General features: G+C 37.5%; 1 pseudogene; it reads left to right on the top strand.

Moving 5' to 3' along the window:
- The first annotated feature begins 40268 nt into the window (after nucleotides 1-40268).
- Nucleotides 40269-50739, top strand: LOC118239291 (annotated as a pseudogene).
- Nucleotides 50740-72089: the final 21350 nt, after the last annotated feature.

The following is a 72089-nucleotide window of genomic DNA, read 5'->3' as shown; positions in this document are numbered from 1 at the left end:
AGTGTGTTCTTACTCTGTCTTCTTCCCATCCTTTCTTCCAGTGGGTGCAGGTGGGGTCTCTCCCTCTCTCAGCTGGTAGGCTGATGGCTCAGGCTCTGGCGGCAGCTGGATGGCAGAGGGTGGTGGGTGGACAAGGGTGAGGTGTGTCTGGACTCAGGGTGGGCCTTCCCAGTCTGGGCAGGTCCACTCTTGTCCGGTGGCATTCAGGCAGAAGCGAGGGGGTGTTGATAGGGGAGGTTGGGGAGCAGAGCAGTGCCCAGACTCACCCGAGGCTCAGGCTCCACCCAGAGGACAGATGGTGGAGTGGGGACAGGGGTGAGGTGTGTCTAGACTTAGGGCGGGCCTTCCGGTCTGGGCTGGTCCACTGAGGGCGCCCACTGGAGGAAAGAGCTGATATGATTATGTGTTACATGACCCTGTGCTTCATTCTAAGAGTGTTTATCCTCTCATAATGAATAGATTATGACTTTTTTTTAAAGGAAAGAATTCTTTGCAATACTTTGTTTCATGGACTTAAGCTCTTGAGTTGATACTTGTTCATAGTTAAGGATGCCATTGCAATTTATTGAATATTTTTGAAGCTTAAACATTAATTTTAATTTTTACTTTCCTATTCATAGATTAAAAATAGACCTGGAGTTGGGATAAAGTTAAAGAGAAGGCATTTAAAGATACATATTATAAAGTATATTATATACATATTAAAATATATTAAAATCCCATTAACACTTAAAAATGGGACATTGGGCAAAAAGTTAAATGGAAGGAGTTCAATTGGGATGTGTAGAATTGGGATATTTACAAGAATTCAGTTAGAAATAAAAATAACCCATTAGAGACATAGGGATTATAATTAAAGTACATGCTAACCAAAACATTAGGCAGTAGAATACTGACTACCATTCAACAGAAACCCTGCTATAGTTTACTTTTCATGGTTAAGTCCTTAGAGACTGCCAGTGATTAATGGACTTGTGCCTTTGAAATATTTGTTGAATGAGTGAATTAATGATGAATACATCATGAATGGGGATCCAGGAGCTACAGGGAAAAACATTAATTCACAAACTTATGAGTGCTTCCAAGCTTAAATTTTTCCAGGAATACATCGAAGGAAGTGGATCAGATTATTTTTTCAAAGTATTTGAGGCCATTTTAATGATCAGTATGATTTCATACTTACAAACAAAATGTCATGGTTATGTGTTATGATTTATGAACTGTTATGAATTTTATGTATTCTGAAATTCTCTTTGTCACAGGCTGAGATTTCACAGATGAAATGACATACTCTTTGCATTTTAGATCCCTTTCTTTCTTTGAAATCTGCCCTGAAACATGGTAGTCTCTGCCCTCAAATATCAAGGATATCTTGTGCCACTGGGTGGCAAAAGTTTAGAATTGTGTCTCTTAGTAGATGAAGCAGAGGTACAAACGTGTTAACTACCCATGGGTTGTGGGTGAATGAGTGGGTGGGGCATTATTGTCTTGGAGTCCAACTGCTGTCCATGGGGATCTGGGATTGTTTGAACAGGACCTCCAAGCCAAGGTCCATTCTCTGCGTTTGGTGAATCTGTTAGATGGATTTCTGTTTAATTCTAACAGCATCAGTGGAATTTTCTTTAAGCTGGAGTTTGCTGTTGAAGATTTATGTAAAGGAGAGATAGTGTTCTCACCAATCATTTATCTTAAGTAGAGACACTGTTATTGGAGGTTATGTTTTAAAGGGGCAAATTATTTGCAACTTACCCTTAAAGCCTTGTTAGGAAACAGGATTTCCAGGTACTTATTTCTATTGCCTAAAACTAGGCTTACTTAAATGTAAAAAGTGATTTTATGGAGACAATCAGAGTTACAAATTTCAAACTAAGAAGATCATTTTAGATTATGTGGGTGGCTCCAGTGTAATTACATGAATTCTTCGAAATAGAAGGAGAGGGAAAAAGAGTCAGTCTAGGACTCTAATTATTTATGATATGATTTTATGTTTATTATTCTGCTTTTGCATGTATGAGTTTGTGCAGTATGAATAGATTATGACTTCTGTGATCTGGGCCCTTCCATATCCTTCACCAATCAAGAATATAGACTGCAGCCTTGCCCATGGGTTAATCTAGTGGGAAAATTTTCTCAATTTAGTCTCTCTTCCAAAATGACTCTAGCCTGTGTAAGGCGGACATAAATCTAAGCAGGACAATTGCCTTTTACTAGTTACCTAAAGAAAGTTATTGGAATGTTGATGGAGACTACACTGAATTTGTAGTTTGATTTTGGTAGGATAGCTCTTTTCACAGTCTTTATTCTGCCAAACCAGTAATGTGGAAGAATTCTCAACGGACTCTTTTTCACCTCCTACTTCACATGATTACACTGGGCCCCTCAAATGATCTCTGTAGTTTAAAATTCATAACTTTGATTATATCCATAAAATAACATTTCTCATTTAATGTAAGCCTCCCCCTTATCTCTTTAGGAAGAAAGATGTGGGGAAAGAGATTATCTGTCTACTGTGGACTTCTTAACAAGAGTTGTTTCTTTCCTTTCCCATTTTATAATCCAAAGAAAGTACAATCTGCTCAACTTTCTAAAGACAGTTTTTATGTACAGCTACTTCTGAGAGTTGGGGACTAAGAGGAGAAAGGGCTACAAGTGGATCTGTATCCTTTGCTGATCTTACTTACCCCAGGTAATGAAGGTTAAAGTGTACTTCCTACAGGAAAGTAAGCATGGAATACTTCCATAAGACATTTAACTGCTAGTTAGAAAAGTGTTAGGGTAAAATGTATACTCAAACCAAACAAAGAATGACAAAGTTCTTGTTTTTTTTCAGATTAGAAAAACTATAAACTATCAACTAAATCTACAAATATAACCAAAATCTCTTCTATTTGGAGCATGAAGAACTTAATGTTGAATAAAAATGCAGTCCTTGGCACTGCCAAAGCAATGAGCTTTCTGAAATAGCTCATTAAGATGTCATAGCTCCTTTGGTGGGCTGCTATTTTGACATTTTTAAGCATGAAATTTGCCTTTTGTGTATTATACAGTGTCTCATCAAGGGACCAACAAAACCTTGTTACAATCAAGCGGATGTATTAGCACCATCAAAAGTAGTTTCCCTTGGTTTTTCCGTCAACACTTCATATAAGTAATTAACTCCACTTTTCTAGATGGCAGTCTGGTTCTCAATGCCAGAGATGCCCACCCACTGCTGCCTTCAGATGCTGTTTTCTGCAAATGAAACAGAGCAGATGGAAATGATGCAAGGATGGAGTATTGAAGAAAGGGATAAAATTCAGTTCAAGTGACATTTGGGTGCTAGGGATTTGAGCTGGTTGTTATTTTTCAGTTTCTTACACAGACAAGTGGTGTAATGTGTATAGACTTTGAAATATAATTGCTGGTTCAAAGTCACCACATGTCCCTTAGGTATACAGAAAGTGTCATTAGTTACCCTGGAATTCTGCACAGAATGGAGATGGCATGAAGATCCTTCTTGGCACCTTAAGAAATCCAAGTTTTTGAAGAAAAGATGAGACTCCATAAAAAGTTAGCTAGTGAGTCTCTATGCCTAAGCCCTGACAATTGTTTGGAAGAATTCTGTTTTATGGTTTACATTTCAAATATTTCTATTGTGATTTATTTTACTGTATTTAATTTACTTAAGTTTTTATTTAAAAATCTGTGGAATTAAAAATCTCTTATAGGTTTTGAAAAGACTCTGCTCTTGTACTTACAAATACTGCTTTTCTTCTGCATTTTGTCTGTCATTTTAAACACACTATTTTCTCCATACCTTCAGTCTTTTATGATAGGGTTTTATCTAACATTTTCATCACCACAGTTACTTTCCTGGGAGTGGTGGTGTGGGGAGAACTCTTGAGATTTACTCTTAGAATATTTCAACTACAAAATAATTGTTATTATCTTGGATTACCAAATCTTGTATGCCTCTAATATTCATGAATTGGTATTTTTTTCCACCAACATGTCTCCCTCTTCCTTCCCTGTACTCCTTACCTGCCTAATACTTGGTAATAGCCATTATATTATGTTACTATGTATTCAGTCTTTGCTTATCCTCTTTCACTGTAGATTCTTGTGTAAACAAGATCATGCAATATTTGTTTTTCTATCTCTCACTTATCATTCTTAACCTGTCAAGATAATCCCACGTGGTTTACAATATGTATCAAGTAATCCACTGATAGACACATTTTTTTCTGTATCTTTGCTTTCATAAATAAAGTTGTGATTAACATATGACTACAGATATCATTTCTGTTTATCAGTTTCACTTTTTTCTCCGTAAGTTAGCCAGACCTTTTGAAACTGTAGAACAGTATTTGAAATAGAACTCATGGCACTAGAATATGATTATTGCTACTTGAGAGTTGTTACTTCCAGCCTTGGTAAGGGTTTCTATTGCTGTGATGAAACAACATAATCAAAAGCATCTTGGGTTTATTTTGCTTATACTTCCATTTCACAGTTCATCATGGAAGGCAGTTAGGGTAAGAACTCAAACAGGGCAGGAACCTGGAAACATGAGATGATACAGAGGCTGTGGGTTGCTTCCCATATTTGCTCAGCCTACTTTCTTTCCCTGCCCACATTTTGTAAACATAGATTCTTTCCTCATACATTCCAATCCAAATGAATTTCGTCTCCCTCTATGCCTTCAAGTTCCTCCACACTTTTCCCCCTGTTTGGATCCACTGCCTTTCTGTCTTTCACTAGACACGAATAGGCTTCTAAATCAAAATTTCAAAACAAAATAAAATATGAAATCAAAATCACCATTAAAAATTTGGACAAAACACATCCAAAGCAAATTAAAGAGCCCCAAGAGAAGGCAAAACAATCATAGATCCACTCATTTACACATTCAGGGATTTCCATAAAAGTACTAAACTGAAGGTAAAGTTTATATGCAGAGGACCTGGTGTAGACCTATGTAGGCCCTGTGCATGCTGCTCTACTCTGTGAGTTTATATCAACTTTTCTCAGTTGTTTTAGAGGGCCTTGTTCTCCTGGTTGTCCTCTGTCCCTTCTTTCTCCATGACTCTTTCTGTCTCCTCTTCTGCAGTGTTCCCTAGCTCTGAGAGGATGGTTTAATAGTGACATCTCATTTGAAGCTCTAGGATTCCTAAATCTTCTCTCTCTCTCTCTCTCTCCTCTCTCCTCTCTCTCTCTCTCTCTCTCTCTCTCTCTCTCTCTCTCTCTCTCTCTGTGTGTGTATGTGTGTGTGTGTGTGTAATGTCTGGCTGTGGATCTCTGTATTTTTCTCATCAGCTGCAGGAGGGAAGCTGAATAAAGCACTGATCTATGAATATAGGAGTCATTTTATTGGTCCATTTTTTTGAGCAATAGTATACGGTTTTACTCAAGGACCCTGGGCTATCAAGAGCCTTGTTCTTGGTCACCAAAACAGTGTCAAGTATAGGTTCCACTTATTGAGTCAGCCTTAAGTCAAATCAGACATTGGTTTATTACTCTCACAAGATTTGTGTCACTAACGTATTTTACAGGCAGAATGAGAAGGGGGCTGGGAGAACAGCATATGATAAGAACCGGAGGATCAGGTTGCAAAGAGGAAGTGAGATGAGATTGAGGGAGGGAATGAGGGGAGAGAGAGTTAGAATGGAAGAGTACTTGAGAGATGTTATGGAAACACGGTGCAGTGGAAACTTCTTATAAAATATGAAGGTGATACTAAGGTCTCCAAATCATTATGGAGGCAAAGCCCCTAATGACCTTCTCTTGTCACCAATCAAGCTTCCAGTGCCAGGACTGGGTTTCATCCAATCAAGTTATTTGGCTGAGAAGTCCTTTGGAAAGCCCCAAACAATGCAGGCTGTTGCCAAGACAATAGATTGTTCCCCTGCAAACTGACAGCTAACCCCCATTGCTGAAGACAACACCCGTACAACATGGAGAGGTTGAGTGTTGTGAAATGTTAGTTTGGATGTGTTACACTCATTTATACTGTGGAATATTTGTTTAACAATGCAAAGTTATGTTGCATTCTTTTATGCTGCATTTCTTTAGCTCTGTACAGCTGTGTTACTTTGCCTGTTTAAGCCACCCGACTGGTCTAATAAAGACATAGAAAGCACGTAACTATGCAGGAGAGAGAAATACCTGGGACTGTCATGCAGAGAGAATAACTAGGAGAAATCTAGGGAATAGAGGGAAGAACAAGGGTGAGAAAGGGAGGAGAGGAGGACACCAGGGGCCAGCCATCCAGCAACACAGCCAGACAGAGAGTAAAAATGAAAAACAAATAAGAGGGATACTCTCTCAGCCTAGACACATGGGGGAGGGTCGAGACCCTGCTCCAAATGATATGACAGACTTTAAAGATCCCCCATGGAATGCCTCACCCTCCCTAGGGAGCAGAAAGGGGATGGGATGAGGGTTGGTGAGGGGCAGGGGAAGAGGGGAGGGAGATGGAACTGGGATTAACATGTAAATGAATCTTGTTTCTAATTCAAACAAAAAAATCATTAAAAAAAAGAAAGTTAAAAAGCCCAGAGGCAAAACATAGTTAAAGAGAAATAGGATAATTTAAGTTAGAAAACCTAGCTAGAAATATGCCAAGCTAAGGCTGGTCATTCATAAGTAAAAACAAGTCTCTGTGTATTTATTTGGGATCTGGGTGGTGGGCCATAAAGAGTTAAAAAACAAAAACTACAGTTGAGTTGGTTACCTACATAAAACTGTCACCCCCATGTTCTAGTGTCTATTACATGGAAAGATACTCTGCAGGCTGCCATAACCAACCCAACCATAAAATCTTTGGCGTACAATCTATTCACGCTGCTTTCTTGTAGTTTGCAGGAACTCCAGCTTATGGGTAGAACCAACAACAAAGGGCTGGACCCTCCCAAATACATCACAAATTAAGAAAGTGCCCTATAGGCTTGCCTACAGCCTGATCTTATGGAGACATTTTCTGAAATGAAGTTCCCTTCTCTATGAAGATTCTATCTTGTATAATGTTAACATAAAACTAGGAAACACACACACACACACACACACACACACACGTATGCAACAACAGGCAATGAAAAAAGAGGTCATGGTTTTGAAAGAGAGCAAGAAGGGGTCTATGAGTGGATATGGAGAAGGAAGTGGATAGGATCGGTGGTGGTGGTATCATATTCTAATATTAAAAATAAAATAATATTTTTTCAGTTTATTTTATTTTATTTTATTTTAGAGGCACTCATATTTACATATTCATCCCCCATTCCTCACCCTCCCATCCTCCCATGTTCCCCACCAACCTCCCCAACCCATCCCCCACCAGGGATAGTGATGCCCTCCATGGGGGACCTTCAAAGTCCCTCATATCATTTGGGGGAGAGCTTAGGTCCTCCTTGCTGTATCTGGTCAGCAATAGTATCCCTCCATAGGGAATGGTCCCCAAAATTCCAGTTGTGCTCTAGGGATAAACACTGGCTCCACTGTTAGAGGTCCCATAGACTGTCTTTGCCTCTTAGCTGGCACCCACATTCAGAGGGCTTGGTTTGGTCCAATGCTGTTTCCCCAGCTTTATGATAAGGGTCTCCATGCTTTCAGTAGTTTCTGTGGGTTTCTCTAGCCCTGTCTTGGCTACTTTGCTCATTCCTCCTCCCACTCCACAACTGGATTCCAGTAGTATAGTTCAGTGCTTAGCTATGGGTGCCAGTTTCTGCTTTGATCAGCTAGTAGATGAAGGCTCTAGTAATGGTAACCAAGGTAGACATCAATCTCATTATAGGGGAAGGGCATCAAAGGCATCCTCTCCACCACAGCCTATATTCTTAGTTGGGGTCATCCCTGTGGAACCCCTAACATTTGCCCTGTTCTAGTTCTTTCTCCAAGCCTACACTGTCTCCCTCTATCAAGGCATCTCCTTTCTTGCCTTCCTCTATTCCTCCCATCTCAGTCCTCTTGTTCTCCTCTCCCTTTCCCTTCTCCCCTTCAGTGCAATTCCCATCAAAATCCCAACACAATTCTTCACAGACCTTGAAAGAACAGTACTCAACTTGATATGTAAAAACAAAAATACTCAGGATAGCCAGAACAACCCTGTACAATAAACAAACTTCCAGAACCATCACCGTCCCTGACTTCAAGCTCTATTATATAGCCATAGTCCTGAAAACAGCTTGGTATTGGCACAAAATAGACAAATTGACTAATAGTATTGAATTGAAAACCATAATATTAACCCACACACCTATGAACATCTGATTTTTTACAAAGAAGCTAAAGTTATACAATGGGAAAAAGAAAGCATCTTCAACAAATGGTTCTGACATAACTGGATTCAGACATGTAGAAGATTGCAGATAGATCCATATCTATCACCAGGCACAAAACTTAAGTCCAAATGGATCAAAGACTGCAACATAAATTTAGCCACACTGAACCTCCTAGAAGAGAAGGTAGGTGGTATCCTCGAATGAATTGGTAAAGGAGACTGCTTCCTGAATATAACACCAGCAGCACAGACATTGAGATCAACAATTAATAAATGGGACCTCCTGAAAGTGAGAAGCTTCTGTAATGCAAAGGACACAGTCATCAATTTAAAACACAAGCCCATAGAATGGAAAAAGATATTCACCAACCCCACATCTGACAGAGGGCTGATTACCAGAATATACAATGAACTCAAGAAACTAGCTGCCAAAACACCAAACAATGCAATTAAAAAGTAGACTGCAGAAAAAACTAGAGAATTCTCAACAGAGGAATCCAAAATGGCTGAAAGGCACTTAAGAAAGTGTTCAACAACCTTAGCCATCAGGGAAATGCAAATCAAAACAACTCTGAGATACCATCTTACTCCAATCAGAATGGCTAAAATCAAAAACACCAATGACAGTCTATGCTGGTGAGGATGTGAAGGAAAAGGAACACTCCTCCATTGCTGGTGGGAGTGCAAACTTGTACAACCACTTTGGAAATCAGTATGGTGGTTTCTGAGGAAAAGACTAGTCAGTCTACCTCAAGGTCCAGCAATTCCTCTCTGGGCATATACTCAAAGAATGCACATTCGCACAACAAGGACATATGTTCAACTATGCTCATAGCAGCATTATTTGTAATAGCCAGAACCTGGAAGCAACCTAGATGCCCCTCAACTGAAGAATGGATAGAGAAAATGTGATACATTTACCCAATGGAGTACTACTCAGTGGAAAAAAAAAACAATGGAATCTTGAAATTCACAGGCAAATGGATGGAACTAGAAGAAACCATCCTGAGTGAGGTAATCCAGTCACAAAAAGACAAACAAGGTATGTACTCACTCATTTACGATTTTTGGACATAGAGCAAAGGACTACCAGTCTAAAATCCACACTGCCAGAGCAGCTAGGAAAACCAAGTGAAGATTGCATAGTCCCTCAAAGAAGGGGAGGGCGACCAGCACCCCTGAACAACTTGGGATCCCAGCAGTGTGGGGAAGGGTAAATAATAATTTTTAAAGAATATTAGCCAGACTTTTTCACAGTAATAAAACCCTGGATGGTGTATACATTCCTACATATTTTTTGTTCATGAATTGGCTTCTGTGACTATTGAGGCTGAAAATTTTTGTTTTTTTTTTTTTTTAATTTGCTTTCTTTTCTTGAGTTAGCTGTAGACTAGGGAAAGTTAGTGCTAAAGTGCTAATACCTTAAGGGCTAATGGTTATTTTCTTGTCTCAGGCTGAAGGGTTTGGGATAGATCTATGTCCCAACTGAAGCAACCTGGCAGAAGGAGGGAAGACAGCTTTCTGTGCATGTTCTCAATGGATTAGGTGATACCCATGGGCATTCAAGAGGTGATGCTGATTGCCACTGTTCTGCCACCTATGTTCTCATCTATTCCAGCACTGTTCACATAGACAAATGCAAACATCCTCAGAATAGTACTTAATAAGTTGCCTGGGAATGTCTGGGAATCCTGTGGCATAAAGAAGTTGAAAAACAAAACTAACCATTAAAAACTAATTGGTAGCTTTCCAAAATATCAAGGTTGCAAAAAGATCAAGACAAGCTGAGGAGCTTCCTACATCCAAAGACACAAAGAGAATGTGTTAGAAGATGAAATATGAAATCCAACATTGAATTTTGAGTATTTTATTTTCTCCTTTAAAAAACTCTGGAAAATTAGTGAAATCGGAGCAAAATATATAAATAATTGTGCTATTTCAATGCCAGTTTTGTGATTTTGATTATTTTATTCTGATCATGGAGATCTGATATGTTCTCTTTTCATCCATGATTTAGTTTTATTATCTTAAATTATGTGTGTGTATCTGTGTGTGGACAAACACTTTTGTGTATGGGTGATAACCAAAGCCAGAGACATCAGATCTCCCCAACCTGGAGTTATAAGTAGTCATGTCATATTTGGATGCTGGGAACTGAGCTTAGATCTTCTCAAAGAGCAGTACATGCACTTCAGCACTGAGCCATCTCTACAGCCCCTGCTTCTCTGTTCTTAAAGGTGCCTTTCCTAAACACCCCTTTTCTGAATTAATTCCTATACTGAAACCTTTTCTTAATACACTCCAACTTTGCTTCATAAACAAAGTACACAAACATTTAGGAATAAAGAGACATCTGTTTGCAATTAAGCCCACATGCCTTACAAAAATAATGTTATAGAAATTGCATCTACATGTAGACATAAATAATGCCATTATTTACTAATTCTTGGAGCAGAATTCATTTTGTTCATGTTTACCCCCTTGCGTGTCTCTTTCATATTCACTTCCATCTTTCTTACTAACACAACTGTTTGTCCTTTGTGATATACAAGAGGCCACACCCTTCAAGGAAACATCTTTTAACAATTGCAGAAATCTTCTTGAAGTGGAACTGGAAATAGTGGTTCTTTGAACCATTTCACTGCTTTTGTGTCAGTCAACTACTTTCAAAAGAATTCTACAAAGCAAAGGGTGGGGTTCTAAGAGAGATATCCATGTGATGGAAAAGTAGGATTAAGTGAAAGGGGAGAAGAAAAAATATTTAAATGAGTCTGCCATTGAGTATGTAATTGTTGGTCATTCTTCGTGTTCCCATGTCACAGAACTGACTCTATGTGACAAGAATTCAGCAGTGAACAAAGGGTGGTCTATGTGGATCTCATATCCTAGAGCCAGTGGTTCTCAATATTGCTAGTGCTGCAACCTTCTAATAAATCAAATTCCTTATGTTGTCGTGACCACAGCCAGAAGATTAATTTTGTTGATACTTCATAACTATAACTTTGCTACTGTTATGACTCATAATGTAAGTATGTGGGATTTCTGATGGTGTTAAGCAACCCCTGTGAAAGGGGTTTTTGACCCCCAAAGGTATCATGACCAAGCCCATAGGTTGAGAATCATGTTCTAGAGGGAAGAAATAAACTACAAGACAAATGCACTATTACAATACCTTAAAGAAGACCTACTTGGAGTTTATTTTGTTGCTTCAGCCTATAATTTGTTTACATCTGGACCTCCACCTTGGTGGTAGATATGGAGGAAAGTAAATGGATTTAGTGAAGTATTTAGTAAGCAAAACAGTGGCAGATACATTTACTGGTCTGTGTGGTGGGAGTTATCGAGCACTATTGAAGGAGTATTAGTTCCCACCCTTTGGTACTTCTCAAATATTCAATCATCAAAAGAACATAGTATTATAGCATCTAAGTTGAGCTATAGGGTTTTTATTTTGATCCTGTTCCAAAAAAGCTTCAAGTGACTTAGAGGAGTGATGGAGTAAAATTTGAGATCAGTTGCTATTCACTGAACAGTCTACCACAATGCTTCTGTATTAATTAGTTTAATTATCTCTCCTAATACCATTAAAGAATATAGTACACTTCAACTTTAAGCTCAAATCTTTCTCAAATGTCTACCTCTTTTCTTCTGTAGATCATTGAAATCTATGGGCCTATGGGGGCTATATTTATTCAAACCACAACACCCTCAAACAGAGAGACTTGTGGGGAATGTGTATCTATCTACAGAATTTACTTTCTTTTTATACGATTAATATGATACAAAAATGAGGCATTTATAATTGCAATGTGTCTTTAAGACATCTCTCTTCCATGTGGTAACTCAGTAATTCATATACTCCATTCTTCAGAGTCCTAACCATTACACCATGGAACCCTGTATTACACTCCATTCTTCTACAGTTGCTTTGGCAGTGGGAAGAAAAGTGAAAGAATCACATACTTGTTCTCAAATGCCACAGTGACATGCATCCCTTCTGCCCCTAGAACTATTCACAGTTACAATTAACTACAATGTGACTATGGAGTTGTAGGGCACATACATATTTATTAAGAGTTACAAAAAACAGGTTAATAGAAAAAATTTCAGATTGTTATATTATTTGGTCATGAAAAAAAAACATACTTTTGTTCTGTTGAGCAACCTAAAGAACCTTCACCCATGCCTTAGAGAAGTAGCATAAAAACTAAACCCACTTATTACACTGAGTTCAGGATCCATGATTGCAGGGATGGATCATTTCAGTCTGCCTATTGTTACTAGCAATAATGCCTTCTGTTGTTTAACATCCAAACATATAGTAAACATTGGGAAATAAGCAATGATAGATAGAAATTTTTCTTCCTTTTTTTTCTGTTTCCATAATGGTGAGGTCCAAACATTGCTTGAATTCTTGGGAAATGCTAAGTTTAGTTTAGATGAAGTTTATTTGCTTAGTTAGCACAAATTTCTTAAAACCTTTCATGCTTCTCATTTATCTACTTCTAGCTATTTAACTATGGCACTGACCACATTTCTTCTTAAGAGTTTTACAGTCCTTGTTTTATAGTATACTTTCTACACAGCTTCATTTCCTTAACTTAATGAAGTTATTTTGATGATACCAGCCTACAGATAAAGAATTATTATTTCTGTTGACATCCATAGTGGAGTTCCTTTTGGTTGTAGTCAGCACAGAGTATGTTAGTAAATATAAGACCTTCTATAGTCTTGATGTGATCTAATCCATGGAAGTGGTACCCATAATAATCACCCTTCTCCTACCCTTACTACAGGCATAATGGTATCTGATTTTAATCATATGTAGGTGATATTGAACAGCATAAGGTCTAAATCATTCTTTATATAGAATGGCCAACATACACTATGTCCTCACATTACTGGAGAGGTTTCGGTGACTATAAAAAAGCAACCCCCCACCACATGGATAGGATAGAAAGTGTGTAATTGCAAGCACATTTAAAGGTATATCAGCACTAAGTATTGACTGATCTGTGCTATGACATAGATTAAAAGGGGGGATTAGAGGGTTTCTATGATTTCCTATTTGGTCAACAAGAATGTGACTACTTACACAATGGTAAATAGAAGGGAAGGTGGAATATACATTTATTTCATCCTGTATATAACATAATAAAGATCTATAGATACTAAAAATAGTAGTATTTGCATCAGGAAAGAGAGAAATATTCTAGAAAGGCAATTTAACAAAATATATCTGATATAGTAATATTCTGAGATCATAAAGAAAAAACTGAGAATGCTCATATAAATAGTAAAATCCTTCTTGGAGGGAAATCTGCAATATCCGTGTAATTAGAGTTTAGAGAAAGAGACATAGGAAGGTGGTGACAGTTGGACCTTTATTTAACAAGTAGAAAACCAAGAATAGATAAATATAAGCATAGCAATTTATATAGAAATAAAGTGATCTGCAAATTCCAGAGAGTCTTCTGAATAAAATGAATGAATATAAAAGTAACAATTTGTGTAGATATGTAAGATCTGTGCATTTTGTGGGGGTTAATTAATAAAAGTTGCAGTCATTGTATCTGGGGAGAGGCTGGAGGTTAATGAGGGTCGAGGATACTGGACAACCTTGGGACTTACAAGCCAATTAGTATCATTTGACTTTTAAAACTGTGTGTATATATTATTGTGAGAATATGGATAATTTACAGGATGTTCGTAAAGCTTTACTTTTTTGAGTTCTGTAAGTATTTAAGTATTACTAGAAGTGGAAAACATCCAAGGGAAGAACAAAACATGTCTGTGCCATCTTTTGACTGGTGCCAGCCATAAGTCATAGCTGTGTCTAATTTTATTAGTTCTTCTGAATACTTTGCTTGTCTGAATTAATTTCTGTTCCAACTGAAGTCTCCACTAACCTAGAAAAGTAGTATGATATGGTCATGGCAATTTAACACCAATGCAGTGCTGACTTCTTGGCATCATGTCAAGAATGGTAAATTAAACATATTACAAACAAGGCAGGCAGCATTGGACAGTGATTAACCATGGCAACTATCAGGAATTTAGCTGAAGTCTGAATGTAAGAGAGGAGAGATGCTTCTGTATGTCAATGAGAGAGAATGTGGAACATACTGCATGTAGGCTAAGTGAAAGCATACTAATGGGAGTGACAGTAATGAGATTATATGTATTATAAGCACTGACAATTATGCTCTCATTACTAAAATACACAAAGGGAAATGAGCACAATTATGTTGCAGACACTATGGGATGGTGAACTTATTATGCCATTTTCACTGTATCTATAAAAGTTTGCTGTGAAGTTTCACGCATTACGTGTATAAATTTAATAGTTTTCCTTTCTATAGCCCCATGAGATGTGGGGAAACTCATATTGGAAGAAGTTATCCTAGAAACAGTTCTCTAGAAGCCATCTGGTTCTGTTTGGTTTTGCTCTTTAATTCCTTAGAGAATGTGAATGAGACATGAGTGGTAAAGGGAGCAAAGAGCTTCCCAGCTCCTCCAGTTAGTACAATGGTTGTCTTTACTTTATATAGCAATACAATTCAGCTTAGACAAAACAGTTGGGATTCACTTGGCTTTTTTTTTTACCATTTTTTATTTAAAATTTTATTTTTATATAAATGGGTCCTTTGTTGCAGTATATGTTTGTGCATCACATGCAAGAAGTGTCCCTGGAGGCCAGAAGAGACAGCTGGATCCCTTGGGACTGGAGTTACAGACAGTTGTGAGATACCATGTTGGTGCAAGGGATCAAACCTGGGTCCTCTGGAAAAGCAGTCAGTGCTCTTACCTGTTGAGCCACCTCTCCAGCCCCATTCACCAGTTGTTTTTACTTGGTTCAAAAATGTATCCCCCTCCCCCTTTTAAAATCACAGGAGCAATAAAATGCAGACTGTTCCTGAACTCTGTAGTTTTGTCAGAAATAAGCATTAGTAAGTTTGATTAGACACATAAAGACCAAGAACCAAGGAAGTGACCACAAATTACCCAGAGTTGGACAGCCAATACCTGCGAAGGGCTCAAGACTATAATTTGGACCTCCTAACAAAGCTGAAGCTTTTTAAACCCAGATAATTAAGACATAAATATCTCTGCAGAGAGTGTGCATTATTTTAGTGTCTCCCCAGGCCCTATATGACAGACAGTACTTCACCCCAAGTTTCTACCCCCACCAACAAAAGAGAAGGAAAAAAATTCACATTGGGGATATTTTCAGTGTTAGGAATGAATGCAGGACACACCCTACTCCATGCTTTGAAAGCAAGGCAAGCGCTCTACCACTGGTAGAATTCTGCACTGAAGCTGTCCTGCCCTGGGCTTCTTTGGTTGGGAGGCTTTTGATGACTGCTTCTATTTCATTAGGGGTTATAAGTCAATTTAAACTGCTTATCTGTTCTTAGTTTAATTTTGGAAAGTGATATCTATCCAGAAAATTGTCCATTTCCTTTAGATTTTCGAATTTTGTGGAGTACAGGATTTCAAAGAATGATCTGATGATTCTCTGGATTTCCTCAGTGTCTGTTGTTATATCCCCCTTTCATTTCTGATTTTGTTAATTTACATGTTCTCTCTCTGCCTTTTGGTTTGTTTGGATAAAGGTTTGTCAATCTTTTTGATCTTCTGGAAGTACCAGCTCTTTGTTACATTGATTCTTTGTAATGTTTTCTATTTTCTACTTTATTGAATTCAGCCCTCAGTTTGACTATTTTCTGGCATCTCCTTCTCCGTGGTGAGTTTGCTTCTTTTTGTTCTAAAGCTTTCAGTTGTTCTGTAAATTCTCTAGTGTGACTATTCTCCAGTTTCTTCATGTGGGCACTTAGTTCTATGACCTTTCCTCTTAGTGCTGCTTTCAGAGTGTCTCATAATTTTAGGTATGGTGTATCTACATTCTCATTAAATTCTAGGAAGTCCCTAATTTCTTTTTTTATTTCTTCCTCAACCCAGGAATGGTGCAATAGGGTGTTATTCAATTTCCATGAGTTTGTAGGTTTTCTGCAATTTGTATTGCTGTTGAATTCTAATCTTAAAGCATGGTGGTCTGATTTTGATAAGATACAGGGGTTATTTCAATTTTTTGTATCTGTGGAGGTTTGCTATGTTGCCAAGTATGTGGTCAATTTTAGAGAACTTTCCATGTGGCATTGAGAAGATGGTATATTCTTTTATGTTTGGATAGAATGTTTTATACATGTCTGTTAATCCTAATTGGGTCATAACTTCTGTTAGATCCTTTGTTTTTTTGTTAAGTTTCTGTCTGGTGGTCCTGTCTAGTGGTGAAAGAGGGGTGGTGAAGTCAACTACTATAAGTGTCTGGGGTTTTATGTGTGGATTGAGCTTTAGTAATGTTTCTTTTACAAATGTGGGTGCCTTTGTATTTGGGGCATAGATATTCAGGATTGAGACTTCATCTTGATGGACTTTTCCTGTGATGAGTATAAAATGCCCTTCTTCATCTCTTTTGATTGATTTTAGTTTGAAGTCTAATTTGTTAGCTATTAGGATTGCTGCACCAGCTTTTTTCTTGGGTCCATTTGATTGGAAAATCTTATCCCAACACTTTACTCTGAGGTAACACCTGTCTTTGAAGTTGAGGTGTGTTTCTTGTATACAGCGGAAGGTCGGAATCTGTCTTCGTATCCATTCTGTTAGCCTGTATCTTTTTATAGTCAGGTTAAAATATTGACATTGAGGGATATTAATGTCCTTTGATTGTTGCTTCTTGTTTGTTTTGGAATTATTTTTGGTGTTGTCATTGTGTGTGGATTTTGTCCTCCTGTTTCTTTTCATGTTTGTTAAAGTTGGATTATCTATTGCCTATGTTTTTGTGAGTGTAGTTATCTGTGTTGGGTTGGGGTTTTCCTTCCAGAACTTTCTGTAGTTCTGGATTTGTGGGTATGTATTGTTTAAATATGTTTTTTTTCATGGAATATCTCATTTTCTCCATCTATAGTGATTGAAAGCTTTGCTGGGTACTGTAGTCTGGTTTGGCATCCATGTTCACTTAGTGATTGTAGGACATCTATCCAGGACCTTCTGGCTTTCAAATTTTCCATTGAGAAGTCAGATATGATTCTGATAGGTCTACTTTTATATGTTACATGGCCTTTTTCCTTTGCTGATCTTAATATTTTCTTTTTATTCTGTAGGTTTGGTGTTTTGATTATTATGTGTCGAGGGGACTTCTTTCTGTGGTCCAGTCTACTTGGTGTTCTGTAAGCTTCTTATGCTTTTGTAGGCATATCCTTCTGTAGGTTGGGGAAGTTTTCTTCTATGATTTTGTTGATTATGTTTTCTGTACCTTTGAGCTGTATTTCTTAACCTTCTTCTATACCTATTATTCTTAGGTTTTGACTTTTCACAGTATCCCCTATTTCCTGTATATTTTGTGTTAGGGATTTGTTGGACTTGAGATTTTCTTTGGTCGATGACTGTATATCCTCTAGGGAGTCTTCAATAACTGAGATTCTCTCTTCCATCTCTTGTATTCTATTGGTTATACTCACTTCCTTAATTCCTGATTATTTATCCAGCCTTTCTATTTCCAGCATCCCCTTGTTCTGTGTTTTCTTTATTGTTTCTATTTCAGCTTTCATGCCCTGAACTCTTTTGTGTGCTTCCTTCACTTGTTTGGCTGTTTTTTCTTGGCTTTCTTTATATTCTTTAAGAGAATAACTTATTTCTTGAATTTTTTGTTTGTTTTTTCTTCTATTTGTTTAATAGATTTTCTTGTTTCCTCTTTAAAGGTCTCGGATATCTACATAAAGTAGCATTTTCGGTCTGTTTCTTGTTCTTCCTCTGTGTTGTGCTTTTCAGATCTTGCTGGTTTGGAGTCCCTAGATTCCGGTGGTGTCATATTGGTCTTTCTGTTGTTGAGTGTGTTCTTATTCTGCCTTCTTGCAATCTCTTCTTCCAGTGCATGCAGGTGGGGTCTGTCTATCTCCTCTTGTCACCTGGTGGTGTGTGTGGATCAAGCCTTCAATGTCTGCAGCTCTGGATGATCTTCCTCTCCTGGTAGTCTGCTCACTCATCAGGTTTTGGAAGGTGGAGGGGGAAAGAAGAGTGAGGTGTTTGGAGACTCAGGGAGATTCTCCCTCTCTGGGCAGGTTCACTCTATGCATGCTCAGGCCCAGAGAGATCCGTGGATGATGGGGCATTGGGCAGGAGTCGGGCAGAAGCAGAGGATACACTCACCTCAGGGTTGGTCGGGCTGGAGGAGCTTTATTGGGCCTTTTAAACTTTATTATTTACAGTTTAAGACCTTAAAAGTGTTAGTTGCTTGCCTGAGGTCAAATTGAGTTAGAAGGGGAATCAAGGCTCTGATTACAGTATGTGCATCTAATATGGCAACTATTGTACTTATTCAATTACAAGGCAAGAGAATGCTTTATATATGCTGACCAACATCAGGAAGGAGTGCTCTGATATTACAGACGCTGGAAGTATAAATTATTCTGGCACCAAACTAGCTGCACTGTATATCCTGGAGAATGATCCACAAAAACCATACTTCAAGTTTTTCACTGTTAATTTATGTGTCACATTTTCATTCTAATGATAGTTTTAGTTTTCTATTTTATTTAACTCGGATTCTTTTCTCATATAATATTATCTGAGTATTCCCTCTAGTCACCCAAGTTACTCCCCATCTCTTCTTCCATCTCAATCTACTCCCTTTCTGTCTCCCATTAGACAAGAACAGGCTGTTAGGAGAAAATAAAAGCCATCATATTGAAGTGGGGCCTGAAAAGCCAAGAGAGAAATCAGAGATCCCCAAGAGAAGGCGCAAGAATCAGTGACTCACTCATTCACACAATCACAAGTCCCATAAAAGTGCTAAACTGAAAGCTATAGTATGTATGCAAGGCCTGTTTCAGACTGGGGAAGTCCCTGTGCATGCTGCTTCAGTCTTTGTGAGTTCATATGAGCTTTGCTCAGTTGTTTTAGAGGGTCTTATTCTGGTGTCTTCTGTCCTTTGTCCCCTCTTCCACCCCCCAGTCTTGCTTCCTCTTCATCAGAGTTCATTGAGCTTTGAGAGGAGGGATTTGATGGTGACATCTTACTTAAAACTGTGTGTTCAGAGCTCTGTCTCTGTCTCTGTCTCCATCACTCCTCCAAGCAATGTCTGGCTGTGGGTCTCTGTATTTTTCCTTTGTGTTTCAGGAGGAAGCCTCTCTGATGATGGCTGAATAAGACACTGTTCTATGAGTATACTAGAATATCTTTAAGAGTTATAATATTATTATATACACATTTTAGACCAGTAGTATTTGGTTTTATCCTAGATCTCTGGGATATCTAGACTCTAGTTCTTGGTCACCCAAACAATGTTCACTATAGGGTCTATCTAATGAGGTAAGCCTTAAATCAAATCAGACATTGGTTGACTACTTCCACAGGGTTTGTGCTATCATTTCCCTAGCATATTTTTGCAGGCAGGACAGATTGTAATCAAAGATTTTGTGATTGAGTTGGTGTTTAGCTTTCTATCTTGGTAGCCTGAAGGGTTCCTTTCCATGGCATAGGCACTAATACATAGAATGAAGTTTCTTTGCAGGCATCAGCTCAACTGCTCCATGTTCAAGGAGTTGTTTGGGTGTTGTCTTCAGTGATGGAGGCTAGGTGACTTTTTATCTTGGCAACCACCTGGGTTGTTTGGTGCTTTGCATGGGACCCCATTAGCCAACAACTCAGTTGAATAAAATCTAGTCCTTGCACTGAAAGCTTCATTTTGTGTCAAGAAAAGAGGCAGTAGGGGGGGGGTCTGTCTCTTTCATCATTATTTGGAGACTTCATTAGGATCACTGTCATATATTATAGAGAGTTTACATTGAAGTAGGTTCCCATAATACCCCTCAGATGCTCTTCAATTCTAGCTGTCTCTCCCTTCATTCCCTCCCTCAATACCTTATCCATCCGTCTTCCCTTCTGATCCTCCAATTCTCTGCCCATCATGTCCTGCTCCAATCCACCCATAAAATCTGTTCTATTTCTATCTCCCAGGTAGATCCATGTGTCTCTTACCTTTGTCCCTTCCTCTATGATTAACATCTCTGGGTCTTCAGATTGCTGCTTGGTTATGAATACATTCCATTATGTTTCTGGGTCTGGGTTACCTTACTCAGGATGATTTTTTTTCTAGGTCCTTCCATTTTCCTGAAAAATTTTGTGATGTTTTTTTTTTTAAATTGCTGAGTAACAGTTCATTGTGTAAATTATTACATTTTCTTCATCATTCTTCTGTTGAAGGGCATCTAGGTTGCTTCTTATTCCTGGTGATTATGGATACAGCAGCAATGAACATTATTAAGTAATTGTTCCTGTGGTAGGATGAAGTGTCCTTTGGGTATATGCCTAAGAGTGGTATAGCTAGATATTGAGGTAGATGGATTCCCATCTTTCCAGGAACTGTCATACTGATTTCTGTAGTAGCTGTACAAGTTTACACTCTCACTAGCAATGGAGGAGTTATCATCTTGCTTCACATCTTTGCAGTATGAGCTGTCACATATTATTAAGCCTAGCCAATCTGACAGGTGTAATATAATAAGGTAAAACAAGAAACCATCACATTGAAGTTGGAGACAGAAGGCAAAGAGCCCAAGAGAAGGCGAAATAATTGAAGATCCACTCATTTGTTCACAAACTCAGGAGTCCCATGAAAAATAGTAAACTGAAAGCTATGATATATATGCAGAGGTCCTGGTACAGATCCATGTAGGCCCTGTGCTTGCTGCTTCAGTCTTTGTGAGCTCTTTCCACCAATGGTGCCAATGGAGACCTTCTGGAAACAAGAGTTGTGAAGTGCAAATGTGTCTGTAAGACTCTTGTGTAAGACCACTTATTAGCTAGCTGTAAGTGGGGTCCCCAGAACCAAATCGAGCACAAGGTTTTTCTTAAAATTGAGGGTGTTTTGACTAAGCTGACACTGAATTCTACTTAGACAAGAGATTTGTTTAAGTGTATAAAGTGCAATCAACACAGTGACTCCTGGAGGCAAACCAAACAAAACTAGTGTAATCTGGGTAGAGGTAACTTGGACATATGACATGGAAACAGTGTCATGGTTCATAGTAAATTTCAAAGCAACTTTCCTACTTGTCCATTTAAACATGTGTGTGTGTGTGTGTGCAAGTGAGCACAGATCTCATTGAAGAGAGTGTCAGAGTCTGGAGTTTTAGGTGCTTGTCAGCTAACTGACACTGGGTCCTGGGAATTGACCTCAAGTACTCTGCAAGAATAGTAAGTATTCTTAAACCACCAAGCTACCTCTCCTGGCCACATAGTTTCAGTTTTGAATGGATGATTTTTTTAAATATGTAGAAAGCCAAAGTAAAAGAATAAATATTAAGTCATTGAAAGATGGCAAAACATTGAAGTCCTGTCTACAGAACATCTATCAGAAATTGACTGGGGAAGTTATTTTAATGCATTCAGCAGTAGCTGTCCATAGAGAGAGTCGTAGGTAGAGCATAGAATTCTCCTGGCGTGAGGATTCCAAGTAAAAGAACAAGCAACAGCAGATATTTAACATCATCAAACAGGGAACTCACAGCATCCAACAGAAGTCCTATTGAGATAGCCAGGAGGAGTTCTCATTGAGGGAGCCCAGGCAGAGCAGTATCTGCTCTGATAAGGCTTCTATGTAAAAGCACAAGTAGCAACAGGTAGAGATGGCAGGTGTTCACAACTTCCATTGGACACTGACTGTGGAAGTTTGAGTAAACTGAAATTCCCATTTGAATTTGCTCTCTGTGGATGAGCTCCCCAGAGCTAAACTTCTGGCTTCTCTTTCCCATTGCAGGTTTACTATCATGGGATAAACAGTAATAGGGCCTGTTGGAAGTGGTTGACCCTCCAGCTGTTCTGAAGGATGCACCATCTTTCCTCTTGGGCTGTTTGCTAATCTTTTTTCCCCTCCTCCCAGAAGTAGAAGTTATTATCCAATCTGACAAGGGGTTTGGAGTTACTTGACATGTACATGCTTGTATCTGCAGTGTGAGGGCCACCCTTTTTCCATAGCCAGCTTCATAGTTAGCTCCATCACCATGAGGCAGTTCATCAACAGAAAGAACATGGCAGCCATAGTGGACAGTTCTCCAGGGCACACCTTTCTGACTTACTTTCGTCATCCAAATTTTTTGAACATCAAAATGAGACTCTGACTTGCGTAACCTGTGACTTTAATAAGAACCATTTGTGTGTGTGTGTGTGTGTGTGTGTGTGTGTGTGTGTGTGTGTGTGTAAAATACTAGCTCTGATGTCAGTGTGACAGGTAAAATTTCCAGAGTGCAATACACTCTGGAATGGCTTTCTTTTGAGAATGACTATTTAAAGGCAAATTTATTTTGATGTACAAAGGTATATATCTATCAAATGCTTCAAGTTTTTTTCTATTTTATTTCACATATAACAATCAAGCCTAAGGAACACCTGGAGGTCTTTATGTTTCTTATTTTCAATAGTGTATTTGTTTGTGTGAATATTACGATGCAATGTGAAGACTAGATGATAACTTGTGGGAATCAGTTCTCTTCTCCCACTCTGTGGGTCCTGGGCTAAGACTCAGGCTTTTAGATTTGACAATGGATGTCTTTTTCACTGAACTTTCTTACTGATCCTATTGTGATATTTTATTTAGAAAATGTCTTTCTCTGTCTTAACACAGAGTAGTGTGGCACATTTTGTAAACATAGCCCACTTGACTAAGCCCAGGGTCCTGGGTCTCTGTTTTGTTGTCTGAAATTGACCTACCTGGGTGAGTGTTCAAATCCTCTGTTTCTTATGTTTTTTTCCATTATTTTGTGATAGAAGTCACTGGACTCCTATTCCCAGTCTTATAGTTTCCATGGTGCCATGTTTACTTCTAAATACAAAAGTGTTTATATGCCTGTGATTGCCAGCTTTTTCCATTTGCTTTAAATTTACAATGGTTTTCTGGGAAGGATATATGATAGGTATGGTTTTAGTTGGGAGTGTTGGAGGGGAGGAGGGGAGGGAACTGGGATTGACATGTCAAACAATCTTGTTTCTGATTCAAATAAAAAAAAAAAACATGTTGATCACAATGGTTTTTCTGGGTCCAAATAGGAGCTCTTTGGTGCAGAGAGGAAAGGAGATGATGAGCAGACTGCGGTAGTTTGGGGCTAGGCATCCTCTTGGAAGCTAGGGGGCAGAGGGTACATGGCTTGTGTGTGACTGCCTTCCTTTTGCATGTCTTTGGGGCAGTATTTAACTCACAAAATAAGCAAGGCCTCTGATCACTGCAGATGAGATACAAAATTAGGTTACATTAGAAGCACATGGCTTATTTTAACTTGTGCTTGCTGTTGAAGTCTGTTTCTCTCTTTTGCCATTCAGGCTGCAGGCTTCCCTCTCTCCCTCTGCAGCTATTTCTCAGGCACTACTAGAGGGAGCTCCAAACTAAATTGCTTTCGATTCTTGCATCTTTGTATGTGTCAGATGAGATCAGATTCAAAGCCGGTTCTATTCTCTACAGTGCTGATTCAAATCAAACTGAAACATCCGTAACGTGGGACATGATTGCAAGTATATTTACCTTGTTTCATCCCTTAATGGTGCTGTCATGCAGTTCCTGAGGCAGAAGGTAGCAGAGGAATCTGAATTGCTTTCCCAGTGGGTAGAATCAGTTGCCTTGATTCTGCTTCCAAGTGGGTCTCTGCTAAGGTGTAGCATCTTGATGTGACATGGCCAGAACAATAGAGGAAAGATGAGTCCACACAAAATTCTGACTTTCTATAGCCTTTGGCTTTCAAATTTTAACTGTAGAGTTTTCTCATGTTTTGCATCACTGTGGGAAAAGTGTCCCCAAGGCATTTGTACTCAGACTCAGGAGGGTATGGATTTTGTCCATCTGTGCTGGTTACCTTCCTTTCTAGTGGGTATTTCACAGTCATTATGTTATCTGCTCCAAAACAGTAATATTCTTCTTTGTACATCACCAAAGGTAAATGAACCTTTCTGGGTTCTCGCTGAAATCCACAGGGTGTCTCTGTTTCTCTGGAAGGAAAAAAACAAAAACAAAAGCTTTACCTAAAGTCTGTTCTTTTTCCTTTATCCTGTTTTCACACAAGCACTTGGTTTATTTTTTTCCATTTTTAAAAGTGACTTTTGAGATACTAAAGAGACTTTGATGTGAATTCCTCTTTTACAATATTCTGTTAGAGCTTTAACTACCCCCACCATGTGAGATTGTTTTCCAAAGAGAGGTATGTTCACAAGGCAATGTGGAAGGTTAGTAAATGTCTGGGGCTTTGCCGAAAAGTTGGCATCTGTTACGAAACCTCCATTTCTCCTCTCTTAAAGGGATGACTGCCCTCCTATGAATGAGGGTAAAAGGTGTTGCAGACCGATCTCTGTTTTGGTTTTATAGGAAAGCCCCATTGCTTACACAGCCCAGTATTTACTAATGTCACCTACCACAGCCTGGAGATAAGACAGATGAAAGGGGAAAGTCAAAAATGTTGTTCTTTGTAGTCTTAGCTGGGGAGCTGACAAGTGAAGTATACAGAGGCCGCCTGTCCCTGTTGAGGGGAGTGGTGAGAAACTCCTGGCCGAAATGGCTGGCAGGGATAGCCAAACTGAGAGTACCAAGAAGAAAGTATACCTTGCCTGACTGTTCCTATGAATGAATTCTATTCATTTGAAAACTTAGGATCAAACTAATCACTTTCTTGCTTATCAATACTGGGGAAGATCCTTTCTGTCAAACAGGCAACAAAAATGGAATTTGAATTTAGCTAATGGAAAGTATGTTAGAATATCCCATTCTGAATTTTTTAGCACAGATTTTTAAAAACATATTCAGTATGCTATGTATATTTTTCTTCAAAAGAAGAAAGAATCAGGTAACTTGAAGGAAGTAATCATAATGAAGATTAGAAAAGTAACACAAGGGAATTAGGCTTGGTGTTGTGTTGTTTTTCTTCTCTAAAATGGTAAGTATAAAGCAACCCCTTACTCCTTTCCAGCATGCTATGCAGCAAATCCTGTACCCTTTTGATTGTCTTATTGACATGTCATGGGAACGGAGCACCTTGGGGTGGAAAGAAGTACACATCTTGTTATATCTAGAGATGCCCTAAGATGAGGAAGTTCATTTATGATAGTCCTAACAGTATCTAAGCAAGGAGAGCTAGACTGTTACCCAGGAATTCTCATCTATCATTGTGTTTGTCCTATGATATGACAATTATTTGATGCTTTCACACTTGTTCTCAGAACTCTACTTGTCTCATATCTTAAGGAATTTAGTTACCCTTGCCAAAGTATCAAATTTTATGTTCTTTCTACATTCTTTAAATCTTGGGTTGCATGACTTAATATCATATTAATCCAGCAGATGTTCAAGGCCTTAGTTGGACCAAGGTAGGAAATTAGGAAAGATTCGTTTCTTCTTTGAGAAACTGCTTCAGGTATATATTTATGCATTGTTAACCTGGAAATACTATTTTGTGAGGGTAGAACACTGCTATTTTGGTGTTTATTATTTGCCTCTTCTCATAAACCACTGTTTTATTATAAAGAAATTGCTTTTTGGATTATAGTTCATTTAACTATTGTATTTGTAATTGGAAAGTCATTTAAGAATGAAATATTTGTGTAATAAGGGACTGAACATGAATTTGTTGACTATTTTCATTAGAAACATTTGATAAACAAAAACACAGTCACAGTAATGGACAGAAAGCATATTTTAGTCTCACTTTTACCTCATGCTTTTCAATTGCTTCAACACTGATTGGTGGCAGGGGATTCTGTTTATATAAAAGAGTTATTGCATTTGCAAAGGTCCCTCTTTTCTAGTCTCTAATACATGTGCACGTGCGTGCATGCGTGTGCACGCGCGCACACACACACACACACACACACACACACACACAAATCCATTTGCTTTTCATGTTTTCAAACTACCTTTTTTACCTGAAAACATGTATTCATTTCCATCCTTGGGTTCCAGTGATTAGAGTCCTGTTTGTTTTTGGAGTTACACTGCCAAATTTCCTACAATAACCAACCAATGCATTCTTCCTCATGCAATGAAGAGAGCTTTCCATTTTCAATCTAGTAGACTATGATGTGATTTGGTTTAACCAATTCATTCACTTTTCATTTTGGAAATCAATATTTGTTGTGTATCTATCTACTATGTATCAGTCTCCACCAGTAGACTTTGGCTACATAATTATTGATGGTTATCAAAATCCGATCTGGCCCTCTTTTAACTTGATAACAGACTCTTTGCACAATCAATTTTAATTAATTATTGACATATAAAAATATGTCTGAAACTTGCTTATGGAAAATAGACCATTTGAAGCCATCCAGATTCTGATGATTAGGAGTCTATTAGTGCCTTAGCTCAGTGATTGTGATTCTGTTTTTCTTGTAAGACTGTAGTCCAACTGTTGCCCAGAACCACAGAGCTGATAATTTGACTACTATTCCACTGTGTGCCTATAAGCTAATTTCTGTGGCTTTTAGTGAGAAGCGTAGTACATCAATCACACTATGAGTCTACCATGAGATTTTTCATAGTAGGGATTTCTCTAGATGAAATGATACAAGAGTGAGAAGAGGCCCAAGGAGTGATAATTCTGGATTCCAAATTTGACTTTAAGATAGGCTGTATGAGGGCCTTAGGAAGAAAGTGAGGGGAAAAGCTGATTTCAACCCGGAGTCATTTATTAAGCTAAGCACTACAAGTCTAATCCCATTGCATACACCTCAGAAAAGGCGCTTGGGAACCAGTAGGATTCATAGGGAATAAAGTTTTTTGAGTGGAAAAACCCAGCACTCCTGTTAAGCACAACAAAGAGCACAGTGATTGCCAAAGGCATCAGTGAGTTTCCAGTGAATTGAGGGCAAAGTCGTAAATACTCAGGAGTCTGGAAATGCAGTGTGCATGTTGTGCAGGCCTAGGAGATTCTGCTTATGTGGGCAAAGGCTCCTTTTCCTTCACAGTAATGATTTGCCTCCAGAGTTATGATATGAATTCCATTTCATTTGGTCTCAGTGTGTAACTAACTATCCACTGTGTTTGTAGCATTAACTTGATGTCAGAACTTTTCATACATAAGTTTGAGTTCATAGTATCAGAAATCAGTTCTGAAGAAGAAATTACTTGCAACTACATCATCTGCATTAAATACTGTCAATCCATCCAAGTTGATTTTTTAAAATTAAAATTGTAAATGGAAACATCTATTGAGACAACAAAATGAAAGTATTAATTTTTTTAAGTATTCAGCAGATCAAATATGGGAGACCTCTTGACAGGGGCAAGGGTTGCTGTGGGGTAAACTCAAGAATAGAAAAAGAAGAGCTGCGCAGTGGTGACCCACACATTAAATCCCAGCACATGGGAGGCAGAGGCAGGTGGATCTCTGTGAGTTGGAGACCATCCTGGTTTGCAAGAGCTAGTTCCAAAACAGCCTCCAAAACCACAGAGAAATCCTGTCTCAAAACAAAAACAAAAACAAAAACAAAACAAAAGCAACAAAAAATAGGCAAAGAAAATAATTGGATTAGTGGGAGCATGTAAGTAAGCAGAAGGCAACAGTTTTTGATCAGTTAAGATTAAATGGTGGAAAGTACTAAGAGTTGATGCTTCAAGTTCTATACTGTAATGGATTTGTTTTGGTTTGGTTAGTTAGAGTCCAGGGTACTGGAGCTAGCTCTCTCTACTGGCTTCCTGCTTAATCCTTTACCATGTAAAATGAATGAAAATTATATATATATATATATATATATATATATATATATATGCTAATACAAACTTCTCCCATCTTATTAAAAAAACAAATACTAATAAAATTCTGAGTGGCAATTAGAAAGTAGCTAACATATTGTTGGGAACTCATGTCCTTTAAAAATATGAACACAGAAAGTTGTAATGATAAATCTTTCCTCCAAAACACTCTAGCCCCACTGCACATGGCCACCCGAAATAACACACAGAGTCTTATATTAATTACAATGCTGCTGGCCAATGATTAGGATTTCTTATCTGCTAGCTCAATTTTAATTATCAACAATAACCATTAATTTGCATATTTTATAAAGACTTATCTGATTGAGGATGTTGGTGGCATGCGTCCTCTTTGCCGGGCTCACATCATGACTCCACAGAGAAGAGAGGAAGAGGAGAATAATTTCTTGCTTGTCCTTGCTTATATTCTGAGTCTGCTTGCTATGCCACTTCCTGCCTGGGTCACAAGACTTCTCTTTACTACATTTCCCAGAATCCTCCTCGACTCCTAGTCCTGCCTAACTTGCTTCCCTATTGGCCAACAGTATTTTATTTATCAACCAATAAGACAACATATAGAGAAAAGAACTTCCCCCATCATCTCCTCTTTTCTGTCTCAATAAAAAGAAGGGTTTTAACATTAACATACTAAAATATATTACAGAACAGTTATCAAGTAAGAACATAGTTACAATATTTAGTTCATTAACATTTAACAAGATTTTAAAGAAAATATTCCATCATCTATCCTATATCTGTTTGTCTAAAGTCTTATATGTAGCTTATCTTTTATAATAACTAAAGAAAACTATAACCATAAACCATAACTATCTGTCTTCAACTCCATCAAAGGCCACAGAAGGATAATACATCCATTACATTTTAAAAAATCAGTATAAACACAATACCACACAAGAGGAGAAATTTACATATAACAAAATTAACCTTAAATTTGTATTAATAAATGAAAATCCATACCAATGTAAAGTATTCATTTCTATATCCTATTTCCCTTTTTCTTTTAAAAAGAGATTGTCTGTGATTGTCTGGGTTTATAACCAACCCCATTTAAATGAAAACTAACCTTTCTAAACAATATTTGGGAATTTTGGAGTTGTTCATTCCAAACTGCTTCCTGCTTGTTGGGGCAATGTCCATAACATGGGGATCATGATAAAACACAAAAATCCTAGCTGTGGTGGTCTATGAATGCATCATCTCAGCTGTTTTGGTTGTAGGATCAGTTGGGCCACTGCTTTAGGAGGTCTTGCTTGATCAAACAATATCAGTCTGGAAGGAATCCATAGCTTTACATTTTCTGTGGAAACATAAGCAAAAACTCTTTTCCCAAGTAACCTGTCCTTATATTTAAATTTAGAAGTCAAAGTATTTTTAAAATATGTAAATTGGATTAATTTAGCAGCTTTGATTATCAAGTTCTTTTAGCAGTTGTTGCTCTTTCCTCAGCAATCAATTTACAGACAACAATATAGCATATAGTTGTTTTTTCCATCTTTATGTGACTTTTTATTAGTCTATTTCTTTTACTTCATTTTTTCCTAAGACAGGGTTTCTCTGTGGAAATCTTCCTCCCTTTGCCTCCCAAGTTCTGGGATTAAAGGTGTGCACTACCACCACCTGGCTTCTCTTTCTTTCTTTCTTTCTTTCTTTCTTTCTTTCTTTCTTTCTTTCTTTCTTTCTTTCTTTCTTTGTTTTCTTCCTTCCTTCCTTCCTTCCTTCCTTCCTTCCTTCCTTCCTTCCTTCCTCTCTCTCTCTCTCACTCTTTCTTTCATTCATTCTCTTAATTACTTTATCTTGTTCTTTACTCTCACAAGCCTACATATATATTTTAAACACACTGTAAACCTTTAGAGGTTTTTCTTCATCTGAATCTGTCTTTACTGTAAATCTTTACCTTTTTCTGGCCATGTGATCTTTTGTCTGCTAAACAGCATTGCTAAAATTAAAGCAGTGGCTGTATTAGCCACTCTCTTTCCAAAATGGTGGAGGTATGTTTACCACCAGCACTGAGGCTGTGTTCAGCTCTGCCTTGGTCTATGCTGCCATCAAGGAGCACAAGGAGTTTTCTTTTCTTTGTCCTTTTTTAACTTTTATGCCCACTATATTTCGAGTTAGAATTTTCTGCTTTATTGGTTCTCATCTCAGCTGAATGTGCTCTTTTGTGGTAGCTCTGGTTCATGTATAAGGGAAAGGGAAGAGGAGATTGATGGCAGAGGTGCAAGTCAAGAGAGGATAATATTGAAGGATAGATATGTAGTAGTCACATAATGGTTATATAGTAGTAAGAAGACCTTAGACTTTCTGCAACTAAAATGCTGGCTCTGGATTTTAGGACATGTGTTTGTTTAACAAAGATTTATATCCTTAGCATAAAGATGAAGCATAATAGACATATCTACTTCATATTATTAAGAGGGTTAAGTGAGGTAGGAGACGGTGTTTGGCATGAAATTACTCAAAGTGAGTTCTCACACATAGGGCAATATTCATGGTAATGTGTCTTCTTAGAGAATAATTCTTGTTGCTAGCATCTGTTGACTTTTAACCATCCCTTTATCCCCTGAGTAGGACTCATGCTGCACTTTTAATTTCTCTTTGTATTTCCATCTACCTTTATCCTGTGTATAATGAGGATGAACTTACCGACACAGTTTGATGATACAGTCCATCATAGAAGGGAAGGCAATGGTTGAAGGAATGACTCTAGGCTGAGGTGGGAGAAACATTGTGCTGCTTATGACATCTTTGTGTTCAAAAAGATAGAGGATGGACAGGAAGTGGGGGTAGTCTACAGTCAAGGCATGTCCTTAGATTTCCACTTCCCCAAGTCAAGTTTCATGTCCAGAATTTCCCCAATGTCCCCAAACAATCCCACAATGAAGTGTTTTGATATTTTACCGCTAAACTATAATCTTTGTCATATAAATCAGTTTTAGAAGTGGTGTTTCTACTTAAGATTGACTAGGAAGAGGTCATTAATTGAGTATAAGCATCATGATAACATCCTAGAAGATAACTTCTTGTTCTCATTCTTCAACAATATAGAACATTTACTGAATGTACAACCCAGGTTTGTGTACTTTACCTGAACTGTTCAGTGTAGAGGTGAGCATATTTTTCTGTTATTCTTAGACACAGACACTGTGATTTTGAGACACTTTGTCTGAAGTATACAGCATTTAGTATGAACAATGATGGATCATAGCACATTGAGCATGAACTTTGATACCCAATAGCACCAAACCTCCATGTAGTTCAGAATCTTTCTCTTGTAAATTATGTGGCCTTGTTGCTGAGAATAGTCAAATCCTACTAGAGCTCATTTTGCACGCCGCGGTGCTCCCAATACAAACAATGGCTTCTTCATTATACCAGCTCTAAGAACAGAGAGGCCAAACACAAATGCTCACTGATGGCACGTTTGTCAACAGCATAGATCAACTTATAGTTCAATTATTAACTGATGGTCAGTACAATAGTCACACTGCAGAGTCATTTGCAAACCAAAAGGAAAGTGTAAAAAACAGAGAGTATAAAAAGGATTGTGCACACTACAAATTAGATGCTTTTGGAATAAAGGGACTTGATTTATAGATGATATTCATTTAGAAACTTGTTTATTCTACATCTGAAAATTAGTACTTAGAAATTTTTCTTAGTATCACATATCTTATGAAAATTACTTTCCTGTCTCTTACTTTACTTTTGGGGTTCCAAAATATCAAACTTGAAAATATTTTAGGATTTCACATTTACCTGAGGACATGTGATAGAAACAAAACAAGCACAACTCCTCAGATGGAAACATATACAACAGTTCATTGTAGGACTTGTGTTTGTCTTTAGTAAGATTCTTCCTTTACTTTTCCAAGAAAAAAAACAGATATGGCCAGGCATTAATACTGAGCAACCCCAAGTATAATTTTCCCCTATAGCTGGTGTGAAGACATCCTATCAAAGTTGGTAATGAAGTGCCCAAGTCCCAAGGGTACTTTGTGCTGGAATAGTGCTTAAAATGAAAAGCCTGTGAATAATTCAGTATTGTGGTCTTCTGGTTGTATGGTTTGCCTTAGCACTATCCAATAAAAAATTTAGTGTCCTTTATCTTAGGAGTAGGCAGATTGATGGACTGGAACCAAATGAGAGCCATTGAACTTGCTCCAAGACTTTTATCAGCTCACATTGAGCAAGATGAAGAGGTTGTGATTTTTAGTTTCTGATAAATCCTACAAATAATTTTCGTCAGAATACATACCAACGTTGCACATTAAAAAATAGGAAGCATGTAACCTGATTTATGGGATTAAGAATTAAAGTTTACCTGATCCTCAAATCAAATAATTGGCAGATCATTTATTCAGAGAAGAGCCTAAATAATCACATCCATGTAAACAATAGATATATGACTTTGACCATGCATGGCAGTCCAGTTTTCATAGACAATCATTAGTGTGTGCAGCATGGCTTTCCCTGTAACTTACTGGGGCTGCTTTCAAGATCTGTTAGCTGGTGACCACATGAGAGAAAAATGGGTTTGTTTAATACAGAAAAATGTCAGAGTCCTTTCTGTATTTGGATTCCTATCAGGCAGAAAAAGACATTAGGTCAGATTATTTTTAACTTGCTAAAAATAATGCTTTAAGGAACTTTGTTTATGCTGAATAGTTTTACTTGGGATCACAAGGCTCTTGACACCTTGAATCACAGCTTCAATGGGGGTTGAAGATTTTTTTTTTAATCAGTTTTATACCTGGGGACTGAGATCAACTTTTGATTTTATTTTAGTCTTTTTTTTTCTCTGACAGAATAATCTAAGCATATTAGGCCTGTGACATAAAAGTGATGTGTGTGTGTGTGTGTGTGTGTGTGTGTGTGTGTGTGTATGTGTGTGTGTAATGATAGTTGTACTCTGCATTCATCTGATTACTGGCAATGAACATTCCTCAGTGTGCCCCAACTAGATAGTTTTGAAAGGCGCCAAATTGATGTTTTATATCTGATCACCTATCTGTCTGTCCTCAAAGAACTTAGCTATTCCTTCTTTCCTTTTTCTCTTGGTTCCTACATAACTGATCTTTTGCTCATGTCCACTTGCTAGGTTTTGTTGTGAGCAATAGAACCTCTCATCAAAATCAAGGACAATTTCTATAGTCCTAAAAACATGTATTGTAGTTTTTTATTAGTCACCATAGGCAACACCATGCAGCAGTAACAAACAGACCCTGGAATATAGTTATTTGTAGTCATTACTTTTCATCTGTGGTGATGATAAATCGAAAATGTCTGGAGTTGTCTTTTCCTTTTTCTCATTCATATCCACCATAGTTGTGAAGATCACATAACCTTGAGTGGATAATTTTACTGAAGGTAAAATCAGACATAATGGCTTGACTGTATTCTCTGAAGCTGGATAGTAAAAATGTTAGCAAAGGTATAAAGCAAACAATTCTTTTCATGATTAATTTTTGACTTTGTAAAATAGTTATTACAAATACTAAGTATGTTCAGATTCAATGTATATTATTACTGTAAAGCATATTGAAAGTAATTTTAAATATCTTTCATTTAACATATAACAGAGTAAATAATCCATAGGGATAAAAACTCTTTGTTTTTCTCCATGATTCCTTTCTTAGCATTTATTATTGCTTTTATTATTATTAGTGTGTGTGTGTGTGTGTATGTGTGTGTGTGTGTGTGTGTGCATATATGTGCATGACCATGTATGTGTGTGACTGTGTATGCCAACTGTGAAGTTCAAAGGACAACTTTGTTGATTTGTTTCATGGTTTCTGCCTTCCCATGTGTTCCAGGATGGAACTTGGGATATTAGGCTTGGTATAAAGCACCTTTACTCACCAAACCATCTCTTTAGCTTCAATCATGAAAGTGTTTGCTTGTCATGAGGGCTATTGAACACATGAACTCACAGAGGCTGTGATCTTACATAAGACCTGCAGAAGATCAAGCCAATTTAATTTCTATAATATATGGGGAGGGGCTTATGGAATCCTTCCTTGAGCTGAGGCGTTATTGTCAACTGATGGCTGCCGGGGGAAGATAGGTCAGTTTTCATTAGGGACATGGCTTTTGAGACTATACTCATGCCCCAGCAGAAGTTCCTGTGCCCATGTACACAATAGAAGCATGAACTAAACTCAGTGCATAATTATAAAAGATCATAAAGTCTAGAAGGAAACGTGTGGGGAGTCAGGATAGGAGGAGAGGGAAAGGGGCAGATGCTCAAAAATATTATATGCATATTTGAAATTCTCAATAATAAGTAGTCATTAAAATAAATTTATATAATATGATTTTATTAGATTTACTTTTAGAATTTTATTATGTTCTTCCCAGCTTTTTAAGAATATGTGACTACTAATAGATTCACTTATCATAATGCCAATACCTAACTTATTTAAGTGTATCCATCCTCCCAACATCCAGTTTTAGGAATTTCTGGTTGCTCCCTTCAAATTCTGTTTGCTCTTCAAATTCCTTTATCTACCTTTTACATAATTCTATTGGTATCATGAGATTGTTATGGTTCCTCTTTTTATAATGTTCTACAATGAATTAGAAAACCTGAGAGTGACTCTTATTCATCATTCCATTATAAATGTTCATAAATTATTGCCATGTATTCCAAGTTATTCTTATTTCTGGGACTTTTCCCCATCTTCTCCAAAGGTTTATATTTCTTGTGTGTCTGCTCTTTTCTCTTTTACACATAAAGTACCTTAACTAAGATCAACAAGTCCAAAGAGAATTAAAGGGCTATACTGATGCTTAGAGTAACCATGACTTAATATGTCTAGAGGAGATACAAAAGTGAATTATCATGAAACCAGTGCAATCTTTCAAAAATATTTCATTTAAATATTATTCATATTTTGGCCTATACAACTAGTATCATTCAGCTTTGTGAAAGACTATAAAAATTTAGATTCTGTAACTAATATTTATGACATTATGTGATCTTTATATTTGATTCCTTAAAAATAGTTACTTTGCATTTAAATTTTTATGGAGTTTCTCTTGCTAGTGGAAGAAATAGACATGAATTTTTAAAGGCCATGTCAATACAATGCTTACCTATGTAGCATGAGATTTCATTTAACTCAATAAAAAATTTATTGAAAAGAGGTACTGTTAGGAAACCAAGAGGTTAGATGTTATAAAATTAATAAATTTTTTTAAATAAAATAATTCATATAATTTTTTTGCACAAAAATACCTCACTCAAATCATGGTGATTTGAAAGATATATAAATGACTCTTTTCAGTACAAATGGATAAAATGATAAAGAACATTAAGTCATGTTTGAGGTTTCCTTCTTTCAAAAATAGGGGCATGTGTTATATATTTGAAGTTTCCACCAAGTGGGTCACTTCCTAAATTGGACTTTAAAGACACACAACTACTATAAACATTCACTGGTTTTCTGAATGAGGTCACAAGTTCTATGAAAATACATACATTAGTGAAATGAAGAACTTAACTATTTTCAGAAAATTTAAAGGTTCCTTTGCTTTAGGTATTTCTAAATATTAATAAAACATTTTTATTAATTCTTAAAGAGTCTTATATAATGTATTTTAATCATTACTCACCCCACATCCCTAATCCCCAACTGTTCCCATATACACCCTCTCCTCCATCATCTACATGTTTTGTTTATTTTGTTTGTGTATTTGATTATTTTAAGAGACAATCTCACAGGAGCTGTCTTGGTCCTCCAAATCTTACAATATTTCCATCTCCACCTTTTATAGTGCTTTGTGGGTCTTAAGAGTAGGGCTTGTATTTTAAGTATATTGTTTGGAAGTATGCATCTGAGCATCAGTGCAGCTCTGTATTTTGACCTGTTATAGGTTTCTGTCATAGCCTCTACCAACTGCAAAAAGAGGCTCCTTTGATATGGAGTGAGATCCACACTTTTCTTGTAGGCATAAGGTTGAATATTTAGAATGCAGATAGAGATAACACTGTTAGGAAAGTGGCTCTAATAGGTTCTCTTCTAGGCTCCATGGCCTTACCAACCACAGCTAAACTTACACTGCCAGGCATCAATCACCTCTTATTAAATGGGTGCTAATGCCAATTTTGTAGCTGTTAGTTTCCCCAGGGATATAAATACCACTGTTGCACTTTTGCAGAATATGCTGCTATGCTGGACATTTTGATTCATTGGCATTACAGATGGATAGGTCTATTGACTGATTTCTTTTTCTGTTTAAAGCTTATATAGCTCCTTCTAAATCTACCAAAGGTAGCCCTTCATAAGGAGACTTCGAGGTCAGATCCACACCGATTCTTCCAAATCCTATTCTGAAGTATATGGTTTCTTCAGCAAGAAGTGTACCTTCTGTTTCTGGAAGGCCCCAGGGCATTGGCAATGGCCTACTTGCTTTGTGGTCACTTGAACTCTGACCATTAACTTGAAAGGAGATTTCTTGTGCCTGACATTGTGTTTTTGTCATGTAGGCTATGATTATTGAGTAAGCATTGCCCTTCCAATTGACAAAAGTTCAGTTAAACTATATATTTATATATTAATGTATTGCAGATATAATACAATTTTAAGGAGGCATAAAAATAATAGCATTCTTTGTTGCCTTTTCAAACATCCTTATGTTATTTTCCTTCCTCCCTCTGTGTTGCTGTCCCTCTTTCTTCTCCAGGTAAGTCTCCCTTTCCTCCTTCATAGCAACCTACTCTTCACTCTAGTATTCCTGCATCACCCCCACCTCCTGCCATGATTAACTTCATAATTTAAAAAGAACAAAGAACTTCAGCTCTGAGGTCTATTGATTTAAAAAAATCAATCATAATTGCAAGTAAAATTTGTATTTTATTAAACAATTTTCCAAAAAATTGACTAGTTCTTTAATGGCCTTGTTTATTTAAACAATTAAATTATCATTTAATGAGAAATAAAACTTGTAGCCAATTAAACACCAAAGTAATATACATGGTGCATTTACCAGCAATTAACTGATAACTTGCTTACTATGGGCTATCTAACAATTAACCAGGGAAACATTTTTAGGAAATAGGAAAGCATTAATGCAAATGTGTTTTGGATTTATTCTTTTCAAATCCATTTACCACATTATCTAATTTGGCATATGCAGAAAATCCTCAAGAAAGATTAATATTCAGAAAACACTTTTAAAGCCTTCTGATGTTGGAAGTTCTAATTGTTTTGTCAGAAACAAATTGCAAAAACCAGAAATTTGTAATGATTGTTCTTAGTCATCACAGGTATGTGAAGAGAGACAGAACAGAATTTTCTAGGCCCTGTATGTTGCAGACCAGAAGCTCCTAGGTTGCTTTTTAACTATTGGGTTGTTGATGTGCTCATGGCCATTCATCCACAATGATGCTTAAAGCATGAATGGCTGTGGGAAGTATACCTATACATCACATGACAATAGAGCATGTGCCATTATTAACCTTGAATTTTCCTGCTTAATCTTTTAAAAAGTCACTAACAATTTTTAACTTGACCCTCTAACACTTATTAATTCAAAACTTAATTGGTCTCAAAATGAGTCATTATATGGTGAATGAGAAATTTTGAAATAGAACTTATTTTTCCAATTCTTGTGGCTGGCATTTATGATTTTCAAGTAAAATATTTAAGACCCCCATTTTTTATTTAGTTGGTGTAATACTCAACTGCTTATTAGAAAAATATCACTGGTAGCATCTAAATAAGTTCCTAATCTCTGGGATTCTTTCTCCACACATGGGGTGGGATGATGCCTTTAAAGTACCCCTATACATTTTAGGACAGTTAGTATTCCTGGTTTCTGTTCTCTGGATGCCAGGAGTTAACCTTCAATATGGCAATCAAAACTTCTCCAAAAGTGACTGTATTCTCTGTGTGACAATGATGACTCACAGAGAACCTGGACTCTAGTTTATAAACAAGAATGCTCTGTTCATCTGCAGCTATGTGAAGCCCCAAGTGCTGGTTACCCATAATGATTTTTCTCTTAATACTATCTTAAATAGTTATATGATAGGGGAGGTCCTTCTGTGTATATGTTTATCTTATTGGTTGTTGAATAAAATACTATTTGGCCAATGAAGCAGCAAGTTAGGTGGGACTAGGAGTCAAGGAGGATTCTGGTAAATGTAGTAAAAAGAAGTCTTGTGATACAGGCAGGAAGTAACATAGCAGGCAGACTCATATATAAACAGGGACAAACAGGAAGTCATCCCTTTTCTCTTGCTCTTCCTCCTGGTCTCTGCTCTGGAGTCATGATGTAATCTGCCAGAAAGATAGAGTGCCAGCAGAAGGCATCCTCGATAAGATAAGTCTTATAAAATATATAGATTTATGACAATTAAGACTGAGCTAGCATATAAGAAATCCTAGTTGATTTGCCAAGCATCATTTGTACCTAATATAAGTCTCTGTGTATTATTTTGGGCCCTGATGAGGCAGTCAGAACTTGGGCAGCTGGCAGAAAGCACTCATGTGGTGGCAGTGCTCGGGCAGCTGTGGAGTAAAGATTTATTGTTACAGATATATAATTGTCTCAGCTTAAAAATAAAAAGAATATGCATGTAGTTTGGAAATAAAGGGGTGGAGGTGGTATGTTATGACACAATCACCCATAGGGTGGATGGTTTCTCTTCTCTCCTCATATAACAAATGAAGATTTTGACAGTCAAGTTTATAGTTGTTAAATTTGAGAAAACATGTTTAGAAGAAAATTCACTCCTAATGGCAAATTGAATCTGTTTTTTTTTCCCTAGTGATGTGATATTAATCACCAGAAAAATGTTCTTACACACAGGAGACATCCTTACCTCGAGCTTTTAAGTGAGCAATTGTCACTTTCTTCAGGAAAACAAATCTTGTGTTGACTCATAGTTCATCTGTCTATGGTCATCTTCATCTAGGAAGACAGTGGAGAGGGATTACATGGGTTCTCTTATGACTTGAACACTACCCATCTTCCCAAATAGCACAGTCACTGAAAGAGATGATTTTTCTCAATACTACCATTACCTTCAGTCTGTGTGAAGTTATTACCTCCATCTAAGAAAACCAATGGACCATTTTAACTATTTATTCCACTCAAGTTGTCAAGCTAAAACAGAGTGGGAATGCCAATAATTTACAGCTAGGCCTTAACAGACTGGTAACATATCACAGATAGACATGTAAACACATAGGGACAGCTTTCATCAGTAGAAGAAAAATAGCTGTCTAGGCTAAGGCACACCAAAATCTATGTGGACAAAGTCTTACCAAAAGGAATTCACATTTGTGTCTTTGAGAAATACACATTTCCATCCCTTATTTTACTGTTAAGACTTTATGATACTGTTATTTCTGTACTGGAAGGTTGAGTCGGTGGAAGAATAGAAGAAAACAAGAAAGCAGATACCATAATAGAAGGAGACATTTTAGGTTTACAGAGAAATTAGGCACTAGGGAAGTGTCTGGAGATCTACAAAGATGACAGTCTAAGTAACAGAGGAGAGGCAATCTTAAATGACCTCCCCTGATAATGAGATTGATAACTGACTTATATGCCATCCTATAGCCCTCATCCAGCAGCTGGTGGAAGTAGAAGCAGATACCCACAACTAATCACTGAACTAAACTGGAATCCAGTTGCAGAGAAAAATGAGTGATGGGAAAAGGGGTCCAGACCTGGCTGGTGAAATCTGCAGAAACAGCTGACCTGAACAATGGGGAGCTCTTGGTCCCCAGACTGATAGCTGGGAATACCAGCATGGGACTGATCCAGCCCCCAGGAACGTGGATTTCAACGAGGAGACATCAGAAATCTACAGGACCTCCTGTAGTAGTTTAGTACTTATCCCTAGCATAGGGGTGGTCTTTGGGAGCCCATTCCACATAGAGGGATACTCCCTGGGCCAAGACACATGGGGGTGGGCCTAGGCCCTATCCCAAGCAATATGATAGACTCTGATGACCCCATATGGATGGCCTCACCCTCCCTGGGGAGCAGAAAGGATATGTGATAGGTATGATTTTAGTTGGGGGGAGTGTTGGGGAGGAGGGGAGGGAGAGGGAACTGGGATTGATATGTAAAACAATCTTATTTCTTATTCAAATAAAAAAATAAAATTTCTAACACTGAGCCTGACACAGAGAAGTCATAAGGGGTAGCTGAATAATTCTGATAAAATCATGTTAAGGAAGCATTGGCATCATGGCAGTAAGGCAACTCCAGTTTAAGGAGCAGGATAAGGAGCATCTGTCAATATTTGTAGTCAAAAACAGTAAATAGGAATCTACCAAAACAGCATCTGTTTCTTTTGGGGGAGGTTGTAAAACTTCATATATATATATATATATATATATATATATATATATATTATATATATATCTTCATAAGGAGGAACACAAATAGGGAAATGAAATGAAGATGGTTTAAAGATGGAAGTAATTTAAAATAAGTATTTGAGCATATCTTTAAACACCTTTTAAATATGACATTCATAAAATGCCTGGAAAATACTGAGGAATTATTATTAACAAATTCTACTCATCCATTTTCCAGACTTAATCTATTGATATATTGGTAAATTCTTTGAAAGATTTCTTACTATCAATTAATAGAACTTAATAGATAGAACTGCTTTAATTTTACAATATGAAATGAACTTGCTAGTGTCATCTAAACATGCATTGAAGCATTGTGCAAAATTTCAGTCTAATGTACATATCAAAATAGAAATCATGGTGTGTCTGTTGCTGGCTACTTATGGTATTTTTTTGTTTTCTAAGCTTTAAAACATGGGTACTACAGTTGGTAGCATTAATGCATTTTTGTTCTTTAGATTTGGATATATATATATATATATATATATATATTATATATATATATATGTATGTGTGTGTATTTGCATATATATGTATATGCTACGTTTGTTTCTAAGCATCTAGCTGTCTTCTGACTGATCAATGGTTATGGCTTGCATTGCTTTTCTTCCATATCTGTGCTGAATGTCTAATCTCCCAAGTGTCTACTTCAGAATTTGATCTCACTTGAAAGCAACATCCCTGAAGATGTGGTAAGGTAAGTAAGAGGTATCCCCTAAGTTGAGTGAGACTCTAGTCCAGGAAGACTACCATTTTCTCAAAAAGCATAATTGAGAACTCAAAGACAGCATGGAAGGAGATTTGAAAAAACATGATGTGTGCATCCATAAGCTATGAATAGAATTCTGGAACAGACCCTTCCCTCAGTGTTCAGCAGAGACCAAACTGGTAGACACCTTGGTTTCAGATTTATAACCTTGAGGAATTCAAGGCCATCTCTCTCTCTTGCTCTTTTCTTCTGATCTAATGTGGCAGGTGCTGAAAATAAATACACTGATTAACATGGTAAAAAGGAGTTTCCACTCTCCCCCCAAACCCTTCCAGCACATCCTCACCAACATTTGTAGGATTTGGTTAAGACTTCAAAACCTTTCACTTTCATCCTCAGCTCACTGTACCTCTGTCTTCCATTTCCTGGTTCCTGATCTTTACACTAGCCACTCTGTTATCTAACAATGTCTATGATCTTGAAGTAATTGAAACTAATACTAATAATAACAGCTCATTTTTGAAGGTTTGTTCAGGCTTCATACTACATTAAACTTTCCATGTTAATTATCCTTTTCATTACCACATTTATGGACTCAAGAAAATGTGCCCTGTCCATCTTCTACTGTCGTGTCTTTCAAACAGTTTTGTTTTATTTATTTTAGGTATTCACTATCTGTGAATCTGCCAAAAGTTCTTAATAGAGAGAGAGTTGGAACAATTGAAATCTCACTCTGGAGAGAAAAACATGGCTTTGGATTATCCTTCTTTTCTAGAGGTTGGGATTTCTCGGAAGGGGTTAGCATTCCATTACTATTGCCAGGAAATTCACAAGGATTCCCAAAGCATTGCAGATGGCTGAATGCTATGGCTTAGACGTGCTTTGTCTGCTTTTGAAACTCAGGTTGAAATTTGATTATTTATGTGGCTGTGATCAGAAGCAGACCCTTAAGAGGGATGGATGCCTTTCTCTTTGATACAGCTAACTCTCATTAGAGTGTTTTCTATTGAGATAGTAATTGTTACAAGACACAAAGCAGAACCTCACTGTCTGTTACTTCTGCATGTGCCTGCTTCCTACCACTCTTGAATGCTGTTATGATGTAAGCTGGGACTAGCATCCATGTGGCCTCATTTTTTATTTCCAAACCTCTAGAATCTTTTTTGTTTTGTTTTGTTTTGTTTTTGTTTTTTGAGACAGGGTTTCTCTGTGGCTTTGGAGGCTGTCCTGGAATTAGCTTTTGTAGACCAGACTGGTCTCAAAATCAGAGATCTGCCTGCATCTACCTCCCAAGTGCTGGGATTAAAGGCATGTGCCACCAACGCCTGGCTAGAATCTTTTTTATACATCTTTTATTTAAATAGGAAACAATCTAGTTTTACATGTCAATCACAGTTTCCTCTCCTTCCCCTTCTCCCCTGCCACTCATCAACACCCTAACTCATCCCATTTCTGCTCCCCAATGTCTGTCACATCATTTGGAGCAAGGCCTAGGACCCCCCCCCCCCTTGTGTCTAGGCTGAGACAGTCCCTCTATGTGGAATGGGCTCCCGAAGTCCATTTGTACACTAGGGATAAAAAATGATACACTACTAGAAGTGCCATAGAATGCCCCGTCCTCCTAAATGATGCCCATGTTCAGGAGGTCTGGGTCAGGCATATGCTGGTCTCCCAGCTATCAGTCTGGGGTCCAGGAGCTCCCTGTTGTTCAGGTCACCTGTTTCTGTGGGTTTCTCCAGCCTGATATTGAGCCCTTAGCTCATCATACCTCCTTCTGTGCAACAGGATTCCAGGAATTAGGCTCAGTGTTTAGTTGTGGGTGTCTGCTGCTTCCATCAGCTACAGGATGAAATCTTTAGGATGGCATATAAGGTAGTCATCAATCTTATTATAGGGGAAGAGCATTTAAGATAGCTCCTCCACTATTGCTTAGATTCTTAGTTGGGGTCATCCTTTTAGATCTCTGGATATTTCCCTAGTGTAAGATTTCTCTTTAGACCTATAATGGCTCCCTCTATTATGGTACCTCTTTTCATGCTCGCCTTTATTTTTCCCACTGACTCAATTTTCATTCTCTCTCATGTCTTCCTCTCCCCTCCTCTTCCTCCCTTCTCTTTCTCTTTATTTCCTCTCCCCTAGCCCCATGCTCCCAATTTTCTCAGGAGATCTTATACCTTTCCCTTCTCTGGGGACAATGAATGTCTCTCTTAGGGTCCTCCTTGCTTCCTAGCTTCTCTGGTGGTGTGGATTGTAGGTTGGTAATCCTTTACTGTATGTCTAATATCCATATATGAGTGAGTACATACCATGTTTGTACTTTTGTGACTAGGTTACCTCACTTAGGGTGGTTTATTCTAGTTCTATCCATTTGCCTGTGACTTTTGAGATTCCATTGTTTTTTTTTTTTCCCTCTGAGTAGTACTCCATTGTGTGAATGTACCACATTTTCTTTATCCATTCTTCCATTGAGAGGCATCTAGGTTGCTGCCAGATTCTGGCTACTATCAACATATTCAAAAATCAGATGTTCATAGCTTTGGGGGTTAATATTTGGATGTTCTGTTCAATTCCATTGGTCTACCTGTCAATTTTTATGCCAATGCCAAACTGTTTTCAGGACTATAGCTCTGTAATAGAGCTTGAAGTCAGGGATGGTGATGCCTCTGGAAGTTCCTTTATTGTACAGGGCTGTTTAGGCTATCTTGGCTCTTTTGTTTTGCCATATGAAGTTGAGTATTGTTCTTTCAATGTCTGTGAAGAATTTTTCTGGGTTTTTGATGAGGATTGCATAGAACCTGTAGATTGCTTTTGTTAACATTTCCATTTTTACTATGTTGATCTTACATATCTAAGAGCATGGGAGATCTGTGGCAATCTTGCCATGCAGAGGTGTTGGATTTTGTTGAAGGAATTTTCAGCATCGAATAAGATGATCATCTGTTTTTCTTTTTCAGTTTGTTTATATTGTGGATTACACTGATGGATTTTTGTATGTTGAAACATTCCTGCAAAATCTACTTCGTCATGGTGGATAACTTTTCGGATGTATTCTTTGATTTGGTTTCCCAGTATTTTATTGAGTATTTTTGCATCAGTGTTATTGGTCTGTAGTTCTCTTTATTAGTTCTATCTTTGTGTGATTTGCATACCAGAGTAATTATAGCCCATTAAGAAGAGTTTGGCCATGTCCCTTTTGTTTCTATTGTGTGGAACAAATTTAGGAGTATTGGTATTGAATTTCTGGTAGAATTCTCCACTGAAACCATCTGGCACTGGGTTTTTTATTTTTTGGGTTTGGAGAGTTTTGATGACTGCCTTTATTTCCTCCAGGTTCATAGGTTTATTCAATTCTTTATCTCTTTTTTATTTAATTTTGGTATGTGATACCTATCCAGAAAATTGTCTATTTCCCTTAAAATTTTCCAGTTTTGAGGAGTACAGTTTTTTTGAATTATGACCTGATGATTCTCTTGATTTCTTCAATATATGTTGTTATGTCCCCATTTTCATTTCTGATTTTGTTAATTTGCATATTCTCTCTGTATCTTCTGGTTATATTGGGCAAAGTTTATCTATCTTGTTGATTTTCTTGAAGAACCAGATTTTTGTTTCTTTGATTCTTTGTTTTGTTTTCTTTGATTCTACTTTATTGATTTCAGATCTCAATTTGATTATTTGCTGGTGTCTACTTCTCCTGGGTGAGTTTGTTTCTTTCTGTTCTATAGCTTGCAGGTGTGCTGTTAAGTCACTAGTGTAAGTGTCCTCTATTTTTGTTAAGTTGGCACTTCATGCTTTGAACTTTCCTCTTAGCACTGGTTTTAAAGTGTCCCATAAGTTTGGGCATGTTGTGCCTTCATTTACTTTGAATTCTAGGAAGACTTCAATTTCTTCCTTGACACAGGGATGATTTAATAATTGAGCATTGTTAAATTTCCATGAGTTTGTAGTGTTTCTGCAATTTGTTTTGTTGTTGAATCCTAATGTTAAACCATGAGGATTTGATAAGATATATGCAGTTATTCCAGTTTTTTGAATCTGTTGAGATTTGCCTTGTAACTGGGTATGTGGTCAATTTTAGAGTATGTTCCATGGGGTGCTGAGAAGATATATTCTATTGTGTTTGGATGGAATGTTCTATAGATGTCTGTTAATGAAACTGAGTCATAACTTCTGTCAGTTCCTCTATTTCTTTGTTAATTTTCTGTCTGGTAGTCTTCTCCAGTGGTGAGAGTGTGGTGCTGATATCTCCCACTATCATTATGTGGGGCTTGATGTTTGATTTAAACTTTACTATTTTTTCTTTTAAAATGTGTGCCCTTTATTTGGGGCATAGATGTTCAGAACTGATGCTTCATCTTGATGGATTTTTCCTGTGATGAATATGGAATGTGATTGTTTATCTTCTTTGACTAATTTTAGTTTGATGTTTATTTTGTTCGATGTTAAGATCACTTCACCAGCTTGTTTCTTAGGTCCATTTGATTGGACAATGTTTTCCTAATCCTATACTCTGAGGTAATACCTGTCTTTAAAATTGTGGTGTCTTATATGTCTTATATGCAGCAGAAGTATTGATTCTGTCTTTGTGTCCATTCTGTTAGCCTGTGTCTTTTCTAGGCAAGTTGTAACATTGATATTAAGAGATATTAATTACCAGTGATTGTTACTTCTGTTATTTTTGGATTTGTTGTGTTTGGTGGTATTACGTGTGTTTTCCCATTTTTGGATCTTTATAATGTGGGATTATCTATTTCTTGTTTTGTGGGTGTAGCTATCTTACTTGTGTTGTAATTTTCCTTCCAGTACATTTGTTGAGCTTGATTTAACACTTTATATATTTTAAATCTTGTTCTGTCGTGGAATATTTCTTATTTTCTCTGCTTATGGTGATTGAAAACTTTCCTGGTTATAGTAGTCTTATCTGGCATTTATAGTCCCTTAATATCTGCAGAAGACTATCCTGGACTTTCTAGCTTTCAGAGTTTCCATTGTGATGTCAGGTGTAATTCTGATAGGTCTGCCTTATATGTTACTTGGCCATTTTCCTTTGTAGCTTTTAATATTCTCTCTGTATTCTGTATGTTTAGTGTTTTGATTATCATGTGGCAAGGGGATTTTTTTTTTGGTCCAGACTAATTGTTGTACTATAAGCTTCTTGTACTTTCATGGGCATATCCTTTAGGTTGGGAAAATTTTTTTCTATGATTTTGTTGAGTAGGTTTTCTGTGCCTTTGAGCTGGACTTCTTCACCTTCTTCTATCCCTATTATTCTTAAGTTCCATTCTTTTTATAGTTTCCCAGATTTCCTGGATAATTTGTGCTAATAATTTTCAGTTTAACATTTTCTTTTGTCAATGAAATTATTTCCTGTATTATATCCTCAACACCTGAGGTTCTCTCTTCCATCTCTTATATTCTCTTTGTTGAACTTTCATCTATAGTTCCTGATCATTTACCCATATTTCCCATTTCCAGAATTCCCTCAGGTGTGTTTTTTTGAACTAAATAAACTTCCTTTTATCAGCTACTCAGTTTCATGTACTTTGCTACAGAAACCTAAACAAGACTGAAATACCAAATTCTTCTTCTAACAGCACACCAAGTAGAGAGAAGAGACCAATGGTAAAATATTACCAGGTATGATGCTATCTTTTCTAAGTGATTTGAAATGATAAGGGTCATTGTGTTAAAAATAAAATAAAAAATTGGCTTTAAAAATTGTACTTCAGGAAGCTGAGTCTGTCTAAACCTGGAATTTCAGAAAGTGCATGTTGAGCAGCTGACATGGGATTCAGCAACTGAATGTGGGGTTGGACAGATGCAAGAATACCTAATGTATGGAGTTTGCAGAGTGGGTCAAGAGCAGCAGCAGAACAGGACTGGTCACAAGGTCATGTGGGCTCCTTTCTAAGAAAGCAAGAGAACTTAGTAAGCACACTGGCTGGTAGTCAATGAGAATTGTTGCCATTGATTTGTTACAATGGTGAGGAAATCTAGCCACTCTTTGGGGTAAAAGAAATGTCAAACCTGATGCTAGTAAACCTCTTATATCAGAGCACTGTGAAAACACTACCAAGAGTGGAGTGTGACTGCATCTAGAGGAGGTAAGGATGGGGAAATTATTTTTCCTTCTCTTTTGCTCACACCAATCCATTTCTTACACTCTGAGATTTAGCATTGATTTTCCCTTTGAAGTTGGTAATGACCACATATGAAATATGTTTTCTCATGTCTGTAGATAATGAATGCTCTGAAGGGGTGAGGTCATGAATTTATTTTTCCCATGAGAACCTTCTTCAAGCCTCTGGCCTCAAGTCTGTTAGCTTTAGCTTGAAAGAATTAACATTGTGTCATAGGTACTTTTGGACTTTTACTTGCTATGAAAACAAACACACAAACAAAAACAACAACAACAACAACAAAAAAAAAAAAACAAAAAAAAAAACAAACCAGCAGTGCATTTTGGAGGATGTTGAATGAATGTATGATGCTTACTTGCCTACTACAATGGCTCCCTGTCAGGGGCAATGAACTATCCATTTATGTGTAAATTAAAAATTGGCAAAAATGAAAATGATGGCAAAAGATACAAGCCATGTATGTTTCTATTCTGATGATATATATTATATATATATATATATATTATATATTCTATATATATAGCTATATTCTATAGCTATATATAGCTATACATTCTATAGCTATATATATATATATATATATATATATATATATATATATATATTCTAGTGGAATAATATGTGCTGAAAATTCTCTAGTTTAAATTCCATGCACCTCATTTTATTGTAACCCCCTTACCTTTGTCTTTGTCACTGTTTGTAGTCACCCTTCTCTAGTCATATCCAATCTAAACCCAAACATTCCAAAACAGAATAGTTAGATAACTGTGCTGTATCTCTTGACTTCATTAAGGAGTATTTCTAACCCTGTTATCAAGGAAAAATGATTCTATAAACAGTTGCATGTGGCTCAAAATTTACTCTAGATCACAGTAAATATGCTCCTCTCTCTCTCTCTCTCTCTCTCTCTCTGTCTCTCTCCCTCTCTCTCTCTCTCTCAATCTCTCTCTCTCTCTGTGTGTGTCTGTGTGTGTGTGTGTCTGTGTGTGTGTGTGTGTGTGTGTGTGTGTGTGTGTGTGTGTGTGTGTGTGTGTGTCTGTGTGTGTTTGTGTGGTGCTGTTCTAGGTTCTGAGAAACTGGTGATGAACAAAATGGTCTGCCAATCTGGATTCTTTACAATAATGTTAGTTAACTGTAGGCTTAAAAGTCTCCCAGGATTTCTGCTGGCAGAAATAACTGCATGATCACTGGTTGCAGGGCTTCCCGAGCCATTCAACCATTATCAGTAGCTCTTCTGGGGAATGCTGCTGTTCCTAACAGAAATGCTGCTGGCTCTGATGTATCAAAGGTCTGTGTCTTGGTTTTCGCAATACATGCTTTGTGTTTCCATCATGATCTTTTGGCACCTTTCTTGTAATTGGGCACATTTCACAGTCTCTTCTCTCTTTTTGGTCTACAGCCACTACATTCTTTGGACATCATGAAAAATGTAATGATGAGGACCAGTTTTTGCCAATGAATGTACAGGATCGAGGTCACATTTCATAAATCCCACCTTGCTTAACAGTCAGTCATGACAATAGAAATAGTATGTGCAGAAAATTGATGGAGGGCCTGTGACAGAAGCTGACCAAGGCCTGATGCCCTGTGGAACATATAGGATTAAACAATTCTTGAAGATGTGAGAGATGTAATTGAAACTTGTGAAATCAGAAGTCCTAGGTAAAGGTATATCCAGTGTATATACACATATATAAAGGATTGAAACAGTGTAATTTCACAACATATGACATGTTATGGTGGATAAAGGTATAAAAGGCAGATTCAGAGAGAATTAAGGGATGCAGGATCTCCATCCTTGGGGCCTTTGCATACAACATTGTGCCAAGGATTTGAGTGCCACTTCTATTCATGGAAGTCAGGGATATCAATATTCAGCTATTCTAAGAATTTAAGGATTACAACTAATTATAAGGCACATTTGAAATAGAAACAGAAAAATCTTGGGACCATTAATGACAGTCCCTTTGCCCTTCCTTCCTGAGTCAAGGAAACTCTTTGCTGAGATCAGCCAATTAGGTCTTTAGTGTGTGTTTGTGACTCCATTGTTTATACAGAAGAGAGCATTGGATCATTAACTATCTCAATTAGAGACTCATATTGTAATATAAGTTACTGGCCATTGTATAGGAGCTTTATTCTGTGAGTCCATGTTATTATTGGTTTGTTACCAGAAGTAATTCTAGATAGAGAATACTTGATCATAGTCAAGGCTTCTGTGTTTTAGCTAATAATCATGTTATTTCCATATTTCTGCTTTCTCTCTGTTCTGTGTCCTTTCCTATACTCTCTACCTGGAAAGGGCAGAAAATGAGTCAAAGGGTTCTTATACCACATTTCTTTCTTATTATACATTTGCTACTACAGAAGCTAGTGATGTTTACTATATAATCCAGAGGCTATGGAACTCTCTTGGAATTATAGGTAAAATGCATCACACATGGTTATACCTGCTAAACTAGATCCCTGAAGCCAACACTCAGAACTTTGCTATTTAAAGGTCTTCTTTGAGAACTTATTAGTAAGTGACTATGGTATTTGAAATAAGTTCCATCCAATATTTGAACTGGAGAGAATGTGTGAGGTGTTTAATCTTAGTTTTCAACCTGACCAGATATAGAAGTTGGGAGCTAAAGAGACGGTTCAGCAGTTAATAGCAATGGCTGCTTTCCCAGATGACCTGAGTTCAATTCCCAGCACCCATATGTTGGTTCAAAACTGTCTGTAATTCCAGTTCCAGGGTTCTGACACACTCACGTAGGTATACATGGAGGCAAAACACCAATGCATACACAACAAAAATAAATAACTAAATAAAACTAACAAATGAGATTAAAAAAAAAATAAGTTGGAGGTATACATTTAGATATGTGTAGATGGGAAGTTTTCGGAGAGGATTATGTGTAAGGACTGCAGATGGTAAAGAAGAACTTTGAGTGGGTTACTCCAGAAGTCAGATAGTCAGCGCAGGGTTGTAGTGCTGATGGGTTCCACTTCTGACCTTGGTCACTGTGAGAAAATTAAAAAGGCTTGTGGAAACTTCGGGATTCCGTGTGAACTTCGAGTAACATCTGCCCATAAAGGACCGGATGAAACTTTGAGGATTAAAGCAGAGTATGAAGGTGATGGCATACCTACTGTATTTGTCGCAGTGGCTGGCAGAAGCAATGGTTTGGGCCCAGTGATGTCTGGTAATACTGCATATCCAGTTATCAGCTGTCCCCCCATCACACCAGACTGGGGTGCTCAGGATGTGTGGTCATCCCTTCGACTGCCCTTCGGCTGTTCAACTATACTTTCTCCAGAAGGATCCGCCCAGTTTGCTGCTCAGATATTTGGGTTAAACAACCATTTGGTATGGGGCCAAACTTCGAGCAAGCATTCTTAACACATGAATATCTTTAAAGCAAGCTGACAAGAAAATCAGAGAATGCAATTTATAAAAAAAAGTAATTTTTAGGAGAAAAGATACACATCCCTAGTTTGGATTAAAAAGAAAGAATTTAAGCAAAATGATTTCACATCAGAGAAAACAATTCAGTTTACTGCTGAACAAATGGTCCTCTAGATTTTAGGGGTTGGCAAGTTGTCAGTGAATATTTGTTATTAATATTTTCTAGTTCTGAATAATGATGTGTTCCTGTAACCTCAGCACACCAGAGGCTGAGGCAGAAAAACTATGTGTTGAGACCCTGTATTGAAATAAAAAATCTTTATAGTTAGTAAAATTCGTATGACACGGTTCAATTATAATATCAACCACTACAGGATCCTTGTTGGGCAGTTATGTAACATTAGCAAAGAAATGTCTTTTATGGAGCTGCAGCTCTCTTTCTGGTTTAAGAACAAATGTGGCTCTCTTGCAGAGGACCAGAGAATTTGGTTCCCATCATCCATGTGGAGTGACTCATAATGACCTGTAACTTCTAATTATTTCTAAAGGCTAATAATGATTTTTTTTATAAATCAGTAGCTACTGGTTGGTCTTATGTAGATCATGATTTGAAAATTAAAATATTTCTGTTTATGCTAATAAAAAAATTAAGAGCAATATAAAAATTAAAAAGCCAAAAAATATAGACAGAGCTGGGCATTGGTGGTGCACGTCTTTAATCCCAGCACTCGGGAGGCTGAGGCAGGTGGATCTCTGTGAGTTCTAGGTCAGCCTGGTCTCCAGAGCAAGTACCAGGATAGGCTCCAAAGCTACATAGAGAAACCCTGTCTCGAAAAACAAAAAAAAATATAGACAGATATTTATTTTTTCTGATAATTTACAATGATCTAAATGTTTCAATAGACCTATGTTGAATGTTGGATGGTCCTAATATACTATTGGAAGAATTACACAATTCTTTTTTTGTAATTTTTTATTAGTTCAAATTAGGAACAAGCTTACTTCACATGTCAATCCCTTCTCCCTCTCCCACCCCCTCTATTCCCCAGGCAGGGTAAGGCCCTTGACAGAGGCTCCCCAAAGTCCACCAAATCATCCTGGGCCAGGCCTAGGCCCTCCCCCATGAGTCCAGGCCGAAAATGCATCCCTTCACTTGGGATGGGCTCTCAAAGTCCCTTCTCACACCAGGGAAAATATTGATCCACTACCAGAGTCCCCATAGGGTGCCAAGGCCTCCTCCTTGACATGCACTTTCAGGGGTCTGGATCAGTCCCATGATGGCTTCCCAGACAGCAGTCTGGGGTCCATGTGCTACACCCTATAAAGGCCAGCTGTTTCTGTGGTTTTCCCCAGCCTGGTCCCCACCCCTTTGATCTTCTTCCTCTCTCTCTGCAACTGGGTTCCAGGGTTCAGTTCAGTGTATAGCTGTGGATGTCTGCCTCTGCTTCCATCAGCCACTGGATGAGGGCTCTAGGATGACATAAAAAGTAGTCATCATCTTATTATAGAGGAAGGGCATTTGAGTTATCCTCTCCATTACTGCCTGGATTGTCAGTTTGTGTCATCCTTGTAGGTCTCTGGAAATCTCCCTAGTGCCAGATCTCTCCTCCGACCTATAATGGCTCCGTCTAATATGGTATCTGTCATCCTGCTCTCCTCTATTCTTCCCCAAACTCAACATTTCTGCTCCTCCATTTATTCCTTTCCTCTGCTTTTCTCCTCTCATTCTGACATCTCCATCTCCCCTACCCTCATGACCACAATTAGCTCAGGTGTTCCTGCCCATTCCCATTCCTGGGGTCCATGCATTTTTCTCTTAAGAGTCCTTGTTTCCTCGTTTCTTTGGTGAAGAGGATTGTAGGTTGATAATCCTTTGCGCTATGTTTAAAATTCATATATGAGTGAGTATTACCATGTTTGTCTTTTTGTGACTGGGTTACCTCACTCAGGATGGTTTCTTCTAGTTCCATCCATTTGCCTGTGAATTTCAAGATTCCATTGCATTTTTCTGCTGAGTAGTACTACATTGTATAAATGTACCTCATTTTCTGTATCCATTCTTCAGTTGAGGGGCATCTAGGTTGCTTCCAGCTTCTGGCTATTACAAACAATACTGCTATGAACATGGTTGAACATATGTCCTTGTTGTATAGACGTGCATTATTTGGGTATATGCCCAAGAGAGGAATTGCTGGATCATGAGCTAGACTGATTTTCATTTTCCTGAGCAACCACCATACTGATTTCCAAGGTAGTCTTACAAGTTTGCACTCCCACCAGCAATGGAGGAGTGTCCTTTTTCTCCAGGTCCTCTCCAGCATAGATTGTCATTGGTGTTTTTCATTTTAGCCATTCTGGCCAGTGTAAGATAGTATCTTAGAGTTGTTTTGAGTTGCATTTCTCTGATGGCCAAGGATTTTGAGCACTTTCTTAAGTGTCTTTCAGCCATTTCAGATTCCTCTGTTGAGAATTCTCTATTTTTTTTCACCCCACTTTTTAATTTCATTGTTTGGTGGTTTGGTGGCTAGCTTCTTGAGTTCATTGTATATTTTGGAAATCAGCCCTCTGTCAGATGTAGGGTTGGTAAAGCCTGTCCACTCTCTCCATATCTCTTCAATATTGTACTTGAAGTTCTAGAAAGAGCAATAAGACAAGAAAAGGAGATCAAAGGGATACAATTTGGAAAGGAAGAAGTCAAACTTTCACTATTTGCAGATGATATGATAATATACATAAGTGACCAAAAAAACTCTACCATGGAATTCCTACAGTTGATAAACACCTTCAGCAAAGTAGCAGAATACAAAATTAACTCATAAAAATCAGTTGCCCTACAGATAATAAATCCAATGAGAAAGAAATCAGAGAAACATCACCCTTCACAATATCCACAAGCAACATAAAGTATCTTGGGGTAACACTAACCAAAAAAAGTGAAAGACCTGTACAGTAAGAACTTTGAGTCTTTAAAGAAAGAAAAAAGATACCAGAAAATGGAAAAGATCTCCCATGGTCTTGGATAGGTAGAATCAACATAGTAAAAATGGCAATTTTGCCAAAAGTAATCTACAGATTCAGTGCAATCCCCATCAAAATCCCAACATAGTTCTTCACAGACCTTGAAAGAACAACACTCAACTTTATATGGAAAATCAAAAAACCCAGGATTGCCAAAACAACTATGTACAATAAAGGATCTTCTTGAGGTATCACCATCTCTGATTTCAAGCTCTATTATAGAGCCATAGTTCTGAAACAGCTTGGTATTGGCACAAAAATAGACAGATAGACCAATGGAATCTAATTGAAAACCCTGATATTAACCCACACACCTATGAACACCTTATTTTTGACAAAGGTGCTAAATCTATACAATGGAAGAAAGATAGCATCTTCAACAAATTGTACAGGCACAACTGGATTCGGACTTGCAGAACATTGCAGATAGATCCATATCTGTCACCATGCACAAAACTTAAGTGCAAATGCATCAAAGATCTCAACATAAATACAGCCACACTGAATCTTCTTGAAGAGAAAGGGGGAGATATGAATTGGAACAGGAGACTGCTTCCTGAATATTACACCAGTAGCACAGACACTAAAATCAACAATTAATAAATGGGACCTCCTGAAACTGAGAAGCTTCTGCAAGGCAAAGGACACAGTCAGTAAGCAAAACGACAGCTCACAGAATGGGAATTATACAATTCTAAAAATAATTATGCTAAAACACATACATCTTTTTAAATTTCATTGTACATTCCAACCACAGTTTTTCTTCCTACCCCGTCTTCTGCCTCCCCTCCTTTCCTCTCCAACTCACCCCCATTCACTCCTCTCACAAGATAAGGGCTCCTCTGGGAGGTCTAAAAAGCCTGTCCCATGAAGTTGAGGTATGACCAAGTTTCTCCCCACTGAATTAAGGTTGAACATGGCAACCAAACTAAGTAAGCCCCCTACAGGTGGGAGACAATTGTGTGGCTGGGTCTATCCGAGACCCCCAACATTTTTTTTAATTCTACATGTCTTTCCAGCTGGCTCTGTACCAGGAAATGTAGCTGAATCACTACTGAATCTGAAAATAATCTCCTGGGGGGGTAACAAAATCACAAATACCATAGCATCCATTTGTAGGTCAGAGGACACCTTTGGGTGTTGAATACCATCTTCCTCCTAGCTTGAGAAAGTGTCTTTCTCTGAACACTGCTTCAGATGCCAGGCTAGCTGGCCTGGAAACTTCTAGGAGTGATGGGAGTATGAGTACAGGCTATTGCCATCGACTTTATGTGGGCTATGAGGGTTTAAATCCAGTTCTTCACACTTATACAGCAAGTGCTTTACCAACCATGTCATCTCCATAGACCCAGCTTGTAATAATTTCATGTATGACTTTATAAAATGAGATTCTAGAAGGATTATTATTTGTATAGAGTGATCTTCAGGGTTCTAGGTGGATTGTGTGTGTGTGAGAAGTCAGAGTTCTATTAGACCTTCTGTAAGGTAGAGGTTCTATAAAGGGCAGAATGTGAGTTTTGTGATGAATGAGGGAAAATGATTTGGCTTTGTTAAAAAGTTCTGGAAATGTTAATGGTACATTTTATTAACACGATGAAAGCAGTCTCTGGAAACATGACTCTGTTCCTCTGTTTATTTACAGCGTGTCATAAATTCATTTTAGTATGAACTCAGATTCAAATTAACTTCATTATCTTCTGTTTGAGAAACAATAACACTTTTATGTCCTGGGATAGTTTAATGAAATCAAATGATTCCAATTTGATTTGGTGATTAGAGTTCCCCAAATGAGCATCTTTATTAGCAACAGCCTTGCCTCCTATTTTGGTGCCTGAGATTTTCCTTGATTATAAGGCCATCATAGCCATAGCCATGTGTGCCTACTCTAACCAAATGTATCCGAATATCATTGATATTTGCCAGTTTATTAGTTTGACATATCTTTTATCATTTTTAACATATTTATTTATTATGTTCATCTGTGTATGTACATATAGTATTTGTATGTATTATGTGTTTCTGAATAAAGGTAGCATGTTCTGCAGAGTACATGGGGAAGTCAGAGTACAACTCTTTAGAGTTTGTTCTCTCCATCCATCCTGGGTTCTGGGAACAGAACTTAAGTCATCAGGGTTGTATGCCAAACACTCTTACATACTGAACTATTTCGTCAGCCCTAAAATATCTTTTAATCATCATTAGGTAGTGTTGAACCTCTGCTACATTTAGGAATATGTTGTCCACATGTAGTTTGCTCACAAAATCCTTTAGATTAGGGTAATGAGTCAATTCATAATTGCTTGCCAGGTAAAAAATAACCTGTTTCTGATTCCTGAAACCTGCATAAAACGTCAGGCAAGGTGGTGGTGCATGCTTCCCATCCCAGCACTTGGAAGGCAGAGCTAGGCAAATCTTTGAGACTCAGTGGCTAGACAACTTTAGCCTAATTACCTAGCCCCAGAACACTGAAAGATGCTGTCTCAAAAATCACTGAGAATGGCTCCTGAAGAAGGATATCCATGGTTGATTTCTGGGCTACCCATACATGTACACACACACACACACACACACACACACACACACACACACACACACTCACTCACACACACACACACACACACACACACACACACAGTGACATGCAGAGCAGGCATACACACATGTACTTGTTCAATACACCACATGTGCAGTGTGTGTGTGTGTGTGTGTGTGTGTGTGTGTGTGTGTGTGTATCAGAGTGTGTGCTCACACATACCATAACCCCCATGTGGAGGTTGGAGAACATCTTTGAAGGCTTGGGAATATGATTTTATTGTTTAAATTCCTTCTATATAAGCATTAAGACCCAAGTTCAATAGAAGCATCCATGTAAAAGCCAGGCAGGGTGTGTATATCAGTATCCCCAGTACCGGGAGCATGGAAACAAGTCAGCTCTTCTCCAAAATGGTGAGCTCTAGGTTTGGAAATATACCATATCTTATGCTAGGGATAAGTACTGATCCACTACAAGAGGGAGGGATACTCCCTGAGTCTAGACACAAGGGGGTTGGCCTAGGCTCTATCCCAAAGAATATGACAGATTTGAGGACCCCTATGGAAGGCCTCACCCTCTCTGGGGAGCAGAAAGGGATAGGTAGGGTGTTAGTGGGGAGCAGGGGAGGAGGGGAAGAAGAGGGACCTGGGATTGACATGTAAAATAATTTTCTTTCTAATTAAAATAAAAAATTAAAAAAGATACCATATCTTAAATATATATTGCTTGGCAGAAAGGGGATAGGATAGGGGTTGGGGGGAGCAAGGGAGGAGGGGAGGGAGAGGGAAGTGGGATTGACATGTAAAACAAGCTTTTGTCTATTTTAAGTTAAAATGTTTGGAGCAATAGAGGAAAACATTCGTCGTCAACCTCTGCTCTCCACATGCCCTCACATGAGTACACATCCATATACACAAAAACTCTGAGGACTGTATTGATCTTCATATGAATTTTGGATTTATATATCTAATTAAAAATTAACTTGGAAATTTAGAATTTTTCTTTAAGTAAGCCCATCATATGCTATTACTAACAAAATTGTTCTGTGGAAATCAAACTATTATATTCTAAAGCAAAAAAAAAAAAGCAGAAGTCCACTGTTTTATATTTCACAGTTCTCTTAAATTGGAAGGCAGCTGGATTCTGATCTGTTCTATAGACAGTCTGTTGCAATATGTTGTTTTGCTATAAGTGTGTGAAGAGAATCTGACCACACCAACACATACATAGCTAGATAAGAGAAAGAAGTATTTTAACATCCTATTTGTAGACAATTGTATGCAGTCTTTGAGAGTATAATGGAATTGAGCAAACATCAGCAGCTTAAAGCTTAGCTGTAGTGAAATATGTAGAATTTCATCAGAGAACTTTTGTGTTTCTGACTTGTGAATTTCCTTTGGTCTCTCTCATGTTCTGAATGTACTTTTTATCCACATATAATTTTTGTGGTGTAATGAATTGCTCTTTTGAAGGATACTGACTTACTCTACTATGTACAAAGTCCAGCAGAGGAGACAAATTGGGCCCAACTCTGAATATAGCAGAGACACATGAATATAGTAATCGCAGACTTCAGTGGATAGAAAAATACTGAGAAGGAAGATGGCAGATTGGGGGAACTGAGCTAACTGATACAGCAGTATTCTGAATGGATTCAAGTCAAGAACTTACACATAATACATAGAGGTGATTAAATATGGAAGAATTCTGACTTATCACTAAGTGTTTTTGCAAAACCTAGGCATTGTGGAGACCATGATTATACCAGTTGAAAACAGTCCTTATATGATTTTGACTAAAGTTTAGTTAAGAAGAGAGATTTTGTCAATATATTCCTAAGACAGAACATATTTTATTATTTTATTTCAAGGAATCATAACTCTTAGTATTCAGCTAAAGTCATGAAAACAGGCTTTCAAGATTCAGGAAGCTGTCAAGATGACAGACGTGATGGTTGTCAGTATTCCTATTTTTACTTGTGGGCTCAAATTTCATTAAATAGTATCCATTATTTTGCCTTGAAATGATAAACTAATTTTATTATTTTTGTAGAATTTACCAATGAAATGTCTATTGTCTACCTGCTGTTCTTCAAGTAAAAGTAATGTTCAGTTCATCTGACAAATAAAATAATTATGTAAGCACCTTCTCTCAAAACAAGTATCACACATCAGTTTTTGAACCTATGTATTTCAACACATGTCAAATTACAAAGATGTATACTCAAAGGTAAAGATTATGGAAATTTTGCTTCTTCTTTGAGGACAGTCTTAGATAAACTTGGCATTTCAAAAGGAATGACAGGAAATTTGGCTGAAGATGCAGTACTATTACTGTTGATTTCTCCATTTTGGTTTGGGTTAAGTCCTATATGCATCAGCCACCATTGATTTTGAAGAAATTAATGATAATTATGAGTTTATTGTTACTAGGAAAATAATTTTGACCTCATGGACCCCATAGAAGAGTCTTATAGACCCAGAACACAGTTTTGAAATTTTATAAGTTTACCTTATAAAAATTTGGTAAATGATTTATAATCTACTGTACATTAATTTTTAATTAGTTTACTGGGGACCTCTCTAGAGACCTACATAACCCACTCCTATTGATATTAAAAACAGGTACTGTATGTTTATTTGAAGTGTGTATGTATATAAAAAGAAGAAAAAATAGGGAGAGGAAGAATGGAGAAGAGAGAAGCACAGAAAACTGAGAGGAGGAAGTGTAGGAGGAAGTGTAGGAGGAAGTGTAGGAGGAAGGGAGGGGCACAGTGAAGGAGACAGAGACATAGAGATGAGCAGAGGCACATTATATCAATGGCTGTGTTAAAACAAATCTTCCCAGCAAAGAGGTATATACTTTTCTTTTTATTAAAATAGATTCTTCTCTCATACAATGCACCCTAAACACAGTTTCCACTCATTCCGGCTGTCCCTACAACCCCTCTCCCCCAGATTCACTCCCCCTCTCTTTCCTCTTCAAAAAGAGCAAGACTCAATGAGATAACAACCACACAGAACAAAACAAGATAAAATAAGACAGCACAAAAGTCCTCCTATTGAGACTGGACAAGGTAACCCAATACTAGGAAAAGGGTCTCAAGCACAGGCAAAAGAGACTGAGATATACCCACTACAACTGTTAGGAGTCTTGCAACAACACTAAGCTAAAAACTCTAACATATATGTAGAGGACATGGTGAAGAGCCCTGTAGGCCCTATTCTTATCATTTCAATCTCTGTGAGCCATGTGAGACCTGCTTAGTTGATTCAGTAAGCCATGTTCTCTTTTTAACCTCCATCCCCTCTGACTTCTACAGTCTTTACTCCCCCACTTCCATGAGGTTAGCCAATCTCTGAAAGGAGGGACTAGATGGGAATCTTGAATTTCGATTCTCTTTCCACATAATGTTTGGCTATGGGTCTATGTACCGACTCCTACTTGCTCTTAGAGGAAGTGTCTCTGATGATGACTGCACATGGCACTGATCTATGACTACAGCAGAATATTATTAGAAATCATTTCATTGCTTTTTTCTTTTGTAGACCAGTTGTGTTTGGTTGTACCCCTAGGTTTCTGGGCTATTCAGTCTTCAGTTTCTGGCCACCCAAGCAGTGTTTAGCAAGGCTCTCCACATGGAGTGGGACTCAAGTTAAATCAGACATTGGTTGGCCACTCCCACAAATTCTATGCCACTATTGTTGCAACATATCTTGCAGGCAGGGCAGAATATAAATAAAGGGTTTCTCTTTCCATAGCCTACAGAGTACCTTTTTGTGCTGCTGAGACAAGAATGTAGGAGTCAATATTTCAAGTCCATACCAGTTCGACCTCTCTACATTCATTGGGCTGAGTGGAAGTTGTTCTTAGCAATGTCAGTTTTCAGAGAAATCCTCTGCCTAGCATCAGACTGGGTTATTTAGGGATCTCCATGAGACCTCCTCAGCTAACAACTCAACCCAATATAACCCAGTCCTAACCTACCACCGGAAGACTTGACTGGCTACAAAAGATGGCCAGTTCAATGTCTGTATCATTTGTTATTAGAAGTCTCTTCAATGGTTACCCTCAGAGATTCCAAGAACTTTCCACTGCACTAGGTTTCCATGCCAGCCCCCAAATTCCTCTTAATTTCATTTTTAAAGATTAATTCACATACAAAATTTTAGCACAATTTCTGAGAAAGACAGAGTCAGAGATAAGTGCTTGAATTTGGGTATCTGGTATCTGATTCTCTGAAGTGTCCTAAGGAAGGCACAGAAAGGCAGCAAGGTTCATGTTTGATTTTTTTATGAACCTCAATTGTCCCTCCTAAGAGATGGGTGTCATCTTTGCCAAGGCATTCTGAAGACCCTCAGACCCTTCTGCCCAGGAAGGGGAAAGAGAGACATTTATTCAAGGATTTATTGCTTATTGTTTATGTTTATTGTTTATTGCTTATGTTTATTGCTTATTGTTGAGTATGAGTGAAATAAGGCTGATTCTACCTGCGTTCCATGGTATAGCATTGTAAACGTCTGAAGGGACAAGGTTGGAGCTGTGTGACAGTCAGGAGAAATCATGAAGCTAGTAGGAAAGATTCTCTGCACACTGCTTTGAACTTTTGGCCTTGGTCCTGCAGAAAGACAGAGAGAGAGAGAGAGAGACAGAGAGAGAGAGAGAGAGAGAGAGAGAGAGACAGAGAGAGACAGAGAGAGACAGAGACAGAGACAGAGACAGAGACAGAGAGAGGAGGGATGGAGGAGGGAGGGAGGGAGGGAGAGTATGTGCACACACACACACACCACATGCAACTAGAGAGGTAAAAAGTCAATGTCTAGTATATTCCTCAATTTCTTTCCCCCTTTTTTATTTGTTTGTTTTGAGAAAGGGTCTCCACCTGAACACAGAGCTCATCATGGGCACATAGAAATCACCTTTCTCAACAAGCCACCTCTTGTCAGTACAGGCCCATAACCTTCATAACGATCTCCCATTGAAACTGGCATTCTTTTCTGAGTCTTGGTTTAGTAGTTTGAAGACATAGGTGAAATCTCAAAAATGCCTTATGAGCACCTGCTTGGCACCAAGTAAGCATTTTCCTAACGTGAACTGTGCAGGGAGCTATCCATGCCTTATAATACAGTCTGAGCCTCCAAACCAATGTTCTCTGACACTACTGTTAGATAACTGGAGGAGAATTCAGCTTTCAACAGCTTTATGCAAACACACAGACATAAAAACAAATCTGTCCAAACAGTCAGCTACAGTTTCCATACTTAGGAACTTTCTGATGTATTGTTAAATCTCTCTGGTTCTGACTTTCTAAATGTACTTAAGAATCTAATAGTTATGGATCTCTATTGATAAAAGGGCCTCAAGGTATAATTGAATTGCCTACAGTTTACATTTCACATCAGTGTTTGCATTTAACAGCCTAGTCCTCTAATTTGCGGGGCTTAAAATGACCATAGTCTTTGAAACATTAGTCCTACTGTAGAAATTTATTCTATAAAATCATTCTGAGATGAGATCATGAATTTATGTATGAGCAAGAATTATTTCAATGTAACTCATAATCACAACAATTTGAAAATAACCTAAATATTGCAATACCAATAAAAGTTTTAGATAATTTATGGTAAATGGCATCATGGGATGTTTTACAGGCATTAATATAAATGTTTCTAAAGCTGCAGGAATCCCCCTGATGTACATGACCTGATATGCACATGGATATAGAAGAACATATTAAAGTAACCATTGTGCTAAAAAACATATGCATGAGTATGAGAAAAGGAAAGGACACACAGGTTCATTTTGCAGACCTCAGAGATGATTTGTATTTTATATTACATCAGCCAATTGCCTCTCTATTTTCATTATGAATATTTGATATGCTAATATTAGAAAAAAGAGATTGTGAATAAAATACTCCAGGAAAATGCTTTTAAAATAGAGAGGCATTCACCTGGATACTATGATTGAGAGATCAAAAGCAATCAGCAGTTATTAAATATTTAACATATTAGCCTACTTTTCATGAATGCTTTCTGTCACACATGGCAGGCTTCAACTTCAAAATTTTTTTCTTCCACCAGAATGGATTGCAGTAGAGAAAAGAAAAAACACTATGATTTTCTTGGAAATCTGTGTATCTCTGTGTTTTCTGTGTAGGAAACATTTCAGTCACATTTCTGGACTTTCAGACTCCAATATGTACTCTGGCTGTGTACTAGTCAAGAGGAAGCTCTAGAGCCCAGAGTGAAGGTTTCTCCCTGAAGATCCCCTGGGTGCTGATGTTGCAGTCTGAGATCCCTGGGGGACCCTGAGTATATCCCACAGACTGAGACAAAGCTAGTGAGGACATTTAATTATGCTGAGCATCTTTGGTTCAATCTTCTCCTATATCTGCACACTCACACTCTACTGTGAAGGGGACTCTTCTCTGTTATCACCCAAATAACAAATAGAAGGACAAGTAGCTTAATTTTCTGATAAAAATTCTTTGGTTCTTCTCATGTTCTAAAAATCCAGATAATATATTAACCCTACCTTTATTCTTCTACAATTTACCTTTTCATCTATGTCCTACCCATTTCTCTGTGAATACACTTATCCCTCTTTTGCTTGTCCTTCCTTCCTTCTTTCATTCATTCCTCCCTCCCTCCCTCCCTCCCTCCCTTCCTTCCTTCTTTCCTTCCTTCCTTCCTTCTTTCCTTTCTTCCTTCCTCTACCCTTTTCCTTTCCCTTGTAGACCTGTATTCTTAATTATGCTGCTATCTTTTGTTGATAGCTGGAAAAATCAGTGCTTGCAGTTGCCCCATGCAATCAATTTGCTGTGAGTTTGCACATCCTTCAAAGGAGACCTACATAACAGTCCCCTATTTTGCTGGAATTAATCAATTTCTCTCAAAATATGTCTCTAGAGAGCAAGGATGAAAATTAATACAATAGCTGAGAGCACTTAGAGAGATCATAACAGCATTCCATTCAAAACATGACCTTGGCTTCTATAGTCCTTCACCTTCAATCAAATTGTAATTAATGTTGCTTTAGGGTACATAAGCAGAATTTATTATAAATTTGCAGCTATGCATATTTATTATAAATGCTGAGGCTTATCTTTTTTAAAACATCTGTAAGAAAATGAAGGGATCAAGAAATAAAACACACACAGCTATTTACCTCTCAGTTAAAGAACCCTATTTGGAAACAAATCTGTAAATGAGGTCATATGTATATACATCCCCAGCTATAGAGAGATATAAACCAGATAATAAAACAAGATAGAAACTCAGTGTTAAATAGCGTTAGCAGTTACTGTGCTATTAATTTCTACTTATTATCTGTTTAATCACAAAAACTTACAAACTTTTGAGAACTTTTCTGTTTCACATGTTTAGGTTATTTGAAGTTTGCTGTGGGGGGATACATTCTTTGGGAATATACATACCTATGTGGATACGTATACACATATAGATATATCAGATTCTTTTACATTTTCTAACAATTCCTCTCAAATAATATAAATTAAATAAATTAATTAAATACTTCAGTTAAGTGGTAACTCAACAGGTTCCTGTCAGGTATATTTAGAAGGATCACATTTTTTTGAAGACACCACATCTGTGAATAATAAGAAATGGAGAAATAAAATGACACTGACCTGGAAGCTTCATCCCTATGGGTTGCATTTTATAGTAACAGAAGGCTCTATGCATACTACAGAGGGAGAATATAAATCAACAGTCTTATACAACAATGAACACTGTGTGCTATAATAATGATTAGCCTGGCAAGAAACACCCACAGGTGCAGTAGTTGCATTAATGTTATAGGAGTAACCAGCTACTCCATGGTTTAATTTGAAGCTCACACAACAAGACATAACTTAAGCCTGGTTGTGGTGATATATTATTTATGATTCACTAACGTCACTGGAGATCAAAATGCAAAGATAGCCACAACTATAGATTCAGGAAGTGGTGATACACACCTTTAATCCCGGGATTTGGGAGACAAAGGCAGACAGATCTCTATTAGTTCAAGGCCACACTGAACTACATGAAATTGATCCAGTCTAAAAGAGAAACAGCTCATTCATACAAAGGTGATCTCAGCACTAAGGACCACACGCCTTTAATCCAAGCACCTGAGAGGTAGAGACAGGAGTGATATGGCTGGACAGAGGTAGGAATATAAGGTAGGAGGAGACAGCAACTCAAAGGATTACAGTCTGTGGCTTGGTGAAGAGCAGTGTACTCTGAAGATTTGTGGAGACAGTATCATTCATTTTGGTCTGAGGTAGAGGTAAAAGCTACTGGCTTGTCTGCTTTGCTTTTCTGATCTTCAGTGGCTTTATGAAATCATAAATAGTATATCACCACACTGGCAGTATTAACTGGTCCAAAAACCTATGGCTAGATAGGTTATAAGCCCTAGGGAAGAAAATAATATTAGGCTAAATGTATATAATAATCAACTGGTCCCTGAGTCCTTATCTTTATGCCTACATATTGCTACATGTCTCAACTCTCATCATAGAAGCTGCGTCTTGCAGTAGATGATGATTAATACAAAGGCCATCAACTGATCAACTCACAGAGAATGCCAGACTTTAGAGTTCTCAACTCTAAATAGGACATCTATATTATATTCCCAACTGCAAGGCTCAGGCATCTTCTAGAAGAGAGCACAGAAAAATTGTAAGAGGCAGGGATAATAGACACATTAAGAGGAACAATATTTGCTGAACATAATAGGGTCATTGTACAAATTCACTGACAGAGGCTTGCATGCACAAGACCTGAACAAGGTCAAGATAGTCAAATTCCAAAGTGGACTGGGGAGAGTCCACAATTTCCCCCACATATCTGAGTAGCAATTGGCACTTGATGGCTGCTAGGGGAGGGAGAGTCAGCTCCTTTAGGGATGTGATCTCTGAGTGGTTATTCTTGTTCCAGGAGATAGGCCCACATCCATGCACAGATAGGAAGCACTAAGTGGAATTAGTGGTTTTAAAATCAGAGTAAACACACACACACACACACACACACACACACACACACACACACACACACAAACGTATACATGAAATTTGGAGGGAAAAGCTGTAGTGGGGGAGTAATGGAGGCATGACAGTGGAGAGAATTAGGAATAATTTTATCAAAATATATGAATCTATTAAATTACCAGAAAATTGTAAAAAAATTATTAAAAAGAAAACAATTTTGTTCAGTTAAAGTAGCAATTTGGGATTGTGGAACACAATAAGGCAAGGGTTGACTTAGTCATAATAAACTCTTGTCTGTTAGTCTAAGAACTGTTTGTTCATTGAACAAACTATTTGCTGTGATAATTTAACTCAATAACATTGAAGAAAATAGAGAAATATGTTGTTTACTTTAAAGTCTTTCTGAAAAACTGGATAAATGCTCAGTGGGTAAAGTGCTTGTTGTATAAACATGAGGACCTGATTTAGATCCCCCATATCTATGTAAAAATCTAGGTACTGGGATACATGCCTATAATCCCTCTGTTTGGTAAAGATGTTGGAAGAGACAGGCAGATTCTAGGAACATGCGTCCAGCCAGTCAGGCTGAATAGCGATTTGTAGGGTCAGTGAGGAAATTTGTATCAATAAATAAATGAATAAATAAATAAATGTGCAGCAATATAAATTAAGACACCTCATCTCATGTTGACCTCTGGTATTCATATCTCTTGGGAATGCACACACACACACAAAAAAACAAAAACAAAAACAAAAACAAAACAAACAAACAAACAAAAACTAAAAGTCTTCTTGGACAAGATATTCCTGATAATATAACTAAGTTATATTGACAAAAGAGTCTCAACTTTTCCTATCTTTCCATTTGACAATCCAAATTATGAACTCTCAATCTGAGAGACTGCCTTATTTTTTCCCAATTTATTCTGATGTTTATTTGTTGAGTTAAAAAAAAAAAACATATACTATGGCTGGATCCTAAACATGAATGAAATTGATGTCTTTCTGTGGTCAACCTCTCATTAAGTCAGGAAGAGAAGAATTAACGAAATTCATGATTATTGAGATAGAACCAACTCTTTGAGCCTCAGTTAAACATTTAATTCTTTTTTTCCAAGAAAATATTTTTTTATTAGTTCAAATGAGAAACAAGCCTGGACTGCCTTATAACCCTCATCAAATCTAGAACTTTACCTTGTATGGTGTTCATTATTATAACTTAGATTTAATCAATCTCAGCATTTAGCAAACTGCATTCTAATCACCACTTTCAAGGTAAACAAAAGCAATTTTGGGGTAATAGTTGCACTTCCTAGTACTTCCCATACTAAAGCTATCCTGGAACATGCAAGATCTTCAATAGTTATCTGAGAATGAGCAAATGCCTTTTGATATTTCCACTTGAACAATGGAATCAACATTATCTTTTCAGGTTTTATCTGCAAAAGCAGGCAAATACAATTGCCCGAGATGTTCCAGGTTCTTTGTGTTCAGAATACTTAAAATGATAACATTTCTCTTGAGTGCACGGTAACTCTAGTTTATTGATAAGTATTTGTAGCCTGCCAGATACTGAGCTACCTATTTACAGGTAGATAAGTCATGTTATTCTTCATAGTAGGTCTTCAGTGTACTATTGCGTAAATTTTATTTGTGGAGGGAAATGAGGGTCAAGGAAATATTATAATCTCTCAAAATTCAAAAAAAATCATAAATTATAAGATCTGAATCTTCCATTGAGAAATTTATCGATTTTTAGCCATGTCATTTTACTTCTAGCTACCTTAGAGGTAGTTTCACATGGTTTCATCAGACAAGAAGTTAAAGCCAGATGTGTAAGTAGATTTTTCTTTGGGCCTCCAGCTCACAAAAAATGACACAGAGACTTAATTATTTAAGTTCAGTCTGTAGCTTAGCCTCGTCTGACTAGCTCTCATAACAAATTACCTTGTTTCTATTCACCTCTATGATGCCATGTGCCTTGTGGATTTTCCTCTCCTCCTGCATGTCTGTTTTCCCTGTGTCTGGCTGGTGACTCCTTCCTTTTGCCCAGAGCTCTCTGTCTCCGGAAGTCCCACCTATTAATCCTGCCTAACTATTGTCCATTCAGCATTTTATTAAATCAATCACAGTGACACATCTTAACACAGGGTAAAGGAAAATTCCACATTTCTCTCTTTTTATCTAAACAAAACTAAAGACTTTAAATCTAGCACAGTAAAACTATATATAATAAGAACAATCATCAAGTAAGAATTACATTAATAATTTCCAGTTCATTTGTATTTGGTATATTTGATGAAAGTACTATATTATCTATCTTATATTGGTTAATTTAAAGTTTTATACCTAAACCATTTTTTATGGTTAAGGTTTCTTTTTGAGTATTTATTTTTATTATTATTTTTTAAAAAATCTTATTTAACATATCAATCCAAGTTCTGTCTCCCTCCAGTCCTCCTACTCACCCCATCATCTCCCCACCTCAAACTCCAATCACTCCTAAGAGTGGGGCCTCCCATGGGGAAACATCAAAGTCTGTCACATCATACAGGGCAGGACAAAGGCCCTCCCTTCTGTATCTATGCTGAGCAAAGTATCCATCCATAGGGAACCAGCTTCAAAAAGCCAGTTCATGCACTAGGAATAAATACTGGTTCCACAGCAAGGCCAGTGGTCCCATAGGCTTTCCAAGCCCCACAACTGACACCAACATTCAGGGGTCCTAGTTCACTCTAATGCAGATTTCCCAGCAGTCAGTCTAGAGTCAGAGAGCTCCCATTTTCTCATATTGGCTCATATTTCTGTGGGTTGTCCTAACATGGTCTTGATCCCTTTGATCATAACTCCTCCCTTTCAATAACTGCACTCTAGGAGTTTGGCTCAATAATTATTTGTTAATCTCTGATTCTGCTTCCATCATCTACAGGATGAAGGCTTTATGATGGCATAAAAGGTAGTCATCAATATCATTATAGGATAAGAGCATTTAAGGTACCCTCTCCACTATTGCTTATATACTTAGTTGGGGCCATCCTTGTGAATTCCTTTGAATTTCCCTAGTGCCATGTTTCTCATGAAGCCCATGATGGCTCTGTCTGTCAAGGTAGCTCTTCCCTTGCTCTCCTTCTTTGTCCTTCCCCCAACTCCACCTTCCAGGTCCTCATGTTGTCCTGTCCCCTCCTTTCTTTCCTACTTCTCTCCCCTACCTCAATGCTCCCAATTTACTCAGGAGATCTTGTACATTTACCCTTATCTGGGGGATCCATGTATCTCTCTCTGAGGGTAGTCCTTTTTTCCCTACCTTCTCTGGGTTGTGAATTGTAGGCTAGTTATCCTTGCCTTTATATCTAACACCCACTTATGAGTGAGTGCATGCCATCTTTGTCTTTCTGTGTCTGGATTACCTCACTCAGGATAGTTTTTTTCTAGATCTATCCATTTTGCCTGTGAATTTCAATATGTCATTGTTTTTCTCTGCTGAGTAGTACTAGGTTGTGTAAATGTACCACATTTTCTTTATTCATTCTTTAGTTGAGGGACATATAGGTTACTTCCAAGTTATGGCTATTACAAATAATGCTGGTATAACAAAGTTGATCGTATGTCCTTGTGGTATGAGTATGCATTATTCGGGTATATGCATAAGAGTAGAATTTCTGGGTCTTGAGGTAGATTGATTCCCAATTTTCCAAGAAACCACAATACTGATTTCCAGAGTAGCTGTACAAGTTTGCATTCCCACCAGCAATGGAGGAGTGTTCCTCTTTTTCCATATCCTCTCCAGCATAAGCTGCCATCAGTGTTTTTTGTTTTAGCCATTCTGACAGGTATAAGATGGTATCCAGAGTTGTTTGATTTGCATTTTCCTGATGGTGAAGGATGTTTAGCAATTCCTTAGCGGCCTTTTGACCATTTGATAATTCTCTATTGAGAATTCTCTACGTAGATCTGTACTCTGTTATTTTTAAAAATTGAGTTATCTGGTATTTTTTTTAAATCTAGTTTCTTGAGTTCTTTGTATATTTTCGAGAGAAGCCTTCTTTCAGATGTGGGGTTGGTTTTCACGTTCTGTAAGCTGCTGTTTTGTCTCTTGACTGTGTCCTTTGCCTTAAATAAGCTTCTCAGTTTTAGGAGGCCCTATTCATTAATTGTCGATCTCAGTGTTTGTGCTGTTGGTGTTATGTTCAGGAAGTAGTCTCTAATGTGTTCAAGGGTACTTCCCACTTTCTCTTCTAAGAGGTTCATTATGCTGGATTTATGTTGAGGTCTTTGATCCATTTAGACTTAAGTTTTGTGCATGGCAATAGATATGGATCTATCTGCAATCTTCTACATGTCAGCATCCAGTTATACCAGCACCATTTGTTGAAAATGCTTTCTGTTTTCCATTGTATAATTTTAGCTTCTTTGTCAAAAATCAGGTGTTCATAGGTGTGTGGATTAATATCAGGTTTTTTTATTCAATTCCATCGGTCCACCTGTCTGCTTTTGTGTTAGTACCAAGCTGTTTTCATTACTATAGCTCTATATTAGGTTTGAAGTCAGGGATGATGATGCCTCTGGAAGTTTCTTTATTGTACATGATTGTTTTGGCTATCCTGGGTTTTATATTTTTCCATATGAAGTTGAGTATTGTTCTTTCAAAGTATGTGAAGAATTGTGTTGGCATTTTGATGGGAATTGCGTTGAATCTGTAGAATGCTTTTGGTAAGATTTCCATTTTTACTATGTTTAACCTACCTATCCAAGAGGTGAGAGTTCTTCATGTTTTCTGATATCTTCTTTACTTTCTTTATATAAAGACTTGAAGTTCTTGTCATACAGTTTTTCACTTGTTTTGTTAGAGTTACCAATTTCTTCCTTGACACAGGGATGATTTAATAATTGAGCATTTTTCAATTTCCATGAGTTTGTATGCTTTCTGCAATTTATTTTGTTGTTTAATCCTAACTTTAAACCATTGGGATCTGATAAAATACAGGTGGTTATTCAAAGTTTTTCTGCATCTGTTGAAATTTGCTTTGTAACTGAGTATGTGGTCAATTTTAGAGTATGGAGTGCTGAGAAGGTATATTTTCTTGTTTTTGGATGGAATGTTCTATACATGTCTGTTAAACCAAATTGAGTCATAGCTTCTGTCAGTTCCTTTATTTCTCTGTTAATTTTCTGTCCTGTAGTCCTCTCCAGTGGTGAGAGTAGGGTGTTGAAGTCTCCCACTATCAGTGTGTGGGGCTTGATGTTTGATTTAAGTTTTAGCAATGTTTCTTTTATAAATGTGGATGCCCTTGTATTTGGGGCATAGATGTTCAGAATTGAGGTTTCATCTTGATGGATTTTTCCTGTGATGAATAAGAAATGCCATTCTTTATCTCCTTTAATTAATTTTAGTTTGATATCTGTTTTGTTAGATTTTAGGATCATTTCACCAGCTTGTTTCTTAGGCCCATTTGATTAGAAAATATTTTCCCAATCCTTTACTCTGAGATAATATCCGTCTTTGAAATTGAGATGTTTCTTGTATGCAGCACAAGTATTAATTCTGTCTTTTCCCCCCATTCTGTTAGCCCGTGTCTTTTCTAGGCATTTTGGACCATTGATATTAAGAGATATTAATTACCAGTGATTATTTATTACTGTTATTTTGGAATTGTTGTTGGTAGTGGTATCATGTGTGTTTTTCTGATTTTTGGGTTTCAGTAATGTGGGATTACTATTCCCTGTTTTTTGGATGTAGCTGTCTTTCTTGGGTTGTAATTTTCCTTTCAGTACATTTGTAGGGCTGGATTTGTGGTTATACATTTTTCAAATCTGATTTTGTCATGGAATATCTTATTTTCCCTGTCTAAGGTGATTGAAAGCTTTGCTGGTTATAGTAGTCTGGGTCCCTTAATGCCTGTAGAATGCCATGCTGTATCTTCTGGCTTTCCGAGTTTCTAATTGAGATGTCAAGTGTAATTTGGATATATCTGCCTTTATATGTTACTTGGCATTTTTCCTTTGCAGCTTTTAATATTCTTTCTTTATTCTTTATGTTTAGTGTTTTCATTATTATGTATCAAGGGGGCTTTTTTTTTTTGTCCAGACTAATTGTTGTTCTGTAAGCTTTTTGTACTTTCATAGGCATGTCCTTTAGGTTGGTAAATTTTCTTCTCTGTGGTTTTGTTGAATGTGCTTTCTATGCCTGTGAGCTAAAGTTCTTCAACTTCATCTATCCTTATTATTCTTAGGTTTGGTCTTTTTACAGTGTCCCAGATTTTCTGGATAATTTGTGCTAAGAATTTGTTGGGTTTTACATTTTCTTTGGTTAATCTTGTATCCTGCCACATTACCAAAGGTGTTTATCAGCTGTAGGAATTCTCTGATAGAATTTTTGGGTCACTTATATAAACTATGATATCATCTGCAAATATTTAAATTTTGACTTGTTTCTTTCAATTTGTATCTCCTTGATCTCCTTTTGTTGTCTTATTTCTCTAGCTAGAACTTTAAGTACAATATTGAATAGATATGGAGAGAGTGGACAGCCATGTATTGTTCCTCTCTTGGTGTATTCATAAATTACAATTGAGAGGGATCTTCATGCTTATACATCATTCCTTCTTTCCCACTTTATCAAAGCTACTTCCTTTAAGGCCTAAGAATTCCTATGTTAACCTAGTGATCTCCATATCCCACACCTTCAGGCTTGAGCATGTCTTTCTTTACCTGGAGACCCTCCTGGTGGTGTGATATCACACTGAAAACTATTCCTTAACATTGTACATAGACCTGGATACAATACTGTAATGTTTGCCTAGCATTAAATGTGGATGATAAGACCACCTGGTGTATGTAGTTTCTGATTGTTGTCCCT

This window comes from Cricetulus griseus, chromosome 8 (assembly GCF_003668045.3).
Source record: "Cricetulus griseus strain 17A/GY chromosome 8, alternate assembly CriGri-PICRH-1.0, whole genome shotgun sequence".
Lineage (NCBI taxonomy): Eukaryota > Metazoa > Chordata > Mammalia > Rodentia > Cricetidae > Cricetulus > Cricetulus griseus.
Note: the sequence above shows the minus strand (reverse complement) of the source record. Positions and strands in the feature narration are given on the sequence as shown.